At 37.2% G+C, this 68,798-nt stretch overlaps 1 protein-coding gene across 1 annotated transcript; it reads left to right on the forward strand.

The window, feature by feature from the left end:
* Positions 1-5,170: 5,170 nt before the first annotated feature.
* On the forward strand, positions 5,171-55,831 carry LOC114053887 (desmoglein-3-like). The gene is made up of 16 exons (XM_027876995.1): positions 5,171-5,475; positions 21,169-21,204; positions 21,679-21,810; positions 23,161-23,316; positions 23,514-23,658; positions 30,753-30,919; positions 32,341-32,469; positions 33,187-33,372; positions 35,784-36,055; positions 41,323-41,462; positions 42,181-42,408; positions 46,398-46,670; positions 47,798-47,937; positions 48,242-48,305; positions 50,541-50,764; positions 54,062-55,831. The coding sequence occupies exons 1-16, from the start codon at positions 5,428-5,430 to the stop codon at positions 54,785-54,787; spliced, it is 3,066 nt and encodes a 1,021-aa protein (XP_027732796.1). The 5' UTR covers positions 5,171-5,427; the 3' UTR covers positions 54,788-55,831.
* The last annotated feature ends 12,967 nt before the right edge of the window (positions 55,832-68,798 follow it).

Below are 68,798 nucleotides of genomic sequence, written 5' to 3' on the forward strand. Positions count from 1 at the left end.
AATGAGAAATGCATATGCAGTCCTTCTTGCCAATATTTTTAGGTGCCTTCAGGAAATTATGCTAATAGAAGATAGGTGTGATTTCCCATAGCCTGAATGAGACAGTAAATGTCAGTGACAGATTATGACTCTTGCAAACCAAGTTCGATTCCTCAAGGAATATGCATAACCTTTGTCATGCTCTTTAATAAGCTAAGGTACTAAAGTAGATCTACATGAGCAATCCAAAGCAGGGAAATGCCCAAAGCTGGTAAGGCCTCTCATATAAGAAATATAATCTGAATATTTCAAGTCAAAATGATAATAGCAACACAATTATTTCCATTTCAGATACTTTATTACTAGAAGACCAATATAGATAATGAACACCCAAAAATACCAAGGGAGAACCTGAAAGAGATTTACATGTTCATTTGCATAAATGAAGAGACTAAATAGTCCATAGTAGATGAAACATGTTCCGGTTTCCAGGAAGGGGTGAAACTGTGATTTTCAATGCCTAAAATTATTACCATAATTGTCGTATTGTACAGCATTTGCCTCTTGTTCAAGACCTGTCATCCCATTGGTGTATGTACTCCTTTCCCCAATATGGATTGTAATCCCTTCATTCCTTTTCTCAATATACAAGTTCTGTGCATGTCTTGAGGCAGTAGTAGAAGGAATGCAGGTTTTGGAGTCAGAGGACCTGGGTTTTAATCTTGACTCTGCCCCTTACTTCCTGTGTGACCTTGGGCAAATCACTTAACTTCTCTGGGCCCCAGTTTCCTCATCTATAAAATGAGAGAATTGGACTAGATAACTTCTAAGGTCTTTTGTAGCTCTATATGTATGCCCATATAAGCTTTGAGGTTCCTCATCCTAGCTTCCACTCTCAATATCAAGCTGGGGTCCCAGATCTAGACTCAGGTTTCTAACGGTACCTATGAGAAATCATACCAGATTTTCTCTAATGCTGTTAGCTTCAGCCCCAACTGGTGTGTTTTGTCCCAAGGTTATCAGTTGAAAATCATTTAGTAGCTCTAAGCAGCTTTTAGAGATCTTTTCTAAGGTAGTACAATAAATATAGCTGGTACAAAACAACCCCCTTAAAGAAGTCTGTGATATACACTTCCCCAGGTACGTAAAGAGTCCAGAGAAAATGGGCTCAAGCTTAGAGACTGTAACTCATGGTTCCTGGATGCTAGAAATCCTTTTTTCCCTTTTGCAGGATGCTCAAGACTTCCTCCTTGCACAGTGTAGTCTCTTTGCTGGGCTCCTTGCAGAACTACAGTCTCTCCTTGGCTCTCAATAACGCAGACACTGCCGTGAACTGATGCCAAGGCACTGTATAGGACACCAATGAGAAGATGGGCAGGCCAACATCCTCTGGGCCCTTCAAAGCTAGAGTTTGTACTCCTCTGGTCAAAATGGGTCTAGGGGAGAGAAAGAAGACCTGCCCCTGGTTTCTCTTTTCTTCAGCTCAATCTTTCTCAAGGGGCTCAGCCGGAATTCCACACCAACTCTGATTCCTAGAATTCCATGAATTCTCAACTTCTTTGATAATTTGATGGTCCCCAGTGTGGGGCCAAACTCCCCTAGCTTATCCAACAGGATTCTTGAGTTATTTTCTCCTAGCTCAAAGGCCTTTTTTGCATTTAATCCAAAGTGTTTTGATTGATTCATTGAATGAATGAACGAACAAGTATTTATTAAGTGCTTGCTATGTGCAAGCTAAGGACTGGGTATAGAAATAGGAGAATAAGACAGTCCCAGTTCTCAAGGAATTCACACTCTAATACATGTGAAAGGTTTCAGCTGGAAAAAAATCAGATGGAAAAATCCCATGGCCCTTAAAGTGCAATGGCAAAGTAGATGTCTCTTCTTTAATATCATTTCTATGGATAAAATGATATCTGTTCTGATGTGGAACCATTTGAGAGTGCCAAGAACTTTGGTGACAAGAACTTTATTTTCCAGGTCTTCAGTGGCTGTGGTACCTACAGGTGCTTATGCCAGGCTGCATCTCCACAGGGAGACGCTTCCCAAAATGATGGCTTTGGTCTTTGACTGAGATGTGTTAAAGCATTAGAGCAAAAATGAGGTGGGCTGCTCTAAATCCCAAACTTACACTATGGTCTATAGACAGTTAATTAACATACATTTATCAAGTACCTATTATAGACCAGGCATTATGCTAGGAACTCGACTTAGCATGCAAATGCCTTCTTACACTTCAAGTGTCTCATTGTAAAATGAGGGAGTTGGGCTAGATGACCTGATAAAATATAAATCTATGACCATCTTCTATTTACTTACCTTAAACTGACTATAACATGATATAGACTTGAGTGATCCTCAGAAAACAAATGTCACAGTCTGTAACTTGATCAATTTGGTCAGGTTTGTTAGAGTTTGTGTTACCCTGACAGCCTCTGAGAACCCAGAATTTCTTCTGTACAATGATGTAGTATTGGAGTATTGATTAACTGACTGATTTATTGATTAGATGGCAACTAGTACAGAAATAATGTTCATTGTAATATAGGGTAAAGTATGAAAGTACCACAAGGGAAATACAAATAAATACTCTGGAATGTCAGAAGAAGGAGAAATCACAATTAGCCCAGGAAAATCAGGAAAGTTCCATAAAAGAAATGGTATTTGAGTTGTCCCTTGAAGTATGGGTAGGATTTTGGCAGGCAGAGCTTGAAAAAAAGAGAGTACCATGATTAGGGTTGTACTTTGAGAAGTAGATCTGGGGAAAGTATGGGGCACAGAAAGTATTCTAGGTAAAATGAACAGCACAAGCAAAACTGAAGAGATAGAAAAACATAGTGTATATTTGGAGATTCACCAGCATTAGTGCTTGGCTAGAGTAGAAGATGCACATAGGAACATTTAATGGTGTTGTGGAATTGAAGACTGGAAATGTGAACGGAAACCATATCATAGAGGGCTTTTGAATGTCAAGCTAAAGTGTTTGAAATTAATTTAGTTGGCAATCTTAAAGATTTTTGGAAAAGGAATTGAAGTGATCAAAGCAATGTAATCTTAGCCCCTGAATAGACACCAGAACTTCACTCCCCCATTTGGCCAAAGCAGCTCAGAATGACACAGAGAGGACCAATCCCCACCCAGGCCTCACTTCATCCAGAAAGGGGCAAAGGAAACAGTTAATATTACTAAAAGAAACAAAAAGAAGTCCAGCTTTGCAAAGAGTACTATGACATGAAAAATATACAAAACCAGAAAGACATTTCCAATCACCACTGCCCAAGAGAATCATTTCATCAACGACCTAGAACTCGAAAGGACCTTAGAGGTCAGCTAGCCAAACCACTTCATTTTATAGATAAGTAAACTGAGGCTCAGAGAGAGGGGGAGATTATGAGCTGTTGTTGAAAGAGAGATATTATGTTGGTAATAATGGAAAACAGCAGCAAAGCACTTAGGCCGTAGCACACATTAGGGAGGTATGTAATAGGGCAGGTTGAGAGGAGAAAATGAAGGGAAGGATGAGAGGATAGTGGACAGTGGGGCAGAGAGAAAAAGAAAAGAGAGAAGATGCAAGATACTAGAACTTTCCAGAATTATCCTTTTTCTCCCACCAGATCCAAACCATTCTTTGCAAATCCTTGGGCCCCACCCATTCCCTGAGAGGGAAAATAGTCCCCATGTGCTTAGACATATAAACATGAGTCTCATAAATTTAGCCCAGAATTCAAACGGCTGGCTGCAGCAAGTCCTCTGGCAAGAGCTTTCTGTTTCTAAATTCTCCATGATACTGATCATTGAAAGATCCTGTAATATCCTTTACCTGCCCATATCATCCTACCACCTATATCTTCCTTTGTACACAACCAAAAGGCAGCTTTAAGATTTTGTTTAAAATAAAGAAACTCTGCCCTAGGCTTCCATCTTTTCATGTTAGTTTAAAAAAAGAAAAGGGGAAAAAAAGGAATGAGAAAAGAAAAAAAGAAAGATTAAAATGAAAAGCTACATAGCCAATCACTTCCTGATCCTAGATGAGAATATCAACAAAAAATGCAGTTGTACTGCTGGAAAAACCTGCAAAAAACCTCAAGCCTGTTCTTGTGAAATTTCTAGTCCGAGCTGGCAGCTTCCAAAGAAAGGGATGAGCTAATTCTCCTGTTAGAATCAACTCAGACCAGATCCTCCTCCCAAAAGCGTTGTCTCCTGTTCTGAGCACCAGAGCTGAAAAGAGAAAGATGTGGACAGCCTGAAAAGGAAAAAGAGGCAAGTAGCAAAGGAGATTCAGGTCAAACGCTGGACTAGAGAACCCCTTCCAGTCCTAAGAGTTTGTGATTAAATAGTTTCTTTGTAGCTAGAAAAACTACAGGCATTAGGGGCAGCTAAGTGGCACAGTGGTTAGAGTACTGGCCCTAGAGTCAGGAGGACCTGAGTTCAGATCCTGCCTTAGACATATAGCTGTAATCCTGGGCAAGTCACTTAACCCCAATTGCCTCATCAAAAAAAAAAAACTGCAGGCATCAGTTACTTGGTTTATTAATTTATAATTCCAAATGTTTCCAAGGTAGAACATGAGTTTCCATTTCAATTTTATGTCTGATAATTTACTAATGTAATAAAATCAATGTAAAAAATGTAAAACATGACCACTCAATTATACAATAATGATACTATTTTGTGGATATAGTGCTTTAAAGTTTGCAAAGAACTTTAAATACATTATCTCATTTGGTTTTCCCAGTAATCCCCAGAGGTATGTAACTACAGATGTTGTTTTCTCTATTTTGTAGATAAGAAAACTGAGACTCAGAGGGGTCAAGTCACTGAATTAGTAAATGCCATAATAGGATTCACCCAGATCTCCTGATTCCAAGACCTGAGCTCATTTCAACTATTTAAGCCGACATATTCTTCTGGTTCCTTGAATCTTTTTTAAACTTTTTTTCCAGAAACTTTTATCTTATATAACTTTTTGCCCCTATGTGTTCTTATACTGTACGTATGTCCAAATTTTATATAGAAACAGTCTTTTTTTTTTTAGTTTTAAAAGTCTAACCAAAAGGAGAAACTTGGCATCTTCTTTCTCATTGTCATCAAGGGTGGTTTTTTCATTTCCATGTGATGAATTTATTATTCACCTGGCATCTTCCTATTACACTTTGTCTACAGCCTGTGAAATTTCCTTTCAGCTTCCATCAAAGGATTCAATTCACAAGAAATGAGGTGTGTCTAAGGTTTTACCTGGAAGCAAAAATGATGCAAGTCTTTCAGGTGAGACCAACCCAAAGTTTTAGGGTGGAGAATCACATAACAGTTGCATGTGTACGTTTGAGGAGAAGAGAGCAGACACACTGCTGAGATCCAGCTTCTCCAAGTTTCCATTTCAAAAAGTTCCATAGACTAGGACCAAAACAGCCGCTCACTGGGATTTGTTTGCAGGAGAAATCAGAAGCCATGGGCTGGCTTGCTTTAAGTACTGCGGGAACTCTGGTCATTTTAATGGTAAGTTTTCCTTTTTACCCAGTAATTGCAACCTGCTCCTTACATACTAATTACTTCTTTTTTTTAAAGGATGATTATATGGAAATGGTGGGTTCTTATAGATATTAAGGAGAATCTATAAAAATATAAATGTGCTGATAAAAAAGTTTAAATTGCACTTTTAAAACTTGAGTTTAACAATATTATTTTTTTTGCCTTTCATTTGGATGTTATAATTCACATTTTAAAAAAAGTAAACCAGAAAGAAATGTCTATTCTATAAATCACCATCAAGCATTTCTTCAATTCAGTGAACATTATTTCAGTGTTTTCTATAGAGGAAATTTTTTTTAAAAAATCCTAATGCCAGATTACCAAAAAAAAATTTAAAAACCAACAAGCTGACTTCTTCATGGTTATGCCTTCACCATCTAAACACAGCAACTCATAGAAGAATTGTTGGAATTAAAGGGAATTTAGATATCACCTCATCCAATCTCCAGCCTACAGCATGGGTTCTTTCTAGGATATCCCTTACAACTGAGCAAACAAAATAGAGCCAATTCTAATTCCCACAGTTGCCTAGGACCAGATATTGTATATGTCTGACCTATGAGTAGTTTTTTAATATATTCAAAGTTGCAGTTGGAATTATCTTTAAATCAATATTTTGTTTTATTGAAATTTGAAATACGCTAGTGGCTCAATAGAGAAAGCAGTAGATCTAAAGTCAGGAAGATCTGAGTTCAAATTCAGCCTCAGACATTAGATGTATGACCATGGGCAAGTAATTTAACTTCTGTCTGCCTCTGTTTCCTCAACTGTAAAAAGGGAAAAATAATAGGACCTACTTTTCTGGTTTGTTTTTGAAGACAAAATGAGATAATATTTGTAAAAAGTGCTTAGCACAGTACCTGGCACATAGTAGGTGCTATCTAAATGCTCACTCCTTTCCCTTCCCTTGCAATTGGATAAGTTGGTAAAGAAGCCATTTTAGCAATAGTGTTTTTATAAAGCATAATAAGTCTTTACTAAGAAGACATATTGTACCAACACCAACCATTTTCCTACAGAAAAGGACTTAGGTCACAGGAGCCAAGGAGTTTTGACCCATTTTTCTGAAGGTAGCTTGTATTTTGTATTTTAGTTGTTACATACAAATGTATTTCTTTATCTGCAGAGACCCAGATGTAGATATATGTGGTTTAGATAGAGATATGCAGCATATCCCAAAAGTCTTAGACTTCACTAAGCTATTAAAGCTTAAAACTGCACTAAGACTTTTGGAACACCCTTAATAAAATAATTATAAATTATATAGAGAGATAAATGGGAGTGTGCTGGAGCTAGCTCATATTGACTCTCAAAAGCCAACCGTTAAATTTTCATTGTGAGTGGTTGTACCTCAGCAATTGTCAAACACTACAAATCAGGTCTTGATTTATTGTTTTGTTGATTGTCTACACTTAAGAGAGTGATGGAGAAAATGTTAATAAAGAAGATTAAACTCAAAAGTACAGTAGGCATATATTTTATTGGAGTCCACTGTTAAATATTTGCCAGCACACCTCTGAATATAAATATAGGATGATAATAGATATACATATATATATATACATATATACACACACACATCATATGGACAGCTAGGTGTCACAGGGTCATGAAGAGTAGGTGTGACTGAAATGACTGAACAACAAATACACTATATACAAACATATGAAAAACTGGTCTCTATTCTAACTCTAGACTGAAAAAATACTAGCTTGGACCTCATATGTTGTTGTAAAGTCATTTCAGACTTGGTTTTCTTGGTAAAGATACTGGAGTGGTTTGCCATTTTCTTCTCTAACTCAGTTTATAAGTGAGGACCTGAGGCAAACAGGGTTAAGTGACTTGCCCAGGGTCACATAGCTAGCATGTGTCTGAGGCCAGATTTGAACTCATGAAGATGAATCTTCCTAATTCCAAGCCAGTGTTTTATATCCACTGCGCCACCTAGCTGCCCTGGGATATTGTTTATCTGTGTATATTATTAATTAATCATTGTCTTTCTTTAGGAAAAAAATCAGCCTCAGGATATTAATAAAGTGCTTTGTAAACCTCAATGTGTTACATAAATGTTGATCATTGTTTTATTATTATCACTATAGTAAAATAGATCATGAATGTAAATCAACAACCAGACAATCTAGCTTTTCCACTGACTAGTTTCATAGATTTCTAGTTGGAAGAGATATCAGAAGTCCTCTAATTTAACTCCCTTACTTCACAGATGTGGAAACTAAGGCCAGAGTGATCAAATAACTTACTTAAAGTCAAATGAGTAGCAGGTGGAGTGGCCTGGACTAGAACCCAAGTCTTTTGTCTCCAGACCAAGGGCTCTTCTCCCATCCCACACTATGTCACTCTGGGCACCAAAAAAGCAACTCTTTTGTATCTAGGAAACTGGAATAATTAAACCAACAGTTAGTGACAAACCAAAAGAACTTTTCAGTTACAAGAGCTTCTGGTAAATGAAAGGGATTGCCTTTTGAAATAGTGAATTCTCAATCATTACAAGTGTTCAAGCAAAGGCTATATTTGGGTCTAAGGTTGACTTTCCAACCCCAAGATTCACATTACAATTCCATTATTGTTATCTCACATTTATTTACTTATCAAGAATGTGATAGAAAGAACTAGAACAGTTTAATGGTCTTTCCCAAGAACTGACCAAGCTGCAATTTGCCACATAACCAAAGTGCCCATATCAGTAATCATCTCAGATATATAAATATTTATAGCATTTTAAGACTTATAAAACATGCTCTATTCAACAATCCTGCCAGGGAGGTATTCAAGCTTTATTATCCCCATTTTATAGATAAGGAAACTGAGGCTTAGAGTATCTTGCCCACAGTCACACAGCCAGTTAATGTCAGAATTGAGATCTGAAGCTAGGCCTCCAGCAATCTTTCCATATGCTTGCTTTTGGCTTTTTGCAAGCTCTCTCTAACTGATTCCTCTGCTCCCTGGGTAGTCTTAGACAGTAGCTGTGCAAAAGACAAGACCACTGTTAAGATTTGTTTATGAACTAAAAACAAGCTCAGAAGTCCTATGTTTCCCATTGTGGCCTACAGTTAGTCCCCAAATCTCAGAGGAACTCTCTGAGGTCTGGAATGGTTCTAGGGCCTTCTTGCCCTGATCAGAATTCTTAGACAGCCCTGAAACTGCCCTGCTCCCACAGCCCCCATGTAGCCAAGTCCCTAGATTAGGACCAGACCTCAAATATGCTCCAAAAGCAGCTACGGTCCAGGGCCTGCCATAATGCAGGCTTGAATCCTCAGAAGTTCTGAAAGCCTTGAAGAGTCTACAACACCCTAGAGAGCCTAGAGCACATCCTTGCAGCAATGCACACAACTGGCTGCAAGGAATGCCCAACACAGCCATAATTTATTGGAGTCCATACTAGACAGATCTTTAGCATCCCCAAGTTCATCCTGGAGCACACTCAAATGTCTGTTGTGCAACATCAATCAACAAGCAAGCATTTATTAAGTGTCTGCTATGTGTCAGGCACTGAGGTAGGTACTGGACATAAGGTACAAAGAGTAAAATAATCCTTATTCTCAGTAAACTTACATTCTAATGGGGGAGACAATATGAAATATGCAGCATAAATATAAAGTGAACATATACAAATACTAGCAAAGTGGTTAAATACAAAGTAGTTTGGGAGGGAGGGCACTGGCAGTTCAGGGATAAATGAAAATGATGCTTATACTGCCTCTTAACAGATGAGAGGGATTTAACAATAATAATTAGTAACAGTTATATAGTACTTTCAGTTCAGTCACTTTTTTCAGTCATGTCCAGCTCTTCATAACCCCATTTGGGGTTTTCTTTAACAAATATAGTAGTGATTTGCCATTTCCTCTTCTGGCTCATTTTACGTATGAGGAAACTGAGGCAAACAGGGTTAAATGATTTGCCATAGGTCACACAGTTAGTAAGTGGCTGAGACCAGATCTGAACTCAAGAAGATAGATCTTCCTGGCTCTAGGCCCAACACTCTATCTACTGCACCACCTAGCTGCCTACTGTGTGCCAGACACTGAGTAAAGCACTTTATAATTATTCTCTCATTTGATTCTCATAATAACCCTAGGTGATAGGTGCTATTATTATCCCTATTTTACAGAGGAAACTTAGGTTAAGTGACTTGCCCGGGGTCACACAGCTACTGTCTGAGGTTCAATTTGAGCTCAGGTCTTGGACCAGTGGCCCCAAGTAAAGGCTATATTCACGAGGCTAAAGTAAGGAGAGTATATTCCAAGCCAGTATAAAAGGAGGGAGACAGGAAATGGAGTGTCATAGATGAGGAAAAGAAAGATGGTCAGTTTAGTAATGAATGGGAAAGACTTTGAGTTTCTCAGGAGAAGTCAGCAGGGCATATTACTAAAATCCATTGGAAGAAAAAGACATTTTCAGGTGCTAAAGAAGATTATCACTATGAGGGGTGCGGAACAAAAGTTATATTCATTCAACATAAAATACCACAGAGCAACATCCATTGAGAGGTAGCACAATATAGTGAATAGAGGGCTGACAGAGCCCAGAGGTAGTGTAGTCACATCCCACCACTGATACAGACAAGCTGTGAGACGTTCCCACAAGTCACTTAATCTCTCCGTGCCACCAAATGAGTTGCTGACCTGCATCAGTGGAGGAAGAGTCCACTCGGGCAGTTTCCTGCACCAATGGCGTCACAGGTTAAAGATCAAAAACAATTCATTAAGAAATGATCAAAATACACCCAGTAAGAACTTGCATAATGCAGGTTTGTGGTTTTTAATGGAGTACATCCGAGTTGAAAGTTGATGAGATCAATAAAAACTTACTTCAAAAATAATTTTAAAATATTTTTTTTAAAAAAAGTCAACAAGAAAGGATAAATACTGAACATGAGGAAAAAAGAATTGGTCAAAAATTTTATGGACATATGACTTACACATGTACAGCTTCAGAGGACAAAACAAGAACTGAGACTGAAAGTTATAAGGATGCAAAATTCTGTCCAATTTAAGGAAGACATTTTTAACAATTAGGCTGTCCTGAAATGCCAAGGTCCAGGGGTGGGGAACTTGTGGGTGTGGACTTTTGACCAAGTCCAAGTTTTACAGAACAAATCCTTTTAATAAAAGGATTTGCTTATGAAGTTTGGATTCAGTCAAAGGGCTGCACTTGAGGACCTAGAGGGCCACATGTGACCTCAAGGCACTGGTTGCCCACCCCTGCACGGTCTATCTAAAGAGTCCCCTATCACTGAAGGTATTTAAGCAGAGGCTGGAAGACCATCTGTCAGAAACACTGTAAAGAGAATTGTTTCATTGGGCCCAAAGTCTGATTTCCTTCTAGCTCTAAGATTCTACGATTTTTCAATTGTGTAAAGGGTTTATTGACTATCTTCTGTGCAAAGTGGTTTGAGATATAAGAAATATAAGTTGCCCTTAAGAAAAATAGTCTCATTAGGGAGACAAGACCTGCACTTAAAAAAATAATTAAATAACAGTAAATAAGTACTAAATTGTGTGGTTTAAAAAAAAACCTATAAGTTCAGTGGGAGATCAAAGAGAAAGGAGATCAATACAGGTTTGAGTGATTCAGGTTGGATTTTACAGGCCTTGGCTCTGATCCTGGTTTGGTGCCCATTTTATGATCTTAAACAAGCCATTCTACTTTCTTTGGGCCCAGTTTCTTTATCTGCCAAGCAGAGATTATATCTGTGCTACCTACCTCAAAGGGCAGATAAGCAAAGAAAATGAGATTAAGCATTTACAAAAGATGTTTTCAAAAACATAAAGTGCTATGCAAAATATTATCGTGAACATTGTCTTGATTATAATGAATAGAAATAATGATGATGATGATGATGATGATGATGATGATGAAAATGGTCAGCTCCTTTAATGTTCTGATTGTTTTCAATGACCCTAAATATTGTGTTATCTTGATAACAAATTAAGCCTAGGATGATCCCAATATTCCATGAACCACAAAGACTTTTTTTAAAAAAGGCAATTGTGAAGTTAATGATAGTGAGACAGTAGAAAGAGTAAAAGATGTTAATTTAAGTCAACATGGGTGTGGAAATTTGACATGTCAAATTTTAAGTCCTATTCAACATTTCAATTTTCAACTCTACAGTGTGGCATCTCCAAAAATTTTAGATCCTACACCCTAGGATTAAAAAATGTTTAAGCATAGATCCCTAATACATGAATTACTAATTTATAAATTACATGCATGTTGCTGTTCTAATGATTGTATATATTGTGAAACTTTCATAAAGCACAGAAATTTAGAAAGGTAAAGATGAAATATTTGATCCTAGAGTAAATGAAGATCCACTGGAGTTTATTGAATTAGGGGAGTGATATAGTTAGTAGGGAATATCATTTTGTAGGTGTGTGGAATATGCATTGGAAAAGGGAAAGACTGGAGGGGAGCTAATTAGGAAGCCCTTGCAATAGTTCAAATGAGAGATGATAAGGGACTGAAATGGGCTGGTGGCTATGTGAATAGAGAGAAATATAGGATTCTGAGAGATGTTGTGTAGGTAGAAATGACAAGATTTGACAATGTTTGGTGAGGGAAAATGAAGATTTGAGGATAATGCCAGGGTTGTAAACCTGAGTGACTAGAAAAAATGGTATTATCTTCAACAGAAATGAAATTTTCTAGTTTGGAAAAGGGCTGTGAGTTTGGGCGAAAGAAAATACAATCACAACCTGTCTATACCTGTTCATCTGGTGCCACAGAAAAACAAAAAAAGTGTTTGGGGTCTTACCAGGTACTACTCCAGAGCATGGAGCCCACAAATAAGGGGTGCACAGTAGCCACAAGGAGATGGATGAGAGGGTAGGATGTGGAGATGTCGTAGGGAGGAGGATACAGCAAGAAATTTTTCCTGCCATTGCTAGTGCAAGTATCTGGGTCAACTAGGTTATAACTACCCTGTGGAATCCACCCACAGTGTACATGGTTTTGAAAAACCAGAGGTAAGAAGTATAAAATAGGGCCTTGTTTAAGGAGATGGTACAGTTGTATATGAAATAGGCCCCCAGTTAGCTACCTCCCATTGATTGACCACATATACCTTGGGGGTCAAGCCATAGAATCTCCCTCCCAGAATTACTCCATATATTCCCATTTTGGAGACACCTTACAGGTAGACTGATTGGGGTCAGGAGAGAGGGGAAATCTTCCTGATATGAGAGAAAATCATTCCATTTGTTAAGGGGGCTTGTTTTTTTGTTTGAATACATTTTCATGTACACTGGAAATGTACACATCCAAAAAACATTTAGGGACAAAATAACCTATATATTTAGAAAATGCTTATGTTATGTAGACAGCGCTCTCATCTCCAATTATATATTTTATAATGGAAAAAACATAAAACATATTTTTGCAAAATACTTCATCTAAAAATATGAATTTTTAGGGAATTTAGATTTCTTTTGTTTTACTTAGAAGATTAGATTATTCTACATTCTATGCCCATTAAATTCAGAGTTTCAAGCACAAGGGGAAGAGGACTGCGTTTGGAATTAGAAAGAGGGCCCTGTCAAAGTCCTGCTTGGCCATGTAGGACCTGTGTAACCTTGGCCAAATCACTTTACATTTCCAGAACTCAATGTCCTCATCTGTAAAGTGAAGCAGATGATTTTTAAGGTCTTTCTAACTCTAAATCTATGATCTGAAGTAGTTTGATATGCCAAAACTCTGATTTAATGTTTTCAAAATTTTGGTAAAACTTACTCTGATAAAGACATGAGAAGACATCTCCCTCCTACTCTTTTGCAAAGGTCGGGAGAAAGATAGAGAAAGGAGGGCCTACAGAGGTGGAACTTTGCATATATTTGCATCATATTTTTTGGTGAATTAATCAATTTTGCTATTTTCTTCTTCTTCCTCTTTTAAAAATAATTCATTGTTATAAGGTATGACTCTCACAGAGTGGAGAGAGAGGGAGGAATATAGGAGGAAATTTTAAAACAATGTAAAAACAAAAGATATCAAAAGTTTATTTTTTAAAAATTCTAATAGCAAATATGCCTAGGCTTAAAAATCTGGAGAAAGTCTCATAGATGTATAGAATTCTGAAGCTGAAACATATCATAGGTTTCTAAGGGATCTCAAAATCCAGGGGTCTCCAAAGTGGAAACTATGACCTCTTGGGGGCCATGGTCTGACCCCCAAGGAGTATGTGATCAACCAATTCGAGGGAAGAAGGATGGGCTGCATCCCATTCTCCCCTAGAAAGCCTGTTATAGAGCTTGTCCCCAACACAATCATACCTGAACTGATCTCCTAACACTCCCAAATTTGCCCCCATCCTTCAAAGGTTTCCAACCTTTGCCCATTCTGAGCTAAACGTAGTCCTGCAGGGTGGTTATAACCTAATCACAACCCAGATACCCACAGTAGCGGCTACCCAGGGCCCCCTGGGAAAATTCTGTAGTGAGTCCCTCCCCCCACCACACCCACAGCCTATTCATTCCTTGACTGTGTCAGGCATCACTTGGGAGAGGGCTTTGGGCCCCAGGACAGTGACTGGTAAGATGTTCTTTCTAGCCCCCATTTTTCCTCATGTTTTGGGTGAGACCAAATGAATCATGCTGGATGAGGAGTCATGGATAAGTTAAGACAGTTCTTTTCCTCCAAACTTTTCCTTCTTCCAAACTTCCTTGATTCGGTTGAGGAAACCACTTTCCTTCAGATTCATAGTTTAGCGGTAATCTCAAACTCCTCAATCTCCCTCACCCCACAAATCTAAACAGTTTTCACATCTCTTGCATCTGTCCCTTTCTCTCTATTCAAACAGCCCCCATCACCTAGTCCAGGCTTTCATCACCTCTCAATGGAACTACCCCAATACCTCCCTAATTGGTTTCCTTGCCTGGTCTCTCCCCTTCTAATACTTCCTCCACACACCTGCCACACCTCCTAAAGCTCAAGTCACTCCCCACCCACCTCAATAATCTCCAATGGCTCCTTATTAACTCTAGGATCAAGTATTATTTCATCTTCCACTCATCCTCTTTCTATTTCTATTTCTTATGTAAGATTTATACGTAATTATCAATACAGTTATACTTGTGTGCATACATACATATAATTTATAAATAAGAATATATACACGTATTTGCTTAGCAATTTTTGCTGACAGGATGTTTGATCAAAATGTTTGCAGGCCATTTATCTAGTACAATGCCTTCATTATCAGATGAAGCCCAGATAAGTCAAATAACTTGCCCAAGATCATATGGTTAATAAATACCAAAGACAGTATTCAAATCCAGATCCAACCCACCATTACACTCTACCTTAAAGAGTTTTTATTCCAACCCCTTCATTAAGAGATAAAGAAACTGAGATACAAAGAAGCCAAGTGACTCATAGCTTGCCCACATTTAAATAGATGGTTAAGGTTAAATTTAACACTATAACCCAGGTTTGGTTTCAAATGTCCTAGGTTTATAATTATAGAATTATAGGATTAAGAGCTAGAAGAGAACTTAGAGAATATGTATGGTCCAATCTCTTAATTTTGTAGCTGGGGAAACTGAAGCCTAGAAATATTGAGTAATTTGCTAGTCACAAAGATAGTAAGTGGCAGAGCCCATTTTTTCAAAAGAGGAAGAGAAGAAGGAAAGAAGAAAGAAAAGGAAGTAAGAAGGGAGAGAGGGCTCTATTTTTCTTGCTGAGAATTTAAGGGAAATTTTTTTTTATAGTTATGCAGAACGACAAAACGCTAAAGCCATGCAGAGATTCCACACAATCCTTCCTGATTTAGGCCAAAGTATAGGCAAGATTACATTACTTCTAATAGTTTCCATTTATGTGAACATGGATAGACGATGCCTTCCTTAATCATGGGGCCCATGATACCTATCCCAGGTTCCAGGCATGATTTAGGTAAGCATCTATCTGCTCAAAACCACAGACCTTATCAATGTTCCTTTCACCAGATCACCTAAAGGACACATTATATCAAAGCAAAAGACATTTAAACAGCATGACAAAATAAATGAGAAGGAAAACATATACACATAGCATACATTTTTCCACAGATCATCCTATCATGAGAGGAGAAAGAATATATATATATATGTATATACATATATATATATATATTTACTGACACCACGGATAGAGAGTGAACACAGATGATAAAGGGACATATGTGGAGATGATGCATTCATTCATCAAGTGTTTACTGTTAATCACTGTTCTAGATGCTGTGTATACAAAGACAAAAAGGAAACATGCCTGCCCTCAAAGAACTTATATTCTATTGGGAAAAAATAACGGAAGCAAACAGAAAAGTATTACTGTTGTTGTTGTTGTTGTTCAGTTGTGTTACACTCCTCATAACCTCATTTGGGATATTCTTGGCAAAGATACTGGTTTGCCATTTTCTTCTCCAGCTCATTTTACAAATTAGGAACTGAGACATACAGGGTTAAGTGACTTGCCCAGGATCACATAGCTAGTAAGTGTGTGAAGCCATATTTGAATTCAGAAAAACGAGTCTTCCTGACTTCAGGCCCAGCACTCTTTCCATTGTACCACCTAGCTGCACAGAATATATACAAGGTAAATATGAACAGTATTGGAAAGTGGAGGTATTGATGGCTGAAGGAATCAGGATAGAACTAATGTAGGATGTCGGAATATTCTTCATTCTTCTTTGTTGCTGTTCAGTTGTGTCTGACTCTTTGTGATTCCATTTGGGATTTTCTTGGCAGAGATACTAGAGTGGTTTGTCATTTCCTTCTCCAGCTCATTTTACAGATGAGGAAACTAGGACAAACAGGGTTAAGGGATTTGTCCAGGGTCACACAGCTAGTAAGTGTCTAAGGTTGGATTTGAACTCAGATCCTCTTGACTCCAGTGCCAGCACTCTATCCACTGTGCCACTTAGCTCCCCCCAACATGTATTAGCTCTAGAATTACCAGTTATCCAAGTAGGAGGGAGAAGTACTAATCTTTAGATGTGGAATGTTATATAGGCTCACAGTGTCAAATGGTTTTGCTTAGCCTTTTGCTGTTAAAAGGGAAGATCTTATGAAAGGGGATCTCAGTTTCCATCCACTCATCCTCCACATCTAGGCAGCTCTCTGCAGGTCCCTATTTCTCCCACCTTTTCTGCCACCTCCTATAGATGCTAACCTGTTGTTGCTATATAGATTTTTCTAATCATATCAGAGGACTTTCAGCTCTTTTTAGCACATAGACAGGACCATCTTACCATATTGTAATTTAAAGAGCATAACCACAGCCAAGGAGAAGCACTCAAACTTAGGTTAAATTCATATTTTAAAAACCCTTTGCTTCAGAGGTGATGCTCTGTGAGATCAGTGCTTTATCTGAATTAGAATGAAAAACAAAATCCTTCCAACTACTTTCTACTCCCATGATGCCAATAACGGTCCTTTCAAATCATCACCCCTCCAAGAGCTTCAGTGAGCTAGAAGGGCAGGGATGTTGGAGCTAAGGACCAAGTGACTTTAGGTCTTATATTCCTGGCAGCAACAAAATCATTGTTCTCTCTATACATGAAATGGAGTTGTGGTTATGGTGGTGGTGGTGGTGGTGGTAGTGGTGGTTATCATCAATGTTGTTATCCTTCAGACTGTGAAATGCTTTTATGTGTGAGTGTTGCCATGATCATTTTAGCTCTTGGTCCTTTCTTTCTAGTCATAGTAGCATTCAGAATTCACTAGGGATGCTACTAGACACTGAGACTAGAATGATCACATTTGTTATCATTCTTGGTGATTTGAACAACTTTCTTTTAAATGTGAGTTTCTATTTAATATCCTTGTAACGGGTAAGGTCCTTAGGATCCTGGAGCTGCTATTCTTTTAATCTTAATTCTGATCTGAGGCATGCTAGCTGATTAGTCTCTTAAGAGTCAGACCTACCTTCTTCAAGTTGAGAGGAAATACAGGAGTCTGATCCAAGAGGCTTTGCTTATTAAATCAAGGGGGTTGAAGGTGAATCAAATAACCCTCCCCCCTCCTCATGATTTCAAGGCCTCCCAAACATTACAGACACATTATGTGAAACTGTTATTCTATTTTCCATGTTTTGTCTTTCCTTTGAACACTTCAAATAGGAATTTGGGTGTAAGGGAATTTTTATGATTTTTTTTTAAGAATTAATAGACCACCTACTGCCACAAAGGATTTGAAGAGGCTTCAATAGGAATTGTATTTTGTGTATCTATTGGAAAAAATCTGATCCTCTGTGTGGCATTAGTATAAGCATGTCTCATGGTTTGTGAATCATGACTCTTCCACTTCTTCCAGTAAAAAGAACTGTACTACCCTGGGCTTTTTTCCCCAAGGACTTAATAGGAGGAGATTACAAGGTGGTTGCTTAATAAAGGAGAACAGAGGTGACACATAGACATGACCAGACCTGTTATAACCACATTTTCTAGTTTTTATTCAGAGTGACTTGAACAAGTGTCCTTTAAATATGAGCTTCAGCTTAATGTCTTTGTCATGACTAGGGACCTTAGAATCCCTTGGAATGGTGTTCTTTGTTTCTTGGTTCTATCTTGGGCTATATCTGGCTAACAAACTTTTAAGAGTTAATTAATTGTGGGGGCAGCTAGGTGGCACAGTGGATAAAGCACCGGCCCTGAAGACAGGAGTACCTGAGTTCAAATCTGGCCTCAGACTAAACACTTGACACTTACTAGCTGTGTGACCCTGGGCAAGTCACTTAACCCCAACTGCCTAAAAAAAAAGAGTTAATTAATTGTGTAGCAATCAATCTATATTGTTCCAGAGCAACCAAACTTTGAGCCAGATTTAAAAACTGTAAAATTTTTCTCATCTTGGCCTTCTTTTCCCCACTGTTGCTACATATTTCTATGCATAAATTTTCCCCAACATTTTAAAGTTTCTCTTTAGCTCAGGTGATCATTTAACCAATGAGTATTGACTGAGTACCTACTGAAATGCTTAGAAACCTTCTAAGTTCTGGAGTGAGTATGGAATAGTAAAAGGCCTAGTGCTTGGCCTTGAAGATATCAGGATCAGAGGCCAGATTCACATACCTGAATTAATGGCAAACAATATAAAATATCTGTGTCAGTGTTAAAGGGTATGGGGCAGACTAGAAATGTTCAGTGAATGGAATGATCAGTGAGGACTATAATATCAAGCCAAGATTCCTGGAAGAGGTGACACTTGAAGTATGGGTAGACTTTCAATGGGAGGAAGAGAGAAGCGAGAGGAATGAGATGAAAGACAACATGGGGAGAGATATGAGAAAGGTGCATTCAAGGGAAAAGGAACCAGCAGTTCTGTGATTCATTATTCTCTAGGGTTTTTTTTCTTGGTTTTTTTTTTTAAAAAGGCTATAAACTTCAGGTTCTTAAGTCTTTTAAATGCATCTTATTCATTTCAATAAAAACTATTTATGGTATACTGTGAGTAGGCATGGCCCCATCTATACTACAGGTATAACCCTAAGCACATCATTTAACCTCTCTGCGCCTCGGTTTCCTTATCTGTAAAATGATAGGGTGTGACTTGGTAATTCTAGGGTCCTTTTGAGCTTTAAATCTATGATTCTGTGATGTGGGTCCTTGCTACACTGGTAATGTTCCAATCCCAAGTAATTTGTTTTGTTCATGCCCCACCTACCACAAATCCCCTGAGAAAATATACTCAACACACTGGAGGCCTTTTTCTGGGTCTTTTTTTTTAATATTTAATGCAGCAATTGGGGTATCTACTAGTCATCCCTCACTCTTGATGTACACCTAATCCATCTTCTTTTTTTAATCTAACATTTCTTTGATGTTATGAGTGTGGTGTAGTAGAAAGAGGATCTGAATTTAAATCAGCTTCTGCTATTTCCTGCCTCCGTGACTTTGGGCAAGTCAATTAGTCTCTCTGGGCCTCAGTTTCCCCATTAGAAAAATGAGAGGGTTTGACTGAATAATCTTCTAACTCCCCTCCAGCTCTAAAGCAATCCTATCTTTTGTTCTGTTTCTTGAGTAGGTCATTTCCAGTAATATGTTGCAGCCTGTTAATGCCTGTCATGTGTCTCTCCATTGCTTTTGGGTCACCCACAATTATTCTTCTTCAGATATTGTGTTGCTTCATTATTTAAAGCCATACAGTATCATCAGGAGAAGTTTATGGAAGGGGAAGGGATAAGCATTTATATAACACCTACTATGTGCCAAATATTATCTCATCTTATCATATTAGTATCTTTAAAGGGTGAGTTATGTTAAGGAAGGCTGAAAGCACTTCACATTTTCCCAAGTACAACCTAGTTAACTGTCTTCCTCCAACGCAATTCTTGGTCCAGCTTACTATCCACTTTTGCCTACCTAAGATTTGTACATGTGTAGGCAGACTAATTCGGTAAATTGCTCATCCAACTGCATGTCATAATAATCATAGCTAGCAGTTATATTGTACTTTAAGGTTTACAAAGCACTTTACAAATATCTCATTTTACCCTTACACCCCTGGGAGGTAAGTGCTATAATTATCCCCATTTTACAGATGAGGAAACTGAGACAAAATGAGACAAATGGAGGCTGTGACTTGCACAGGGTCACAGAGCTCAGTGTTTGAGGCAGGATTCAGTCTAAGGTCTTCCTCACTCCATGTCTAGTGTTCTATCCACTGGGCCACTTAGCTGCCTACTTGCTTCATAATCTAGGCAAGGGGCATTCATCAACCACTTGTTATAATATTTTGGCTCAAATGGTATGGATGGGTAGTATGGATAACAGATTAGCAAATACATGAAAAACTACATTTTGTGAATTTGAAAGGATATAATCATCTTTTATCTTGCCCTGAACTTAACTAACTACATTCTCCTCACCCACTAATCTCCAGTAAAATGTATCTCTTCACCCTGAATACCATTAATTTTCAATGAGAAATGGTCAACATAATCTTCAAGCCAATCTTTTACTATGAAGTGAAGGGGGCTTCGAATTTTAACAATTCCTTTTGGCATTTACTTTAACAAAACTCATCATAAGCACACTCTCCTTTGGCTTCAACAGCTTCAGGTGTCCATTTTTATTTAGAAGGAGATAAGAAATTTGGAAAGCTCCAGAAACAGACTGCTAGGCATGCTTTTGCAAAGTCAATTGGGTTATTTCTTTATTAGTAAAATTATCCTTGTCAGATTAAAGAACAGGGAGAACTTGTTCCTGAGGACATGTCTCATTTCCTGGCAGTGACTTCTCTTCAAGTCTTGCTCATCAAAACCCATGCCCTGTGAAATAGACATCTGTACTTCTAGATCTGGAAAGGCATCATAGTGCAAAGGATAATGACCTTGGATTCAAGTTCCACCTATTGACACATACTGTATGTGTGGCCATGAACAAGTCAGTTAACCTCTCAATGTCCCCTAGATACTACCCTAAATCTGTAAGTTACAAGTTGCTGACCTGTGATAGTGGAAGGAATTTCCCCATCAGAAGTCCCTTATATTGATGAAATCAGAGGTCTAAACCCAAAACACCCCTTAACTCTGTGTGTGTAAGGTATAGGTATAAAAACATATATATAGTTATAAAAACATATATAATCATAATAGTGATTATATTTTTCTTCTTAATTCCAAGAACCCAACTTTGTTCTAACTTTCTCTTAATACTTACAGGTGGTGGTGGAGGTCAATAGTGAATTATGGGTAGAGGTAATGTATGAATAAATTATTTTGACTGAAATACAGATTAAAACAAATGAAAGACAAAAAATACAGAAAAAAACATGTAACATTAAAGTTGAAAAGTTTATGCAAGTAAATGTTTTTATAAGATTTCTGCTAAATTTCTAAAAAAAAATTTACAAACCAGATTTCTACACGTCATATAGTAATTCGTCAAATGTATTCTTCCTTTTGATCATTATTATCTTCCTAAACAAATATATTAAACAACTGTGTAGTCTGAACTCTTAGATATTCTGAGGTGTACAAAAAAATATGAGAGCCTCTAATCTCAAGGACCTTACAACCTTGTCAAAAATATTTAAGTACTTCTTTTGCTGACAAGGTAAACAAAGATTTGGCCTTTGGTCTCTAGGAATTTTCTGATTTCCCTAGCTTAGTGTAAGGACGTGTCTGTTAGCATGAAACCTTTTTAAGTTCCTTTTGGGTTTTTTGAATAAGGTAAAAGAACAAAATGAAGACAATGGCACAATATTGCAGAAGCCCTTCAGAAGGTATAAACGTGAATGGGTCAAATTTGCAAGACCTTGTCGAGAAAGAGAAGACAATTCAAAGAGGAATCCAATTGCTACTGTAAGTTGTACATGAAATAGAAGTATGAGTACCAAAAAGATTAGATTTAATGGGAAATAACAGGAAATAGTACATTTATTGATCATTTAAAATAACAAAAAAATTGTGTTTATTGATTACCTCCTAAATGTTCAGTCCTGGCTTGGTATAGGAGGGGACCCCAACAGAAGAAGACAGGGCCTCTTATCTCTGTCATCATAACTCAGTTGGGGAATGAAGACATATTCATGAAACTGCCAGGGAAGGTTGCAAGGCTGGATATGGCTAAATGCCAAAATTAGCGGTATGAATAATAATTGCTATGGAGTTTCAGGGAAGGGAAGAATCAATATGAGCTGGTATGGTCAGTAAAAGTTTAGGGAGATGAGTACTTAAACTGAACCTTGAAGAACGTAGAATTTTGGTAAGTGGAGGTAAAGTTCTAAGGGAGTCACATGAGCAAAGATTAGTTGGAGTTGAAAATTAGCGTGGCACATGAGGGAGATAGGAAGGGGACTGGTCTGGTTAAAATAGAAGGTTTGTGTTGGGAAGTAGTAAAAGAGAGAGTTGGGCAAGTAGGGTAAGCCCAGGGACAGACCTAGACTATAGAGGGTATCAAATGCCAGAATAAGAGGAGTTTTATAGTCTGGCCTAATCCTACCATCACTTTCTTCTACTTGGCTATTATCACTTAGGAATTAATAAGTTTTTGGTAGGACTACATTACTATATTTAACTGGACTGTATTTGACCTCAGAGGCCATTTAATAAAATCCCTCCATTTCACAAATGAAGAAATTGAGGAGGTCCAAAGAGTACCACAAAGAGTAAGCATCAGAGGCAGGATCTGAACCCAGGTCTTCTGATTCTAAAATCAATACTCTTTGTATGGCTTCCTGTCCCTTCTTCACACCTAATCCCTTGGACATACAACCAGAGGCATTATAAAATGCTTTTAAATAACTGAAAGATCTAGATTCATCTTTGCACATGTTTTAAAATCTCCCTGCCCTGTCTTTAACTTGTGGACAAAAGCATAGTACCCAGACCCCTCACTATAACTCTAGCTCCAATACACAAAGGCCTCCTTAGAAAGCCAAGGTATTATGTATGAAGAACAAATGATCCCTTCTTATCATCACTGGCAGTTTACATGTGAAGTTCCTAAAGTTCTTCAGCATTTTACAGATGAGATAGGAAGTAGGTGGAGATAATAAGCAAGGGCAGAGACACTGTCCCCAAATGGAGAAGGAAATGAGAAATCAGGGTCCACAATGAGAGGTGTTTGGAGTGGGGGAGAGGAGAGGAGAAGAGATTTGTAAATTGTTTTTAAATGTGATCCCCATAATTTTTCCATATATTTTGATGCAGATTAGTTCAGATTTTCAAAAAACCCAGAGAATTACCTATCATATCTCTGGAGTGGGAATTGATCAGCCCCCTTACGGTATCTTCGTTGTTAACCCCAGAACTGGAGAAATTAATATAACATCAATCGTTGATCGTGAGGAAACCCCAATGTTCCATGTAAGTAATGCCCTAATACAGTTCTGAATTTCCCCTTCTGTGCTATGATTGATGATGCCACTCTTCTTTTAACGATTTAGAAAAAGATACTGGTGCTTGCATTATAATGTACAATTAGTCAACTAATCTATAAACTTGCCAATTTAGAGTCATGGACATTTCCTCTGATTTGAATGCCATTTTCATTTTTCTTCTAGATCAACTGCCAGGCTCTGGATGAAATGGGAAGGAATGTAGAGACACCTCTTGTGCTTACAGTTAAAATTTTAGATATCAATGACAACGCTCCAGTGTTCTCACAAAGTGTATTCTATGGTGAAATTGAAGAAAACAGCGCTGCAAGTAAGTCTTCCACAGGACCCACCATTCTAGATTTCTTTCCCCAACTAGGCAACACTGTGGTGAGCTAGATGGATACAATAAACCGCAAATCATATTTCTCAGAATAACCCAGTGAAAGTAGTAAGGAAGCATTTTTCTAATTTTACAAAGAAGGAGGTTCGGATGAAGTGTAATTTATCCAGGATCACGTAGCAAAGTGGCAGGTGAACTGGGGTAAGAGCTTACCATTCCTGAATTTCAAAGTTATACCTCTGATGTATGAGTAACATTCTCTTTGAACTGTATTAATAACATCATTGCATATCATCAGCAGGATATATATATACACATATATATGTATGTGTGTGTATATATGTATGTGTATGTATACATGTGTATATAGTCCCAGTGCTCTATCTATTGTACCACCTAGCTGCCCATGTATACCATGCATATATATGTTATATATGCACATTATAGATAACATATATTATACATGTATGTATATGCACATATAACATCTTACATATTTACATATATAATATAGTTAATATATTTGAACTCAGGTCTTCCTGACTTCAGGGCCAGTGCGCTATCCACTGTGTCACCTAGCTGCCCATATGTATGTGTATGTGTGTGCACGTGTGTATATGCACACACAATATATACTTGTGATACCTATATGTATATATACTATATTATATGTATGTACATACATATAATATATAGTTAATATATTTAAACTTAAGTCTTCCTGACTTCAGGGCCAGTGCTCTATCCACTGTACCACCTAGTTGCCCATATGTATATGTTTGTGTGCACATGTACACACAATATCATATCTGTGTGTACATGTGTGTATATACGTGTGATATATTATATCTATATATACTGTGTATATGCATATGTGATGTGTTGTATATGTGTGATATAATATATTATAAATGCACGTATATATACATATATGTTATATACACATATACATATATACATAGGCAGCTAGGTAGAGCAGTGGATAGAGCACTGGGCCTGTAGTCAGGTAGACCTGACTGTAACAATTGAATACACACACACACACACACACACACACAGAGTCAGACACATAAATACCATATATATATATCTGTCTGAGAGGTAGAAGGCCTTCTCTTCAAGTCCTGCTCATCTAAAATCTATGCCCTTTGAAATAGATATTTGTATTTCTAGACACGAAGAGACAATGTAATGTAGTAGCTAAAGGACCTGGCTTGGAACCCAGAAGATCCAGGTTCAAGTATTGTTTCTAACACACAATAGCTATGGGACCATGAACCTCTCAGTGTCCTAGGCAGCTCTCTAATATTCTAAGTTGCAGAGAAATTGTCAGTCTGCACTACTGAAGGCAATTTCTACATCAAGAGTTCCTTATACTAAAGATTTCTGTCCTGATCCCTCTAATTTTTGGAGCTCTCTCCTTCCTCAAATGATCTTATATTTATTTATCTGCGTACCTATTGAATCAAGTCAAATCAACAAGCATTTATTAAGTTACTCATATGTAGCAAGGCAATAGTCCCTGCCCTCAAGAAGCTCATCATCTAATAGGATGGGGGCAAACAACATTCAAACATTATATAGAAACAAAATATATAAAGATAAAGTAGAAATAATCCCTGAAGGAAGACATTAGTGTTATCAAAGGACTGAGAAAGGCTTCTTGAAGAAGGCAGATTTTTATCTGGGATTTGAAGGAAGCCAGCAGGCAGAAATAAGGAAGGAGAGAATTCTAGGCATGGAAGACAACCAGTGAAAACACACAGAGTGAAGAGGTGGAGTATCTTGGACAAGGAGGCCAGAATTACTGGACTGTACATGGAAGGAGTTAAGTAGAAAGATTATGAAGGGATTTAAAAGCCAAACAGAGGCTTTTATATTTGATCTTGGCAGATGAAATTCAGACCAAGGAGAGTAGGGAGAAAAAAGGAAATAAGGAAGTCTAGGTGGTCTTTGTAATTTGCTTTGAATTAATTCTGATCTATGAAGGTAATGATAAGCTACTGTATTGCCTTAATAAGTGATAAAATTAGTACAGTGTCTAGCAGGGCATATCCCCTGAGATGGGTATGTTTTTAAAAGTCATAAGGAAAAAAGAATTTGATGGCCAGGAGCCAAAAATTCTGCCCTGATACAAGATCAGAAGTGATAGTGAATCAGGCTACTTGGTAGTACTGCCAAAGAAAGTAAACAAGCTAGTCTATCAGGGAACTATATTAAATGTTTGATTAGTCAAAGTGGTTTGCCTGAAGAGGACATGCCAGAATCCTTGAGAAAAACCTAATTAACCAGGCAACTCTGGTGACCTGAAATATGCTGGCAGCCTGCTGAAAGTATAACCTAAATTTTGGTGTCTGGTCTCTACTGAAAAACAGAGAAGGAAGAAAATAAAACCTGACTATTTTACAGTTAACCCACCAATAAAGAGAATCAGGGGCTACTACCTGACAGAAAATGGGACTGGGACATAATAATGCACATATTAATGCACATGGGGCATAATACACAATAATGCACAGTGCCTGGTACATAATAGGTCCTTAATAAATCTTAGTTGACAGACTGACACTAACCAAGGCAGGGTGAAAAGGGCTTTGCCACAGGGGTATCAAAACAGGGTGGTGACAGCTCTTGTAGTATTCAAGAGCATAGAAACAACACATTAGCACCTACTTATTAAGAGTAATTAAAGTCAGAAATTTCAGATGGTGGTTTTGACTCATTTGGGAGTACACTTCAAACCTTGCCCACAGTATGATTTGTGGTACTTGCCTGAGTGCTCTGTTTAAGGGGAGTTAAGATAATTAGATCCCAAGGGCATAACATAGAAGGCTGATGGATACAATGAGAGATTCTCTTTTTGAGAGGACTTTATAAAATAAAATAAAAGCACATATTTTAATGGCAGGAATGCTCATAGTGGCACACATGCAAATATTTTTGATAAGGGAGTACTGCAGATATACTTGCTGTTCAATAAGGAGTGCTGCAGAACTTGACACAGCTCTGGAGAGCCAATTATTAAATCTTCAGCATGACCATTTATACCTTGGAAATCAGAAAATGCTATAAGTCATGGCTTGATTTATTCTTTTATTGATTGTCTAGACTAAAGAAAGTGATAGAGAAAAATTTAATGATATAAATTAAACTTTAAAGTGTGTCATGCATACTTTTTTAAGAGAGCTGGTTGTCAAACATTTACTATCACACCTTTGGGTGTAGAGTTTAGGGAAGGCTCAGTTATCAAAAGATAATAAATCAAGTAGAGTCTCAGACAAGTAAGTATTGGATTAGATGACTTGTAGATGACCTAGAGATTCAGCGATCTGTAACCTGACAGCAGACAGATGATAATCATCCACTTCTCAGGATAATACTAAAATTGGCTTCCCCAGAAACTCTAAACCTAATGAAAATGCAACAGAGTCAATGACAGCCATAAATAGAGGTCATTTGTCCAAAGAGGTAACAAGGAAAGTTATATATATTTAAAGCTAGATGATATTTTAGCAATTATGTAGTCCAACCCCCTCATTTTGCAGAAGAGGAAACTGAGGCCTGCCAAGGATAAATGACATGCCCAAGGTCACACAGGTAGTAACTGGTTTGGATAATTTGTTATTGAGGATGTTAATAGTTATCATTATTAAAATAATAAATGCTAATTTTAGTAATAGCTAGTTCTGCTTGGTTATGTCCAAGTAAGGCAGAAGGTTGCACATTAATCTAAAGAATGAGAGTAGGAAAGCAGAGAACATATCTGACAATAATCCCCTTTGGCCTATGCATACTGAAGTTTCCAGGCAGAATTTAAAAGCATAATCTTCCTCTTTACTAAATTGTGCAAGACCTAATTGGCATGAGTGTAGTAGCAAGATTTACATATCTGGGATACATGTTTTCCAAGGCAAGAAAGAGAGTCAAGGCTGTTGGTTAAATGGAGTAATTAAAGGCTTTTGCTTTTAACAAAGCCTACAGCTAAATTCAAGACAATTTAAAGGTTGTGTCACATGGAATGAAAAACTATAATCGCAGAAGAATTTGAAGATGATTATTAGCTTGGCTTGTGTTGTATGAAGAGAACAAGAAATAATGGTAGTAAATAAAAATGGAGTACATTATAGGATAAGGAAGAGTAAAACACACTCCCTCTAGGAAGCAAAGACATCACCTAGAAATCCCATTTTTTCTAATTCAATTTGGTGTTAATATCTATTTGAAGAAGTTGCAAATGAAAAACATGGGTATTAGACAAATAAACACTAAGTTACCCCTGACAGCTGCGTATCTCCCTCTAGATAGGCTAGGCTGCTTGTTGAATGAATTAGATCAAAAGATAAATAGACAGACAGACAAGAGTATTTATTCAACACTTAGACCTATGTGTTAGGCATTATGCTAAGAAGACATACAGATAGAAGAAAACAAGATAACCCCTGACATCAGGGAGCTTACATTCTAATGGAGGAAAATAACATATAAGAGTTAGCTGTGAGGCAGGGGTGCATACAAAAGGATGGTGTGGAGATGGTTGGGAAGTGACAAGGAGGTAGAGGTCTGGACCCTGGCAAAATAAGACAAAACCTTACCTTTCAAGGCTTGGGGGTAGTGGAAGAAGTGAGCAGGGAGGAGGCAAAGGGTGGTATCCAAGGTTCCGGTGGGAGATGAGGATAATGACCATGGGGCTGAAGGCATGTGTGGAGACAACTGGAAAGCAGAGAGGATGCCTGGACAAAAGAAAAGAGAATTGCTTGACTATTCCAAGCACCAGCCCTACTATTCAAACCCACAGCCTTCTCCCCTTTCTTTGAGCTCCTACAGCACTTCTTACACCTGCCACTCATTGGACGCTAAGTCACAAGCTGTCATATAGTGCTATTTTAATCTTGATGTTGAATGTCTTCCTGCTTTCCACCCCCCAGGCTTTAAGTTCCTGCAGGGCAAGAAGGTATATTTCTTTTGTATCTGCCACCTCCACTATATTCCTGTTATCCACCTAGCACAGCAAATATTGTCCTCCCCCTGCCAAAAAAAAAAAAAATACAGTTATAGCATCAAATTGAATTCATTGGATATGGAATATAATATGAATCTGGACTAAAATTGCTCCAATTCTTAAGTCCAATAAAAGTGAAATCAAGACATTCGTATCCCCTGAAGTAGAAATTTGACAAAAGATTAGGACAGGTTCACTTGACAGCTTCACTTTTCATTATTGTATAATGAAAGATACATGCAGCAATGAAGCACAATGTGCTATATGAAGTATGAAAGGGAAAGGTCATTGTTCACTGGTGAAATCAAAGGCTTCATGGAAGGAAGAAAGGCATATGAAGCAAAAATTTTTAAAAAAGGGAGCAGCATGAAGTAGAGCTGCCCTTGGAGTTAATTAGACCTGAATTCAAGTTCCAAATAGAGTGGGCAACTCTCTGAGACTACAAGTAGCAAGGTGTAATAATCATTCTGGCAATGTAACAATCCTTCTGGTGAAATCACGAAAGACCCTGAAAGTTGTATTTCTTCCTAATTCCAGAAGAAAGGAGCCTACTGGAGGATCAGAATTAGAGGGTGGAATTTTTTCAATACATTGAGAGTTTTAGAAATCTGTCTAGAAAAGAACAGAGGCCACATGTGGCCCTCTCCTCATGTGCAGCCCTTTGACTGAATCCAAACTTCACAGGAAAAATTTGTTCTTTGAAATGTCATTTCATTTCTTCCAATGATTTTTTCATTCCTTCCAAATTAATTTATGTAATTTTCTGCCAAGTTTAATGCCTTCAATTTGATTTGAAAGATGTTGTCACCTTATAAAGGTATCAGAATCTTGTTAGTTACTTTAAGTGAGATGGGAAGTTACAGATTGATTCAATCAGCCCCTGCTCTTACACAGAGAAGGTACCAATGTACATTGGTAAAGGAAGTTTCATCACATGGGAGCTCCCCATAACAATGAAATAACACGCCCAATTCCTATATCTTTGTAGGTAGAATGTGTTGATATGAAATTACAAAATTTTGCTTTTTATAGGAAAAAAAGATTAAATCAAGTCTTTCTCATGAGTTATTTCAATTAAGTCTGCCTGACAGTAGGCCTAATGAAATTCTTCTTTGTCCTTCTTTAAAGTTATTTTTATTGCTTGAATCTCAAATTTAGAAACATTTCCACCCCAAATGTTCACATGTACTATTTCTACCTGACGTGTGGTAGAACCTTCTGAGCTCTTATTGGTCTGATCAGGCACAGTCGGACACACTGTAACTTGACTCCAACATAATGATGTCATTCTGGTCCTCTCTGAGAATGAAGGACAGCAACTATTGCTTGAATCATCCAAGAAATTCCTCAATTCTCCTTCTCATTTTTCTTTTTTAAAATTATTTTTACTATTAACTAGAAAATCTTGCTTTCATTATCCAAATAATACTTCAACTTGTATAGACAAAACCTTGTATATTCAAAGTCACAATAGAATTAAGATATATTGGACATAAAATTGTGCTTCTAACAAAACAAAATAGTCCTCAGTATTTTTGCTAGTGTGCAAAAGTCAGCCCTGGAGACTAGCAAGTGAACATGGCGGGTGTTATCTTAATGAGAGGTTAAATGACTTGCCCAGGGTCATCCATCAGGTATGTATCAGAGGCAGGACTCACATTCAGGTCTGACTTCCAGATCAATATCCTATCACTACATCATTGTTATGGACATCCTTATTTATAAATGTTCATACAAGTCAACTCATCTGACTCTCAGAATCTCAGAGCTGGAAGGGACCTCAGAAACCATCCCTGAACAAGGATCTCCCTTATGCCATTCTCAACAAGAGCTCATCTAGTCTTTGCTTGAAGATTTCTAAATCTTCTACATGTTGCTTTTTCAGCTATCCAGATCCCATGCCTTTAATAGCTTTTAAAATCTGACTCAGTTGACTCCTGAATATATTGCTATATCCGCAAAACATAAAAAATAAGTATTTTAAATAGTAAATTAGGAACAGAATGAAGTTTTGTTGATTCTTTTGTGTGAACATAACATAGCTCTGTAAGTATTCATTTTATTCATTTTTATTCTTCCCTAGATACACTGGTGATGGTGTTAAATGCGACAGATGCTGATGAACCGAATCATCTAAATTCTAAAATTGCCTTCAAAATAGTCTCTCAAGAGCCTGCAGGGCAACCCATGTTCCTCCTAAATAGACACAATGGAGAAGTGCGTTCTATGACCAGTACTCTTGATAGAGAGGTAAAGTAAAAGCATTTTTGGAGACTTCCTTGAAAAGATTTCACTTGAATAAAGGCAGAACAGGGAATTCCCCAGGCTTACATTTCACCAAAAGACAAAAAAGAGAAAGAAAGAAGTTAGAACAAGCCCCGAATTAGTTAGCTTGGGTGTGATTTTGTTGCACAAAATACAACTCTCATAAGGAAAGAGACACAAGTCACCTACATGCTGTGTAAATTTAAATATCTGAGTGGAGACAGAGCAAAATATGAGCCTGAGAGGAAGTATTGGACTGAGAACAAATCCTCAGGTTACCAGAGGAGAGCAGAGATCTTTAAACAAAAAGGAAAGATTTTCTTGGAATTCATTTCAAACCTTCCCTGGAATTTCAAACTGCAATCCTCCAGTCTTCCCCATAAGCTGTTCACCACTACTTTCTTTTTCTTTGCCTAACTTCTTTCAACTTCTCTCCTGCCTCTTTTCTACAATAATGAACCTTCTTTATCACTCTCCTTTTCCCTCTTGAATTCCCTAGTTCTTTTCTCTGCATTGGGTTCTGGAAATGGAGAAAAACAGGGAATCGTTATACGTGAAGTAGAAAATCAATTTCTTCCCTTCCTTCTCAGGGGTGCAGCCCCCATTACCTTCTGCCCATTTCTACTCAAAGAACATCAACTTGTCATGGACTGCCTGTCACACTGTGGTCTACAAAGCCCACAGGATAACAAAGCCGCCTAGAGTCTTTCAATGGGGCATCCCATAAATTCATAACCGTCATGCCCCAGGCCACAAGAAGCAGCAATTAGAAAGTTACCTGCCAAAGATATGTAGTGAAAGCAACTTCTGCTGTGTTTTTTATGATGGCTGACTGACAATTTCCATAGTCCAACTACTAGCTATAGCCTAATACTAATTTCTTTCTGGAGCTGAATATTGAAACCTCTTAGTCAGTAAGAAACATAAAGTAATTTTGTAACATTGTTACTGGACATGTGATTTCACTGATATAAACTCCCACTGAGAGCTTCCCTCTAAGAGTCTAGGTTGGTGCTCTCTCTGCAATTTATAGTCTCAGAGATTTGTCGGGGACCCTGAGAGGTTAAGTCATTTGTTCATGGTTTTACAGACAATATGTATCAGAAGCTGATCTTGAACATAGTTCTTCCAGACTCCAGGGTCAGCTTGCCATCTACTACCTACCATTGCTTTTCCAAAGCACTTCAGTGTGAATACAATCCACACATTTTGCCCCAAATGTGGTTCATATAAATCCCTAGTGCACCCTCTTATCAGTGGTATTTTTCAGTGTTTGACAGTACAATTCTTCCCTTTCAAAGAGTTATTGATTTATACAAAAATATTCTTATTCGGGGTGTTCAAAATAAAATATTTTAAAAGTTCGAATAAATTATTTTCTTTCTTTTTTCTTTTATTAAACTTAGAAATACAGCAAGTATAGCCTGCGTGTAAGTGGTGCAGATCTTGATGGAGCTGGACAGGCAACTGAATGTGGGTGTCAAATTACAATTAAAGATGTCAATGATAATTTCCCAATTTTTACAGAATCACAGGTATGTTTTTACTTTTTGACAAACCTAGGTAGATAGATAGATAGATAGATAGATAGATAGATAGATAGATAGATAGATAGATAGATAGATAAGTAGATAGATAGATAGATAGCTTTGTATTCCTCTCTGCACATTTAGATTGCTAACCTTGCCTGGAACGTCCTGTTTTCAATAGTGCCTAAGACCATTTTGCAGCTCACTGGCACTGTGCATTGCAGTGCCAAGCTTAAAGTCAGGAAGATTCATCTTCCTGAGTTCAAATCTGGTCTAAAATACTTACTAGCTATGTGACCCTGGGTAAGTCACTTTACCCTGTTTGCTTCAGTTTCCTCATCTGTAAAATGAGCTGAAGAAGAAAATGGCAAACCATTCCAGTATCTTTGCCCAAAAAAACCCAAATGCGGTCACAAAGAATCTGACATGACTGAAAAGAACAAACCACAAAAATAACATAGCATTTTATGTTCAATGCATATTTTTATTGAAATTAATTAATTGACACCATTGTGATCATAGGTATGCATTGAGTGGGCTGGGAATGCCAACATACTCTAAGAGAGTATTCCCATTGATCCTTATACTTTTCTCATGGTGGGCAGCACAAAGTCCCCCTCGTAAGTAGAACATCTCCACTTCAAAGAAGAGAAAATAGTGTAAATTCCTTTTAGAAAAAGATTAATAATTTAGCCTTAATAAGTTCTGCAACTCTCTTTTCAGTATTCAGTAAAGATTGAAGAAAATATTCTTAGTTCTGAAGTCTCTCGGTTTCACGTAACAGATCTTGATGAAGAGTTCACAGATAATTGGTTTGCAGACTATTCCTTTACCTCTGGAAATGAAGGAAATTGGTTTGTAATAGAAACAGATGCAAAAACCAATGAAGGAATCCTGAAAGTGGTTAAGGTATGTTGCTTGGGGGGATGGTTTGGGATGACCTCTGATTTGACTGGTGTAGGGGGTTCCCAGTGAGGGAAATTCCAATATAGAACAACTGCAGTTTATACTTAAGAGAATTGTGAGGACACTGAGAAGTTAAATGATTTGTCCAGGGTCACACAGCCATTATTTGTTAGCCACCTTCCATTTTATGAAAAAAATACTAAAATTAGATTCTTACCAATCATAAGCGCTATGACCTTCACAACTAGTATTAAAATTATATTCTTAATGGAAACTACTACATTTACCCAACAAATTCAAGTGAATATACTTGTTCAGTTATTTGTATACTATATTTATCTGAATACATGTGCATTATCACAAGAATTTAAAATAAAATAAATATATTAATGTCACCCACTGTAATTGTATTCAAGTCCAACACTAGGGAAATATGGGTTAAATTTTTAATTATGGGATGGGATAATGAGGCAGTTCTTCCTTAAATGTCCCTCTAAATGGGTTCTAGCTATATGAAATAGCTAGAGCTAAAAGCACAAAAATAAAGACTATCCTTGGAAAGTGGAAATGTCTTAACTAAATCTCCTGGGGGGAAAATAGAGAGAGGGGACTACCAGTGGAAAGGTACAAAGACAGGAGGTAGAATATCAAATACTCTAAGGATCAACAAATAAGTTGGTATGGACAGATGTTAGAGTGGTGGAAGGGAGTAATGTGTAAGAAGACTGGAAAGGTAAGCAAGAGCCAGGTTGTGCAAAGTTTAAATGCTAAATAGGAGTTTTTAACTATTCTAGAAGCAATAGGGAGCTTTTGAAGTTTGGACAGCAGTGTGGTGACATGATCAAACCTGTACTTTAGGAAAATTACTTTCGCAGCTGTGTAGAGGATGGATTAGAGAGAGGGCAAACTTAAGGCAAGGAGAACAATTCAAAGTCTACTGTACTAGTTCAAGCAAGAGATGTTCAGTTGAACACTACTGTAGTGCTTTTGTGAGTAAAGAGGAAAGGGAGACGGTAGTGACAAGATTTGACAACTGATTATATTAATGGGGTAAGTGTGTATGAAGAATTGGCAAGAAAGGTGGTACCCTCAACAGATAAGGAAGCTCAGCAGAGGAGAAGGTTTGGGAGGAAAGATAATAAACTCTGTTTTGTACATGTTGGGTTCAAGATGGTTACCAGACATTCAGTTTAACTCACCCACCCACTAATTCATAAGATCTTCTTGGCATATCAATTCTAGTTTGCCCCACTTTTATCCAATATTTCCCTTTTGATTATGGTATCACTTTCCATTTTGGTAATATAATCATAGGTCATCTCCAACCACTTACCAGCTCTGTGACTAGGGATAAATCACTTCATTTCTATCAGCTTCAGTTTCCTCATCTATAAAATGGAGATAAAAAAACTTGCATTGTCAGATTCGCAGTATTCACAAAACCATAGAACATTAGAGCTAGAAGGGACCTAAGAGAGATAATCTAGCCTAGACACAGCATTTTGTAGGTGAGAGAAGGGCTGACTTGACCAAGATTGCCTAACTAGGAAGTCACAAAAGTAGATGTCAATCCAGGTTTTCTCCCTTCAAGTTTAGTTTTCTTTGGGGAAGGCACTTTGTTAACCTGATGGTGCTATGTAAAGATGAATTATTATCCTTACTTTTTTTGCATTTGTACATAAACCTGAGCAAAAATAAGAAGGTACGATGAGAATTTTCAGGCTAATCAGGCTGCACAGCTTCTCCAAAGTCAATCAGACAAATTCCTATATTGCTAGGTTACCTGATAGTGTTTTCCAGAATGGTAAATGGTCTTTCCTTAGGCTATCAAATAAATGCCCACTTGTCCTATAAGATCATCTCATGCTCATCAAATCTAAGAAATTCTGAAAGTCAAGACAGAGGAATTGCATATATATATATATATATATATAGAGAGAGAGAGAGAGAGAGAGAGAGAGAGAGAGGAATTGCATATATATATTGCATATATATCTGTGAATACTGGAAGGATACTTGGATAGCCTAAGTAGATACCTATTCTCTAAGTATCATATATTAGACTTGGGTTTGAGGAATTTAGGAACCAATAAATGCCTCTCTCTGAACTGTGAAATGGTCTCTTCATTTGGGTTAATATGCAAAGGACATGGATCCATAGCATTGACTACAGAGTATTCTGATTCCCTTTCTATGGCTGTATTGCCAAGAGGAAATAGCACAGGACATGGAATCCCAAGACTTGGTTTCAAGACATGCCTCCTAACCCTTAGTGTGTGACCACAGGCCTATTTTTTTTCATATCTCTGAGTTCCTGCATCTGAAAGATAAGAATAAAAATAAACAAAAATTTAAAGTTGTCTATCTTAAAGGATTAGATATCATTAACACTTCTCTTTTTTTAAACATTTCAGGCTCTGGACTATGAACAATTTCAAACCATGAAACTTGTTATAACTGTTAAAAACAAAGCTCCATTTCACCACTCAGTTATCTCTCAGTATAAAACTCAGTCGATTCCCGTCACAGTTGAGGTTATAAATGTAAAAGAAGGGATTGCATTCCATCCTACTTCAAAGACTTTTACAGTACAGAAAGGCATAAGTTACAAAAAATTAATCAATTATGCTCTTGGAGTATACGCAGCCATTGATGAAGATACTGGCAAACCTGCATCATTTGTCAGGTAAGACTAACTTTCACGTTAATGTTTGTTATTCCTTTAAACTATTTCAGTTTCATGCAATATCTCAGATGAACACAGGCCAAGATTTTAAAAATAATCTATTTTGCATTTAAGATCTTTCACAAATGTGGGGCATGGAAATATGTATTCATAAAACCCAGCATACTCTCCCATCTTACAGCTTAATAATAAGTAGGAAATGATGTTCTTTTATTTCAACAAGTATAAAAGTTGTCTGAAGTTCTTATTTCCCTATAGTTTTAAAGTATTTCATAAAATAAGAGATATAATAAATAAAAACATAGCATAGCATTTACCCAATTATCTTATTGGATAAAAATTCTAAGTAGTAGAGGTTCAACTGTGATTTTTTTTTTAATGCTGACAAATGAAAAAAAATTTTAAATAATCATTGGCAACTTGGAAAACACATTTAAATAGTTCAGTCTTAATGAATAACTTTTTTCAATACAAATTTAATTCATATCCAAAACATACATTTAAAATTTTTAAATGAGCTACAAATTCTAAATTGAATATTTGTAATTAGACAACTTTCATAAAAGACATATAAGACCATAACATCACAGATCTAGAACTTGAAAGGACCTTGAAGGTAGTGTGGGCCAACAGATAAGGAAGTCATATCCACTTTTAAGTTTTTGAATGAGTAAACATTAACAAGACCTACATTTTATGCAAAAATAATTAAATAAATACACTTTTAAAATGTTTGTACCATTTTAACAATTAACAATGTTTTCTATAAACTTTATCAAACCAAAAAAAAAAGTCATTGACTGAGTTCTTAAGGAATATGGAATGACCAGAGTGGAGAAGGATTAATCAAGGGAAGCTTTCTGGAAGAGATGAGCTTTACTCAAGGTTTTGATGGGGAGATACAGATTGGTGAAAGGAGTGGAGAAGACATTCCCAGATCAGGAAAGGGCATATGAGATAAAGTGAAAGCAAGTCATATAGGGAACAGACTAGATTAGTTCTTCTGGAGTAGTGTCTAGACAGATATTCCTCTGGGATTAGGAAGCAGAAAAAAAAGGGGGAAAGAGGGATAGTAAGTAATGAACATTGAGAGTCAGGAGAAGTTATTAGGTTTTACTATGAAGGTTACTGGGAATCACTCTACCTTGTTGAGTTTGTGTCATGATGGAAATGGTGTTGTATAGCATGAATTAAAATTTTAAAGCCCTCTGAACTTAGAATCAGAAGACCTAAGCTCAAGTTCCTTAGCTTTGACACTTACTAGTAGTATGACTGAGGCGAGTTATTTAGTTATTTGAACCTCAGCATTTTTATGTTTAGGGCAGATAAAAGATATTTATTTGGCTTATCTCTCAAGGTTGCTACACTGAAAGCAATGTGATACAATGAAAAGCTCACTGAATTTAGGGTCAGAGAGTCTGGCTTCAACCTAGGTATCTGGATGATAGAGCAAGGAAGTCTAGAGTCAGGAAAACCAGAGTTAAAATTCATTCTCAGACACTTACTAGCTATGTGACCCTGAGCAAGCCACTTAACTTCTGTCTGCCTCAGTTTCCTTAACTATAAAATGGGGATAATACTAGCATCTACCTTCCAGGGTTGTTGTGAGGATCAAATGAGATGACATTTGTAAAGCACTTAGCACAGAGTCTGTAACATAGTTGTTTCCTTCCCTCATATCAGTCCCAGATCAGCCACTTACAACCTCTGTGACCTTTGGCAAGACATTGAGCAAGCCACTTATCTCTGAATCTCATTTAACTCCAGTTGGAGGAATAAACTAAAATGACCTGTAAGGTCCCTTCCAGCTCTAAATCTCTGACTCTCTGTGAAAGTAAATAATTAAATAAATCAGCACTATGTAAGCTGATGGTAACATTAATAAAGAGAGGAGTAGATAGAGAGATAGAATAGGTATTCCTTATGATCCCCCTTATGAATCAAATAAACTCTGGATTCATCCTCTACAATGAACTAAATATTCAACCCACATCTCTACCCCTTCCTGACAATTATCTAATATTAGGCCTCCTCTCAACCACCTAGAAAAACCCTTTAATTGTTTACAATACAGATATCTAAAGATATTAACATAAATTTTACTTCTTTCTGGTACAGGATTTATTGCTTTGAGCAATATGTTCTCCCTTTGTTTATTACAAAATAGACCATAAAGGGAGATTTTTTTCAATTAATCAACAATATTGATTAAATTTTTAATTAACATTACTATACCTACTATGTGCCAGGCAGTATGCTAATACAAAAAGGGAAACAATTCTTATTCTCAAAGAGATTATATTCCACTGAGACAGACGTGTGTTAGTGCATATATACGTATATATATATACACACACACACACACACATACACATATACAGAATAAATACAAAATCAATACAAGGTAGTTTATGTATGTGCATACATATAAATATACATATACATAATATATGCAAAATTAATACAAAGTAGTGAAATATCAGACAGTTCAGTAGGTTGGGGCACTAATAGTTGGGGAATAAGAACAGGCTTCATTTAGAAGGTGGTGTTCGAGCTGCATCCCGAAAGAAGGGAAAGATTCTGAGGCAAAATTGGAAGGGAGTGTGTTTTACGATCTTTCACAAATGCAGTGCATGGAAATATGTATTCATAAAACCTAATATACTATCACATCTTACAGCTTAATAATACATAGGAAATGATATTATTTTCTTTCAACAAGTATAAAAAAAAAGTTTAGTCACTGCTAGGGAGTGCAGTGGATAGAGCACTGGGCCTGGAGTCAGGAAGATCTAAGTTCAAATCCAGTCTCAGACACTTACTATCTGCATGACCCTGGACAAGTCACTTGACCCCTATTTGTCTCAGTTCCTCATCTGTAAAATTGGGGACACACTGGAGAAGGAAATGGAGTATCTCTGCTAAGAAACCCCATGGGCAAGTCCAAGGGGTTACAAATGAATAATTGAACAAGAACAAAGGCTTAGAAAAAGCAGATGGAGTGCCATATGTAAAGAACAGAGCTATCTTGGCTGGATTGTAAAGTGCAGGAAATGAAGTAATGTCTAATGAGATCAGTTGGGCCTGGCTGTGAAAGGTTTTAAAAGCTAAACAGAGGGGTTTAGGTTTTCTCCTACTGTCAACGGTTAGCTCCTTGAGCTAATTGAGGAGGGAAATGACATGGTCAGGAAAATCACTTTGGTAGCTTTGGAGATGGTGAGTTAGAATAAGCCAAGACTCAAATCAGGAAGACCAATTAGGAGAACATTACAATAGTCCAGACAAAAGATGATGAGGGCCTGAATGTGCTGGATATGAGAAGAGAAGAGTCTGGTGCTAAAGATGTCGTGGAGGTAGAGACAACAATATTTGGCAACTACTCAGATATGTGGGATGAGGGAGGGTGAGAAGTCAAGGCTCACACTGAGGTTATGAATATAGGAGACTGGAAGAAGGAGATGCCCTTGACAGAAATAGGGAAGTTTGGAAAGAGTGGGTTTGGGAGAAAAGATAGCAAGTTCTGTTTTGGATGTGTTAAGGGTGAAATTCCTCCTGGTCATCCAGTTTGAAACGATCAATAGGCAATTTGTGATTCAGGACTGAAGATCAGGAGAAAAAAAAAACTGGAGCTAGACAGATGTATGAATCATCTGCATAGATACAACTAAACCCATAGGTACTGATGATGTAAGAGAGACAGAAAGAGAGAAGGAGAAGAAGAGAGACAGAGAAAAGGAGGGGTAGAGAGAGAAAGAGAAACACACAGAGGAAACAGAGAGAGGAGAGGTGGAGAGGATGGAGAGAGAAGAGAAACAGAGAAGGAATAGAGAGAGACAGACAGAGAGAAAGAGAAAGAAAACAGAGAGAGAAGAGACAGAGATAAAGAAGGAGAGGGAGGGAGAGAAAGAGAGAGAAAAGGAGGAGGAAAAGATAAACAGAGAGACAGAGAAACCAAGAGACTATGAGAGTCAAGAGAAAGAAGAGATGAAAGAAAGAGAAAAAAGAGACAGAGGGGGAGAGAGAAAGAGAGAGATGGAAAGGTGGGAAGAAGGGAGAAAGGCAGAAGAGCAGAGTATAGAGAGAAGAAAAGAGGGCCCTAGACAGAGTCTTGGGGTGATACAGATGACTACCCAACAAAGGAGGGGTCAAATAAGTAGGAAGAGAAGCAGGAGAGATTAGTGTCGAAAGAACTTAAAGAAAAGAGTGTACTGAGAAGGAAAAGGATTGTCAAGATTGTCAAATGTAGCAGATAGGTGGAGAAGGAGTAGGATTGGAAGAAGGACCTCAGATTTGACAATTAAGAGATCATGGACAACTTTGGAGAGGGCAGTTTCAATTGAGTGATGAGGTCAGAAGCCAGATTGTAAAGAGTTGAGGAGTGAGTAAAAGGAGAGGAAGTAGAGACAAGTGGAGGAATATTTTTCTAGATATTTGTCTAAAAAGGGAAGAGAAAGATAGTAAAATAGCTTGAAGAGATGAAAGGATCTAGTGAAGATTTTTTCCCCCAGGATGAGGGACTGAAGGCTGTAAAGAGGGAACCTATAGATTATGAGAGGTTCAAGATGGGAGAAAAGAGGGGCGACTGAGGCAGTAATCAATCTTCACAAAAATAACAGTATCCTTTGATAAAAGATCTTGCATAGAACTAATTAATGATTCAAATTATTTCATTTTGGAAATGTTTCACCAAAACAAACTTTTCTTTTTAGAAGCCAATGTTTTATGTATAATTACACCATGAAACAAAATGATGGCTTTCTAAAATCATTTTACTTTTTCCAATGTGGATATGGTCAAGGTCATCACATCCCTCAAAAACCCCACCTTTAAGTTATGCGGCTGCTTACTATTCCAATTATAACTCATTGACATAAAGAAGAAAACCAGGAAGCCAGGCCATGATAGATGTTTAAAGATTATGAAATTATATTTCTCAAATAATTGATAAAATTATTTTGTTTCAGTTCAATTTTCTTTTCTCTAGGGTTCAGATTGTTGTTTATGATTATTATGACAAATAAGGTCTTTTTTGTTCTTTCCACTTATATCACTGTAGTCATTACACATTCTTATTTTCCTGGCTTTGCTAACTTTACTCTGTTTCCATTCAAATCTTTCCTTGCTTCTCTGAATTCTTCATATTTCTGCTACTTTTCTCAAATGTTAATGTTACATAGTCAATGTAAAACTATAGTTTTCAACTGAGAGTATGTAGCATTTTATAATTGCAAGAATCCTCAGGGATTGTTTTTTTCTGTCAAAAACAGATACGCAATGGGACGTAATGATGGTGGTTACTTAGTCATTGATTCAAAAACTGCTCAGATTAAATTTGTTAAAAACCTTGATCGAGATTCACCATTCATAGTCAATAAGACATTAACAGCTGAGATTCTGGCAATAGATGGTAAGCAAAAAGATTTCAATTACTTTTCAAAATATCAATATAATTTACTTAAAATTAAAGATTCAGAAAACCAGACCAGCAAAGGCTTTGGCTCCCAAAGTGTGTTAAATAAAGAAATGATATTTCCTTTTCACATTTATTTCAAATACTATGATACAAGGTTTTGGAGCAAAAAAAACTGTCATAAAAATAAAATGTTGAGTCCATTTTCCTAGGCTACACTATTGTGAACATGGGACCATTTTTAAGAGTATTCTATTTACAGTGAACACATCAGAGACATCCTTCATGAAAGCAGCATGATATTGTGAAAAGAATAGTGGCTTTAGAATCAGGGAACCTGGTTTAAAACCAAGCGTAGGAAGATGTATACCACCTATGTGAATTTGAACAAGTGACTTAACCTCTCTGGGCCTCAGTTTTCTCATCTGTAAAATGAAGTGGTTGAACTAGATGCCTCTGAGGTCTCTTTCAGCTCTAAATCAATAATCTTATGATCCTTGCTTCAAAAAATGATAAAATAATATACAACATGATTTAGTCATATGAGCTGCCCAGCTGGGAGAATACATAAAATCAGTCTGATTTAGAAGGTAGAAGTATGTTACAATTTTAGTATTTGCTAATAAAACTTCTCATGGTCAGTAGACTCTATGAGGGCATGCCTTTGCATGCACCAGCAGCTGCCTTTTATAACTCCACAATATTATTGTTACAGATAACACAGGGAAGACATCAACAGGCACCGTAACTGTTAGAGTGCCAGATTTCAATGAAAATTGTCCTACGGTTTTTGCTGACAAGCAAACAGTTTGTCGTACATCTGCATCAGTTATTGTCACAGCTAAGCCTCTGCCAAACCAGCCAGACACTAGACCCTTCACATTTTCCCTGGTTGAACAGCCTCAGGGAACCCCAGCCACATGGAGCATTACAACAATAAATGGTGAGGAAAATGAATTTTCTTTTTTCAATTTATTTTATTTCTTTTCATTAACAAGCATTTCATTTCTCTTCTTCCCACCTCTCCACCCCAAATGAAATGAAAAGAAAAATCCAACCCTTATAACAAATAAGCATAGTCAAGCAAAACAAATACCCATGTTGGGCCTGTCCAAAAATGTGGATCTCATTCTAAATCTTGAATCTGTCACCACTCTGTCAAGAGGCAGGTAGTGTGGATCATTAGTGGTGTTATCAAACAGTGGTTGGTCATTGCACTGACGAGAGTTCTTAAATTGTTCAAGGTTGCCTTTACAATGTTGTCATTATCATATCAATTATTCTCCTGCTTCTGTTCACTTCACTCTACCAATTCATATGCCTTCTCAGGTTTCCCTGAAATTGTCCCCTTTGTTATTTCTTATGGCAGAATAATATTCTATTACATTCATATACCATAATTTGTTCAGCCATTCCCAATTGATAAGTGTTCCTCGCCATCTAGTTTCCAGATCTTTACTGCCCCAAAAAGAATTACTATAAACAGAAAATGAATTGTCCATTCACAAATAAAAAAATGCTTCTTATTCATTTCCAGATCATTGGCAAGAGCTCATTTAGTAGGCCCTGTCCAATGACAACCAGAAAACCCCTTCAAGATCAAATATGACCATTCCACTGCCTGAGTGGAAGGTAGCTTGTCTTGTTAATGAGATATTCTCATCACGTCACTTCTCTAGTTTAAAAAAAAAAATTAAAGACAAAAACCTTCACTGGCTCCCCATTGCCTACCAAATAAAATCCGGTGAACTGATTTAAGTGAACCTAGCCACATGTCTTTTTCACACTGTATAACAGAAGCAACCAGAATGTAATACCATTTCTACATGTACCAATGGCTTTCACTCTTTGTTGATGCTGAGGTCCTGCTCTATGACTGTCTCTCTCTACCCTTTCCCTGATGATCTCATCCACTCATGTGGCTACTCTTGTGCCATCTATCCACCCCAACCTCTCCTTACATCTCAAGATATGTGCTGGATATATCTACCTACCTGTAATGTTGGCATATCGAATCCAACAGGTCCAAAACTAACCTCATTATCTTCTTCCCTAAATCAAATCTTCCTCCTAACTTTTCTGTTTCTCTTGATCATGCCACCCTCCTCCCAGTTAACTAGGCTCATAGCCATGAAGTCATCTTCTACTCTATCCCTTCTACCACCCCTTATATCTAATCAGTTGCCAAGTCTTATCAATTAGTCCTCCCTTCACAATATCCCTCCCACCCATTCCCTGATTTTGGCTCCTACCAGAATGCTTAATTAAGTACCTTGTGTTTTTTCACCTGGATTACTATGTAATCCTCCTAACTGCTTTTCCCAGCTCTAGTCTCTCCTGCTTCTAATCCTTTCTCCAAGTAATATTCCTGCCTTACACCCATACATACAAAAATATTTATAGCAGCTCTTTTTGTGGTGGCAAAGAATTGGAAATTGAGGGGATGGCCATCCATTGGAGAATGGCTGAACAAGTTGTGATATATGAATGTTATGGGATACTATTGTTCCATAAGAAATGATGAGCAAAAAAAAAAAAAAAAGAAGAAGAAATGATTAGCAGGCAGATTTCAGGAAAACCTGGAAACACTTGCATGAACTGATACTCAGTGAAGTGAGCAAAACCAGGAGAACATTGTACACCATAACAGCAACATTGTGCTATGACCAACTTTGATAGACTTAGCTCTTCTCAGCAATGCAGTAACCTAAGACAATTCCAAAAGACTCATGATGGAAAAACCTATCCACATCCAGAGAGAGAACTAGGGAGTCTGAATGCAGATCATACTATTTCTCTCTTTTATTGTGTGTGTTTTTTCTTTCTTATGGGTTTTTTTTTCCTTTTGTTCTAATTCTTCTTTCAAAACATGACTAATGTGGAAATATGTTTAATATGATTGTACATATACAGGGGTGGGGAACCTGCAGCCTCGAGGCCACATGTGGCACTCTAGGTCCTCAAGTGAGGCCCTTTGACTGAATCCAAACTTCACAGAACAAATCCCCTTAATAAAAGTATTTGTTCTATTAAACTTGGACTCAGTCAAAAGGCTGCACCCAAGAATCTAGAAGGCCACAAGTGACCTCAAGGCCACAGGTTCTCTACCCCAGTATAGCCTACATCAGATTGCATGCTATCTTGGGGATTGGGGTGGGAAGGTAGGGGGAAAAATTAGAACTTATAAATCTTATAATCTTATAAATCTTATAAAAGTGAATGTTGAAAATTAAAAATAAATAAACATACAAATAAATTTATGAAAAGAAAAAAAATTAAACATTTGTAATGACAGGGGAAAATATCCCTGCCTTACTCTGAAGATGTCATTACTCTCTTCAAAAACCTGCAACAACTTCCTATTGCCTACTGAATAAAATATAAATACATGGTGCTGGCATTCCAGGCCTCCTACAATTTGGCTCCAATCTACCTTTTCAGGCTTATCTCATACTGTTCCCACTTATTCTATATTCCAGCCAGAATGGACTACTCTATCACTTTTTCTCATCCTATACTTTACCATGCCTTTGCCATTGCTAATATGATCCTGTAAGTCTAAAATATATTCCACCCACTCCCCCTTATACCTCCATCTGTTGAGGTCTCTCCCTTCTTTCAGAGTACAATTCAAGTGGTAACTCCTTCATGAAGCATTCCCAGGTAAAAATGACTCCAAATTTCTTATACTTTACTATTATGTGTATCTCTCCTGTGCACATATTCTGCTCTCCTTTATATCGGTTATTTTTGTATATTTATTTCTCTCTTATTCCTCTTTCCTTGAGAGTAGGTTTGGTGCCACACCTTTCTTTGTATCCCCACTATGTCCACCATGGTATGAACATGATAGATACTCAATAAATATTTGTTAAGTAAAATGACTTTCTCTCACCAAGTCAGGTTTGCACATAATCAGAATACATGAATTTCAGCTCCAAAAAGAGATTATTTTAGCATGACCACACAAGATTTAGTGCCAACCTGAGCTGAAAGTTCTGTGACCAATACCCAGGCCACCAAATAAACAATAAAAAATATATGGTAAACTTGCTAAGATATTGGATAAACTTGGAGAAAAAATAAAAATAAAGTTCTACTTCAATCTCACGATGTCATATAAATTACAGTCCTGTAAGCAATCTCTGAAAGGCCCAAATAATTATTTAAGAGTGAACAGATCAAGAGCAGCTAGGTGGCGCAATAGATAGAGCACAGGCCCTGACGTCAAGAGGACCTGAGTTCAAATCTGAACTCAGACCAAACACTTGATACTAGCTGTGTGACCCTAGGCAACTTACTTAACCCCAATTGTCTAAAAATAAAAAAAAAAAGAACGAATAGATCATTTCAACTTCTTCTTAGATTTCCCAATCACCATGCTGTTCCTCTGTTCTTTTGAAAGCTTAGTCAGAGTAGTTGTGGGGAGAAAGGTAAGTGGGTATAGAACTGGGCTGTACTGTTTCATCTTACTCTGGCATCTTTGCTAGTCTCCAGACCATTTTAATCCAAACAATATCAAAAGGATTTTAAGACTTTCCAGGATTTTATTAATATGGGTAGTCCCTCCCCAACTTGGTACTGTCTCATGAGTTGTTAGGAACAACAACAAAAAAAATCACAACCTAAGGGCCTCTGGTGATGAGCCTTCTGAATTAAGATTAGATGGCCTTTAGTCTAGTCTGTCACAGGGCAAGAATTCTAAGCCTTTCTAACTCTGTAGGACCCACAAAACTTGGCATGCCACTGGTACAGCCTTGTAGGTCAAGGGTCAGCTCCATGCCCCAGTGAGGTATGAGAGGAGGACTTTAGTAGGAGGAATTCTTTAGTAGCGGAACAGCTACTTTGGCCTCCTTGAATATTATCATAAGAAGTCAATTTTAAATTTGTAACAACAATCATTATCCCTTGTGGCTTTTTTTTTCTCTGTAGATACCTCTGCAAATCTGAGAGCCCAGAGAGCACTATCTTCTGGAACACATCCACTTTCTCTCATAGTTACAGACAGGGAAGGTATAAGTTGTGAAATACCAGAGACTCTGGAATTACAAGCCTGTGACTGTGATGAGAAGCAAGTGTGTTTTAATAGAGTTCCTTCTCCAAGTATCAGACCTGACGACAGTAACAAGCAAACAGGGACACCATCGGTAGGCCTTGGTCCTGCTGGCATCGGTCTGCTCCTTCTTGGCCTGTTGATGTTGCTGTGTAAGTATTACATTCCGTTATTCTATTCTACTTCTAACATGGAAATTTAATTGAGTATTTCCAAGCTTGCAAAATGGAGAAACTTATTTTGGAAACTTCTTTTGAATGCAATATTTTTGTGTAGAATGCCTTTCCGCATAGTGTTACCTACATGCAGGAGCTGACTGCTGTAACTAGCTTGCACGTAAAACATATCTATCAATAACAAAAAAAAAATCGAATGCTGATTTCAGTATGAAGAACCATGACCATTTTCCAACATAAGTACTCACGGGGGGAAATGGTCTCTGGAGAATTTGAAGGTGTGGCTTGTCATTTGACAACAATGTTTATCTTTTCACCTCCAAGCAAATGATGTAGTTTACCCATGTAGGCAACAACACAAATTATTTAGCTCATGGTATAGCAAACACAACAATGGATTTGGAGTCCAGAAAACCTGGATTCAAATCCTGCTTCAGATACTCACTAGTTGTGCCACACTGGGAAGAAAAAAAATCACATAAGCACTCAGCCTCAGTTTCTTTTTTTGTAAAATGAGATTTATAATACTTACTATGACACTGCTAGGCAGCTAGATCATGTAATACACAGAGACCTGGGCCTCGAGGCAGGAAGACGAGTTCAAATCATGCCTCAGACATTTGAAGCTGGGTAAGTCACTTAACCTCAATTTGCCTTAGTTCCTCACCAGTAAAATAATAATAATAAACTATTTGCCTCGTAGGGTTCTTATGAGGATCAAACAAAATATTTGTAAAGTGTTTTGCAAAATTTAAGGTACTATTTATTATTATTTTTTTAAGGCAGTTGGGGTTAAGTGACTTGCCCAGGGTCACACAGCTAGTGTCAAGTGTTTGGTCTGAGGCTAAATTTGAACTCAGGTCCTCCTGACTTCAGGGCCGGTGCTCTACGCACTGTGCCACCTAGCTACCCTAGGTACTACATATTATTAGCTAACTATTTGTTTAGTGAATTAGTTGTTATTATTAGCTAGAAACAAATGAAATTACACCTGTAAAGTGCTACACAATGTCATTATTATAGCTCTCACTGGCTTCTTTTGGATGTTCAGCTATAATTTTCAATTATTTCAAATGACTGAATTTTTTTTTCATTTCTTGTAGTGGCCCCCCTTCTGCTACTATTTTGTGACTGTGGAGCAGGAGGTCTGGGTGGGGTTGGATCTGGATTTGTTCCTGTGCCAGATGGATCAGAAGGAACAATTCACCAATGGGGAATAGAAGGTGCCCAGCCACAAGATAAGGTGTGTACTTAGTTTGTAAAATATTCATTTAGATGTCATAGAGAAAACCAGATTTGGTTTTGAGGAGGGCAAGAGAAGAAGGAAGAATGAGGAGCAAAATGTACATGGTTTGGGGATCTCACCATTAGACTTGGAGCCATCACTAGGTCTCATAGGGTTTTCTGTTCTTGAGTGAAAAAAATGACAGAAATTATTACTCCCATAAAAACATATTCCATGTATTCCCATCATTTGTAGAATGTTATTATATACATATCATTATAAAATCATAGCAATTCATTTTAAAATAATAATTTTTTTGTAGGAAATCACAAATATTTGTGTGCCTCCAATAACAGCCAATGGAACTGAATTCATGGAAAATTCTGGTGAGTGAATATTTATATTATTTTTTTCCTAGACAGTAAATTTGCATTATGCAGGTTGGTTTCCACAATTGTGTGTTCTATTGCCCTTTCCCATTATATTTCTCACTGTTATCTAAAAATGAGAGGCAGCATGTTGTAGTGGATAGAAAGCCAATCTGGGAGACTGGATCTAGCCAGTTGTGACACATACTAGCTGTATAACTACAGTCAAGTCACTTAACTTATCAGCACCCCACTAGGCCATTTCCTAAGACCATAAACTACCAAATAAGTCCGCCTGGATTCCATAAGTATCTCAAACTCAACATGTCTAAAATATAACTCATCATCTTCACCAACTCCCCAAGTAAAACCTGCCTCTCTTCTTAACTTTCCTATTTCTGTCAAAGATACCACTATCCATCAAGTCACCCAGTTGGCAAATTTGGAGCAAATCTTTACTTTTTACTCTCCTTCTGTCCCCATATCTAAATGAGTTGCCAAATATTGTCTCTACCCAGAAGTGTGCTGGTAAATTTTTAATACATACTTTAAGTTTAAGTTGTATTACTAACATTTCCCCCTTCACTTTCTTAAGTCTAGATAACCAACAAAACAATAAAGCAAGCTCTGATTTTGATGCATTTGCTGATTTCTGACTTGTAAATGTTCATAATGAAAATTTAACAATCAGCTCCCATGAGCTGGATCAAGCCTGCTCTATCACACTGCTGCTTTTACCTCTGTCTCACATCTCTCTGTCTCTCTGTCTCTGTCTCTGTCTCTGTCTCTGACTCTGTCTCTGTCTCTGTCTCTCTCTCTCTCCCTCTTTCCCTCTCTCTCTTTTTCTCTCTCCCCACCCCCACATATAGGAATATCACTCTATTTCAGATTATCATTACCTCTTCTATAGACTTCCATGGACTATTGCAATAACCTCCACCTATCTCTGCTCTCTCTTTTCACCAATCTATCCTCCAAAAAGTTGCCAGATGACTATTCCTATAGTACCTGTCTGATTATTCAACTCAGAAACCCTGATACTTCAGTAGTTTCCTATTGCTTCTTTGATAAAATATAAACTCCTCTATTTGAAATTTAAAATCCTTTCAGACTGACTCCAGCTAATCTTTCAAGACAGGTTCCACATTACTGCCTTTCATTCATTCTACATTCCAACCAATTGATCTACTTGCTATTCCCTGGACACAGCATTCCTTTTCCTACCTCCATGTATTTGCACAGGCTGTGCCCCCTATGCCTAGAACGTTTTCTATCGTTATCTTCACTCTTTGGAATTCCTACCCCCCAGTTCAAGTGTCAACTGAAGTGCTACATGAGGCCTGTCCTGATCTTCCTAGTTGTTAGTACAACTAGGAACCCCTCCCAAAAAAAAGTACATTTATTTTGTAGTTATTTTGCATTTGCTTATCCTATGTATGTGGTTACCCTACCCTATTTCAGGTAAAATATAAGCTTGTTGAGGATAAGGACTGTATCATTTTTTGTCTTTGTATCCCCAGCTCTTAGCACTGTCCTGCCTATATAGATGAGGCAGCATGGTACAGTGGAAAGAATATTGGTTCTGGAATGAGAGGACTTGGGTTCAAATCCTGCCTCTGACATTACCTGTACAACCCTGGGCAAATTTCTCTATGATCCTAAATCTCAACTTCCTCATCTGTAAAATAAGGAGGTTGAACTAGATGGCTGCTAATGTCCTTTCTACCTCCAGATCTATGATCTGGAGTTAATCAAGTAAGCAGTTAATCAATGCCACTTTTCCACCATATCCATGCCATGCTGGAACTCAAGTACCACTACCCTTCCTCCCTGCCTGCCTTTCCAATATTTCTTTATGTGTTTTCTTCCCTCCATTAAAATGTAAGGTCTTTGAATATACTGAATTGAGGAATTGATCTGAATCAGTGGTAGAAATGTCTATACCAGGAGTTCCCCAGATTAATAAATTCACAGATCCAGACCAAAATTATCTTTTAAAACAATTTTTAATATTCATCTATAGTTTCCAATTAATTTTAATTTCTTCTAGAGTTCTTTTTTCCCTAGTGCCCCACTTCTGCTTCTGACAAATAGCAGCGACAGAATATGCTTATGCTCTTTTAGATACAGAATTGCATTTTCTCTCCCATTGTGGATTTACTTCCTGAATAATAACCCCAGAAATCAAAAGTCAAACAGCAAAGGGTGATGATCCATCACAGCACTGAATATAATTTTTCCCCCTATTTTTAGAAGTTTGCACAAATGCCTACGCAGCAGAGACCATCGTAGAAGGAACTCGCGGCATAGAATTAACAACCAGACTTAGAGCAGCTTCGGGGTCAGGAGGAACCACAGGCCTGGGAGGGGCTGGGTACTCAGGAACAATGAAGACAAGACATTCCACTGGAGGAACCGTTAGGGAATATCCTGAAGGAGGCGTCAATGTGACTTTCCTAGACACCTATTTCTCTCAGGTAATTGGGTCAAATTTTTTGTGGCTACGGGATAAGATATCACATTGAAAGCCTTTTCTTTGGGTCCTAATCTGCTTTTGTAAGGAGCTTTATAGAAAGCTCAAATCTCAAAACATGTTTTTAAAATGTGTTTCTATCTAAATTAGCTAAGATAAAAAGTGTTAAGAATGCTGGGACATGGTTCGAATAAGGTCAGTGTTTCAGGATCAGTCCCCGTGTGGACCAAGAGAGTTTCATAGAGAAACTCAGCTCTGATTGGTGAGCTTTCACCTAATCCTGCCCAAAACCAGACCTCCATGCCACTTTCTTGCCATTTCCACACTGTGCTGAAACACAAGTACCTACTCCCCACCCTTTCTCATGTTCCTTTATGTGTTTTATCCCCCGCTTAAAAGGTAAGGTCCTTGAGAACAGATACTATCTCGCTGGCTTGTATTTGTATCCCCGGCACTTATAAAGTACCTGTCACATAGGAAATGCTTAATCAATGCTGTATCATTAGAAAAATCATTGTACTCTGTTAATGATGTTTTCATTAATACGCTAGAGAGATAAACGAAAGCCAATGCCCTATTACTAAGGATTACTGCCCTAAATAGACTCCTATAATGAAGAGCCTGATTTCCTTATATTTGGAGGGGTGTGTGAGTCAGGTATATATGATTGTATAGACTATAAATAAACTCAAATCTTCTTGTTGGCTTTGGAGTCAAATGACCTAGGTTCAAATCTTATCTCTGATACTTTGTGGGTCACTTTGGGCAAATCATATCACCTCCACTAGCCTCAGTTTCCTTATCTGTACTAAGAGAGGGTTGGACTAGTAGTAATCTCTAAGGTCCCTTCTAGCTAGATGTAGGATCCTATGATCTTTGCTCTGAACCACCTAGTGAATATAAACAATGCCTTCATGAGATAGGAATTTTTGGTCTGTATCAATATCAACACCAGAACTCACAATTAGAGCCATAGAAATATATATTAGAAGGAGTCTTAGAGATCAGCTAGGTCAAGAAAGAATGCTCTCCAGTATCCTTGACAACGGTGTAATGAAAAAGGACTGTATTGAAAGCTAAGAGACCTAGGTTCTAGTCCTGATGTTACCATTAACTTACTGTGTGACTCTGAATAACTCATTTAGCCTCTTTTGGTCTAATTTCTTGTCCTAATGTCTCTAAATGATCTAAAACTGTACAGGTGTGATTCTAGTACTTGGTCATGCAATAATTTCTCCTAGAATACTTCTAGTGATAAGAAAAGACCTAACTATCTAACAAAATAGAATGCTGCATTTAGGAATAAACATAATTGTTAGAAAGTTTATTCTTTTATCCCTATAACTTCTACCCATTGGTTCTTCTTCTGCCCTCTAGTATTACACAAGATGTCTATCTTCTCTTTCATAAGATGACCTTACAAATACTTGAATACAGCTGGCCTATCCTTTCTAAGTGTTTTCTTTTCCAAAGTGAATATTCTCAGTAGACTGAATCATACCTCATAATGATATAGTCTTGAGGCTTCTCACTATTCTAGTCATCATTCTCAAGATGTCTGCTAGTTTGTGAGTGCCTTTTCTAAAATATGGCAGCCAGGACTGAACACAGCACTCCAAAGGTGGGCCAACTAGCCCAGAGTGCAAAACAACCCTAGCCTCCCTAGGGCTGGACTCTGGGTTTCTGTTGAGGCAGCTAAGATGGCATTAGATCTTTGAGCTGCCATATCACACTGTTAATTCAGATGGATAAGAAAAACAAACAAAAAAAAAACCTACTTGCCTCTAATATACTATCTCTTTCAAAACCTGACTTTTTAAAAAAAAGAGATTTTTAAAAAACACAAACTATGTGAAATCTAGTGACTTCAACGTTCCCACATAACAGCAGTGGGTAGCTGGTATTAGGCTTAATAAGTCCTGGCAACGTCTCAGTCACATGTCAACTGCATAATCCATGAAGACAATATATTGGTTAATTATCCATGCCAGATCTACATATAGCTGTTTTTTAATCCTTCAATAGGGAGTCACCAACTAGCACAATGTTTTTCTTCCTCTTGGTTTCTGTAACATGTTTCATAGCACCTGTTATCTGTGAATCTTTATTAGCACATGCTTTTATTAGCGATGGTCTACATTTGCATTTCACTGGGAGGGTTTCATACCTATTATGTAACTTCAGCAATTCAGACTTTCTTCTCTTTTCCTTTCTTTGCTATACTGTTTTCTTCAAATTACAAGATACTTGATGTTAGTATCAATAGCATCCATCTCATCAATTTCCCCCCCGCCCGGCTTCCTTAATAGAGCCATTTTCCCTGTCCTATACATGAAAATTGTATCTTCTCTAATATATTAGAACAAAAAGAGATGTTTCTCAGGCTACTCATCTTTCACTCAAACTGGAAGTACAACTTGCATTTCATCAACACATCATTGGTGAGTGCTTCTGGAAAGAAGACAAAGGTAGCACACCTTTTGATCACTGGAACAATGCCCTTGGTTTCTGTACTTCTTGAAGTACAGCAATTTATGGCTCCCCTTGGAAATCCTCTTTTAAAAGTGCAAGAAGTCCACAGTCATTTCTTAAGAAATGACTTTCAGACAATTAGGTTGTTGGAACACAGAGCTTCACGTGAAGTGTGCTCTATGGAAAACTATCAGGAAGGAGTTTTTTGTTATTGTTTGGGGGGGTTGTTTGTTCGTTTTTTACTAAGACCCTTTTACTGAAGAAAATTTACCTTGACATAGGTGAGCACTCAGGCTAGTCATTACATTTTTGTTAAGCTATAAAGGTCTCTGAAAAGGTTGGGCTCTAAAATTATAAGAAGGCTAGTTCTGTACCTGTATGAAAAATATAGTTCACAGGGATCAAGAAAGCTAGAAGGGATCTTAGACATCACCCCATCCAGTGCTTGTATCTTTCAGATTGGGAAGACAATGATATTTCTAATAGCTTAAAAATTAAAACTATCTCTTCTCCCATGCTGTTTCCCATCCCCAACAAACTCTGACAATTATCTATCCCCTGGTAACTTTTTTTTGGTAACCAGACAAGTAGTGTATCTGTGGTAAATACCAACCACATCTGTTTTGTAGCACCAGTGTCTGTGCAAAGAAGTCTGAAATATAATTTGAATGCCAAGGATATCATTCCAGTCCAAAGGTTGAAGGATTGTCTTATATAAGATGGATTATAGTTGTTTTGCTTGACCCTGGAGAGCATAACAAGGACCAACATGTGATCAAATTAATTTTTTTTAAATACTTCATTTTTCTCTACTTTTCTCTGTTTTTAGAAAGCATTTGCCTGCACAGAGGAAGATGACAGTCAAGGAATAAGTGACTGCCTCTTAATCTATGATGATGAAGGAGTAGAACCTCCTAGTTCTCCCATAGGCTGCTGTAGTTTTATTGCAGATGATTTTGATGAGAGCTTTTTGGATTCCTTAGGGCCAAAATTTAAGAAGCTGGCAGATATAAGCATGGGTATCGATGATGAAACCAAACTCTCTCAGGTACCTGGGAAAACAAACATTAGTACAACTGAAATACCTGGATCACTGTCAGCATCTGCTATGTCCACCAATGCTACCTGTCAGCCTATTACCAATGTTACCTGTCAGCCTACCACCGATGTTACCTGTCAGTCTACCACCAATGTTACCTGTCAGCCTACCACCAATGTTACCTGTCAACTTGCTGCAGGATCAACTTTCTATAGCAATGAAACTTCGACTCTCTCTGCTTCTGGGTCTATCTTGCAGCCTGCAATTCCAATACCTGATCCTTTGCTCCAGGGCAATTTCTTGATGACTGAATCTTATACTGCTTCTAGTTCATTCCTTCAGCCTTCCAGTGTAGTCTTTGATCCTCAGCTCACAGAAAATGTGACAGTGACAGAAAGAGTGATTTGCCCCATTTCAGGTGTTTCTGGCATTCAAGGCAATTTACATGGTTCTGCTCAGTTGGCAGGGTCATGTAATGTGACCTGCACAGAGGATCCATGTTCTCGACTGATATGACCAAGATTAACTGGAATGGAATAATGACAAAACTTGGCCATTTTGTCCTATTACATAGCCCAAAGACATTATTGGCTGTTTTTATCCAATGACTAGGATTATGACCCAAATTCTTTAACTCAGACAATAATATGTTGTTGTGGTTGATATAAAAACAGTACTTGAATTATGGGAATTCTGACATCAAAAAGAAACCTAGTAACATTTTCACCAGGCAAAACTGTGTGAAGTTTTGAATCATTCTCTTTTTGCAATGCCAATAAGGGCAGCATAGCATAGTACACAGAGGACCACCCACAGAGTCAGGAAGACCCGGGTTCCAGTTCTGTCTCTGACATGTACTGGCTCTGTGATCATGGGTAAATCACTTTATCTAGTAGTCACCCATACTACTCTCTAAGACACTAAGTTACAAACAAGTTGCTCATATGTACTGGTGGAGGGAGTTTCTAGACCAGGCTTTCCTTAACCTAATAAAATTAGAGGTCCTAACAAAAAAAAAAATTAATGAAGGTAAAATTAGTAGATACATACTTCCAAAAGCAATGCTTTTTGGAAGAGAGTTCAGCCCCAACTTTGAAGACAGGAGAAATGGGGTTTCTTCTTGACTGTCACTCTTTCTTATGCCTTACTATGTTGTAGGCATCAAAAGCTGTCTTCAGAAGCACTTTGAGCTGCTAGGAGAGAAAAATAATAGTATATGTTCAATGTCATCTGTCTCATCTCTGGTGTTGGGAGACATTTGTGTAAAACAGATATATGAAAGTACTGTTTTTATGCATTGAGCTTTTGTTAGATCTCCCATACTTATCAGAAAATAAGCAAATTGTATATTTAGGACATGCTGAAATATTTAAGAAATATTAGAAGTATGTAAACAAACTGTTGTTGATTTGTGAGCAATAGCTAATATATTCTAACACCTTGAAAGAATCCAAAGGTTCCATTCTATAGTTGACATTTATGGCTTCAAGTACTTCTCATAGTGAGAGGTAAGCATGGTAATAAGTCTTTGGAAAAGGGCTCCATTTTTAAAAAAAAAAAGTGTTAGTGGAAAGATGTCATCTGTCTAGGTGGTCAGCACATAATGGGGATGACATGAGGATTCTCATAGTAGGTGGCCCGTGATTGTGATAGACATATTCATTGGCATCCTAAACAGTCTTTCTGGAAAACTCATCACCAGATCACTTTCTGAAAAATCACATGGATGTGGCAAGGCATCAGCAAGGGCCACTTTTTAAATGCTAGTGGCACTAGCTCTACAGCTATGATAAATGCAGCAATTCTGTGCCCTGCCAGAGGAGGGTGAATTGAGCTTTGAAAGGTTAGAACATATTGCCATGAAGTTGAATATTGTTCTCTTAGTTTTTCAAGCCTTCCCACTCATTCAAGAAATTCAACCGTTAGATTATAGAGACTGGCATAGCCCACCCTTTTATGCATACTCTTACCTTATTTGAGACCCTAAAAGATTACTGTCAAACTCCATAACTTCTCATTTTTCATAAAATGTATATTTGCTTTTCTCCGCAGTTTCTAGACATAGTCCAGCAGATATTTTGTTACTTCCTTCAGATTCAATGGAAAGTAACAGAATTTGAGAATTGCTTATTATGGAATTTCAGAATTGTTCTCTGTAGGAGAGCACCAACTCTACAATTCATAGAGGTGAATGAACACCCTGCAGTTCTCTCTCCTATGGCCCTTAATAAAAGTTCGAGTGCTGAATAAGTGAAAGACATTCAGTGCAACTTGATAAGTATTTACTGAAGGTCTTCTCCAGGATAAGATCTGCCCTACTCTTTCATCAAAGAGGTAGAAGTGGCTTACCTTGAAGCACAAGAGTGCCACTGTCGATATAACAGCAGTAGTAAAGAGAAAGCTGACATAGTGCTGCCATTGGGAAGACTGTCAAAAAGAAACTGGGTCTAGGGAATACACAACTTTGGCACTATATATATGAAAGTGCACCATTTTTCATCAGTGGTCAAAGTGTCTATCTATGCACCTTCAGGGTAGTTTTACCTCCTTCCTAATCCTAGAATATCAAACTTCTTATGTAGTAAGAATGTGTTTTATTACATTAACAAGAAACAGAAAAAAAAACAATAGGAATTTGTATAGTATAATGGAAAGAGTATTAGATTAGGAACCCAAAAATGTGGATCATAGTCCTACCACTATCATTAACTGGCTGCGTGACTTCCCATACCTCCTTTTGCCTCAGTTTCTCTATCAGCAAAATTAGGTGGTTGGACTAGATGATCTATAGGTCCTTTCTGGTTCCATAGCTTTATGAATACTTAGGGGGAAAGGTTTCTGTTTGCTGTGGGGAGTGGAATTTTGTTTAAATAAGATGTTTATATAAATGAAAAATTAAGATGAATTATGTTTTAGGTTGAAAAGGTGCTGTTCTTTGAGTTTCCACGTTGAATTCAATTCAACACTAAGATGTTTCTTATTTTGGTACTTTTTTTCACCAAAGTAAAATTTGAGGTAAAGACAACAAGAAAAAAGTTGGATATTTTTATTTGTATGTATTATTAATTCTAAATAGCAAATGTGTATCCTTTAACAATGGAACTTTGTTATATTAAAATATTTTTTGCCAAATTTCTGTTTCGTGAATATTTTCTTAATTATTTAGTATAAGTCAAAGCATTATCCACAAATCATAGTTGCTGGACTCAGAGCTACAAGAAAATAAAGGTATGTCACTGGGGGTGGAGAGAACTGAAACTAAATCTGATTTTTTAAAATCAACATTTCACTCTCTCCCAATATTTCACTGTCACCCTTTCTTATGCCATAATATGTTGCAGGCATCAAAAGCTGTCTTCAGCAGCACTTTGAGCATCTTGGAGAGAAAAATGACAGTATATATTCAAAGTAGTTTGTCTTATCTCTTAGTGTTGGGAGACATTCGTGTAAAATATAGGCACATGGATAGGGATAGGTCAGCCTCTGATCATGCTCAGACCATACTGGGGATAGTCAAGACAGGAGCTTATAATTGGCTGTGGATTTTGAAAGTGGTTCCTTTTTTCTCAATCTGTCCTCTAAGCAAAACCCTGACATTCCATTGGGAATGTGTCACAGAGGTGAAAAAAATAAAGAACAGATAACTGTACTCTCCGACCTGGTACAGATGAGGGCAGAGGAAGGGAAAGAAGAAGAAGAGAAAGTACCTCTATTGTGCTAGAGAAACCTACCAAACACAGATGCTTTTGCACTGGATATGGATTGCATTCAAAGAACCCCTATGGTTTTAAAAAGAAAAATGTTGATTATTGTCAAAACTGTCTAGCTGATTCTTCAGGAAGACATCTTTTAATTCAGACTTGCAAGTAAGGTAAGTATAAAAAATGTTACCTATTTGCATAGCTCTGCCCCACTTACATCCAATTCACGAGCAAGTCAAGTCATTACCCTCCTGATGTCATTGCTGAGAATGAAGGGTAAACAAAAACAACCTATTTGCCATTTTTATTGGAAGCACAAGGAATAAGAAGAATAAAATCAATGTTTTATTACCATAACTTTTGAAAACTGGTACTTGCCCAGTTATGTGGGTAAATTACTATTTGCTTTTGGTGAGCTAGAAGATTCAACTTGAAATGACCAAGAGAGTAAGAAATGCAAGGTAAGTACATGTCTTCCTCCTTCATACTACAAAAGGTAAAGTTGAAACTCTCCAATTTATGATCTGTTCACATGTGCGGGAACACTCTCTGTGGGAGAAAAAAAATCAGAAGAAAGTAACAACAATAATTTAAATAAATTTCAGGTGTCTGAAGCTGAGCCATTTTTTATGAAAAATTCAGATCTCCTTTCTCTGCTTTTCCTGAGCCTAGGTTTGCTGACATTTCAAGTATAACGTAAGACATTTGACATGCCTTGAGTATTCTCTTTTCCTTTGGCTTATTTGATTTGATTCCATTTTCAAGGTTCATTTTTGTTTTGCAAGCATCCAGAAATCTCATTGCAAGTTGGAGAAGTGAGTTAGAATCCATGGGAATAAAATTCATATTTGACATTGGGGGAAGAAATGGGAAATCTCCATGCACCGAGGAAAACACCACATGACAATGCTTTTGTGTCAATCAATGATAGCCGAAGTGCATGAAAAATTAGTGAAGTAGACCAAATATAAGTAAATATGCTATACTGGAACCCAGAGACCACCCTCCTACTCTTTACTGTACAGGCCTTGACTAGCCTCTTGGATTTGGTAGGCATCTAGGAGCAGCTATTCCTTGCCTAAACAGAACATGGGAGTTGTGACAATCTGGTCTCCCCCATTAAAATGTGATTTCATTGAGGGGTGGGGGAGGGAACTGTTTTTGCGTTTCTTAATAAGTCTCACACTTAGTACAGTACCAGTGCCTAGTTTAATAAAATGCTTGTCAACTCATTGCCTTGGCCATGATGTGCAGATGAGTAGGGAGCATATTACCATAGCTGAGACATGCAGATCATGCCTCTGTGGTGACCAGCTTTCTTTCCCCATTAGTGTAGTGTTCTTTTACATGGGGACTGGAGGCTGAACCCTATTGCCCCCAGTAGGAGATAAGTTTCTCAAGGACAAGGGCCATATCATTTTGGGATGGGTTGTAGTTTGCTGTTGTTTTTAATTTTTATATCCCTAGTTCCTCACACAGTACCTGCTCTTTAGAATCATAGATTTAGATTCAGAAGAGATCATCTAGGGGCAGCTAAGTGGCGCAGTGGATAGAGCACTGGCCCTGAAGTCAGGAGGACCTGAGTTCAAATCTGGCCTCAGACTAAACACTTGACACTTACTAGCTGGGTGACCCTGGGCAAGTCACTTAACCCCAATTGCTTAAAAAAAAGTAATCGTCTAGTCTAAGCTCCCTCATTTTACAGATGATGAAATTGAAGCTTAGAGAGGTTTAATGACTTGACCAAGGTCTCAGGCAGTAAATGTCAAAATTAGGATTCAAACTCAGGTCCCCAGTAACTGAATGTGAATTCAGTGTTCTCTCCATCATACCACACTGGGCACTGAACAAATACTTGATGAGTTGAAGATACAATGATAATTCTAGGCGCCATAGTTTAAAAGACAATAAAGGCAACTATGAAAAGTCCACAGAACAATATAAACTAATGAAGAATTGGAAAAACCAGAACTAATCTGGAAGATTAAATTGGTTTACACAATCTGGTCAAAACAATAGGGAAAGTAATGGGCACTTAGGTGTTCTGATTTCAAATGGAGTTAACTTGTGGATGATAAGGACCGGCTCTTCTCCCATCTCAGCACACTATGCACAGTATAGGACTCTCTAAGGAACAAGTCCAGCATATGTGGGTAAACAAACACTGACCTCACAGAAATGTAATAGAAACAAAATATCTCAGCTTTCATAATGATGGGGCAGAAAGACTCCAAGTCCTAAGGGGTTAGGGGTAAAACCTCTAAGTCCCCACAAGGGAGCCAAAAGAAAATCAAGCCCCCTTGTCACATCTAAGAGCACCTCTGGTTGACTAATTACTGCCATAAGTACATGGCATCTGAAGAACATGGCTTGTCTAGGCAAGCCTGAGCCTGGGTTTGGGCTGCTCTTTTTGTGTTTGTCCTTTCTTGATCTTGGGCAAACAAGTAATAGTGCCATGATTTACACATCCACATTAAGAGGCTGCCTTGTGAATTCAACAAGTCCAGAGGTCCCTGGGTCCCATTGGGTCAGAGTCCCCAGCAAGTACTCCAGTACTCTTGGAGAAGACAGCTCCTGATAGCATTAGTCCAGGGAGGAGAGTTTTCCCAGTAGGCATATACCAGGAGTTGTTTGGACAGCGCAGAACCAAGGTAAAACGTAAAACGCTTAGTCTTGCAAATTACTTTATGTTCTGATGAAGTTCAATTATCAGTCTCCCAGCAGATTCTAATAGCAGTTGCTGAAATCTATTTGTCATTCTGTTAATGTGTGCTGTGAATCTTTTGTGTTTAGTATTTCTTTTGTGTGTAGGACTAAATTTGCTGTCCCACACCTGATTCATGCTGCACAATGAGTGCCTTTTTACTTCCCCATTGTAGGGAATCCCCAGATGTGAGCTATATCCTAAGCTACTGGTCAAACCACATGACTGGTGCAAAACTGAGAGTAGGTATAAAATTCTAACAATAGACTTGTAAAAATCTTAACTTAAAAACAAAATATTTCGTGGGACCATTGTGTTTTCATATTCCCATTCCTGTGAACCATTAAGGCAGCAAGATGGTACAGTTGATAGAGCTCTGGACATAGAATCCAGAAGACCTGAATTAAACTCCAACCTCTGACTCTAGACTCTGTCTAGTCTATGTGACTCAGGGTAAGTCACTTAACTCTTGTTTGCCTCATTTTCCTCATCTGTAAATTGGGAATGATAATAGTGCTTACTTAACAGGGTTGTTAGGAAAATCAAATAAGATAATAATTATATGCACTTAGCACAATGCTTAACACAGAATAAGCATTACACAAATGTTAGCTATCATTATTATTAATAGTACTTCCCTCCCGGGATTATTAGATAAAATAAGATAAAATGAGATAATATTTGTAAAGTGCTTTGTAAAACTTAAAGTATTATAGAAATGTTAGCTATCATCATCATTATTACTATCATTAGTATTATTATGTTACTATGAAATCTGTGCTGTTTGTGTTCTTGTCACTAGTTTGGCATGACATAATGAAAAGCAGGTATTTGTTGCATTTGAGAACACAAGTATCCATTAATGATAATAATAATAAGCAAAAATATGGCATTTAAAGAATTTAAAGATCCGTTTTTCTCAGTTTGTCCTAGTCTTTCATAATAAAATAAGAACACAACAGTGTTTTTAATTAAAATGTAATGGGCAACACATAACATTTTATTTATTTAATAGTATTTATTTAATGGCTATGATATTTAGGATTATAAGTGGACATTGATACTTGGATGCATAGATAGATCTTCTTGAGTACTCAACAGTTTAAACACCCAAATTCTTAATCTAATTTTTTAAATGGAGGCAATAATAGATGTAGCAGTTGCCTCTCAGGGCTCTTGTAAGAATCAAATGAGAAAAAGGCACATAAAGTTACCTTGCAAACTTTAAAGTTGTCTTTCCCTCTCTGCACTGTCTTCTCTTATTAGAATGTAAGTTCCTTAAAGTCTAGCTTTTTGTATTTGAAATCCTAACATTTAGCATAATTCCTGCCAAAGTAGATCTCTTTTCTTTAGGGATATCAGGGAAATCAATCCTCCCAGTCATGATCAAGAGTGTCTTCCTAAGACCCCTAATCCTTCACTTAAATGCTTTTTTAATGTGTTCACTCACTTAAATGTCAGTGAACTAGAAATTTCATTCTAGTTGCTATTATTATTACTCTACCCACTTTCACGAAACATAATCTCTCACCCTGTGTTATTTTCATCTTTGTCTATATACATATGTATATATATATAGAGAGAGAGACACACACACACATATATACACGTATATACTTAAGGAACTTTCCAATATATTGGAATCTTTGTTCTTTAAAAAATAATAATAATTATAACCATCACAAAAAGGACAAACAACTACAACAATTATAATTTAAAGCTACCAGTGAAGCACTCATCCTCTCCATCTGTTCTATTTCACTCTTACTATATGACCAACCCATATCCTTTCCTAATCATATATGCCCTTGATGGTATCTTTTCTTCCATTTTTCAACTGAAATAATGATGGAAAATGTCCCTACCAATAACATGCACTTGCTATGAATCTTTCCATTACTATTTGAGTCACCTGCAATTTTAACTCTTCCCTGAAGAGTTAAACATCAGTAGCACAAGGTTAGAATTAAAGAGATAGGCCCCTCCATCCATAAATAGGCTGGTCCTCAGAAATTAGACTCGGTTTGTTCTCTAGATTGTACCCAAAGCCTTCCCAGCATCATGGAACCTCCCAGAGTTTGTTTCTTCTGGCAAAGCCTCTGAAAGTTCAGCATAAATTTTATGTCACAGTAATGTATCTGAATAGCATTTCATAGAGAATGGATATGAAAACACTCTATATCAATCATTTGTACCTTGAAACTATTTTTTCCTCCCAGAAACCAGCTATTCTTTGAAGGCAGATAATAATAATAAAAATAATTTATATTTACTTAGTGCTTCACAATTTTCAAAGTACATTCCTATAGTGACACTGTGAAAAGTGAAAGAATTATTATTCATATCTTACAGATAAGGATACTAAAGTCCAGAAAATAGTTATCCAAGGTCACATAGAAATTGTCAGAGCAGGAACTTAAACCCAGCAGATAATCTAACTCCAATTCTAATGTTATTCTCATCATACCATAGCATAAATAAATCCATCAAACGCAGCCAGGTATATACATGGAGCCAGGAACGTGGAGTACTTTGGAACTGACATAAATGTACCTGGACTGAGAAACAGGTCAAAACATGTTGCTCCTGTTCCACCAACTCTTCTCCAAGGGTGTGAAAACATCATGTGCCTGTCAGGATGGAGTCATGGCTGCCCTTGAGTATTATGCTAGGAAATAATGAACCAAAAAAACCCTGTTAACAAATACAGTAAGCACTAGATCTTTGCTGAAAGAACTGTCAGTTATGCAGTATGCCTGGATCTCTCAGTAATCATTTTCTATAACCTCCTATTTTACTTCCAGCACCAGCATAAGCTAAACTTGCATCTCTATTCACACAATAATAAATCCATCCAAGGCCTTGGGAATTTTTTTTAAATTAAATTGACTCAAAATATATTCATTTCTGAAATAAACACACAAAATAATACAAGTGGTTTAACTACTGAAAGTGGCCGTGGAGGGTTTCCCCTCTCTCCTTGTTCTTTCACTGTGATGATGAAAATGCTTCTTTGCAGGGACTTTTGAAATTAAAATAGTTGGTCTGTATCTACATATGCAAATAAAGATTGATGGATGGAGATCATTTAGCTAAAATCGCAGTTGATGGAAAAGTAGTGTCTTTTTTTCTGAATCAGTTGATATGATATTTCCACAGATCTATCACTAGATGAAAACCAATTCTGGATTTCATTTTCCCTGGCAAAGTGGATATAAAGCTTCCAAATAGAATGGGAGGGTGCTTAAATTTTCTGGCCTACCTAGCTGCATTGTTCAAATACACTAGATAGCTATTAATTTCCCCCTTCATTTTATAATGTGTTGAGAGAATTTTAGGGTTTTTTTAAGTTTTGTTGTTTCTTCCAAGCAGACTTAAAATAGCCAGGACATAAAGATTGAGCAAAGTGTTTTGAAAAATATGTCCTGTACTTTATACAAAAAAATAATGCTATTGGTCCACCTTCAGCAGGACATTAACTAGTGATAATGATGGCTTGTGCTGAAGCATTATTGCTTTCTTGTATTTCCCTTGTGATCAATGGTCAACCATTACAAAATGGTTGATCAAAGGTAGAGGTGAAGTTTGTGGCCACAGAACAGAGTACTTCTTGGTACAAAGCTAATTAACCCACTGAGGCAAGCCTGACCCTATTATAAATATCTATCTATCTATCTATCTATCTATCTATCTACCTATATATATGTACATATATATAATGACTTTGTATTTATCTATCTATCTACCTATATATATGTACATATATATACATATATATATATGACTTTGTATTTACTCTTCTAGTTTCTCCTTCTAATGCCCTTTTCTTATTCAAGTTCCTCCCACATTCCCAATGGTCTTTCTCTTTGTCCTGTCACTGATCAAAACCTGCCCTTAGCTAAGTATTAATCGGAAAAACTAAATTAGTACTAAGATATAAATGGGTCTGAACACCTTAGTAATTTCTTCAAGGGATAAACATTTCAACAGTAGACAATCCCTTATAATCCCCCCCCAAAAAATGAAGCTAAATAGTAAAATTTCAGGGACAAGCAAAAGTATGACGTGAACTATTCTGTGGAGGAAGTTTTCCCAGAGCCCTACTAATCATAACACTAGGCAGATACCTAGGCATATGGCCAACTTTGCATAGAATTGAATTAGTGACATTGAATTTCTTCTCTTCTCCATTTAGACAAACAGAAGTTCAGTTCATGGTCCAGTATCCTGATGAATTTTAAGTATCTAAAAACCTATTAACAAAAGACCTTCATCCAAACAGTGTTACTGCTGGCAAACTTTCTTGTACCCTCACTAAATTAAGAGGAATTATGAAATATAATCTATGGATTGATGCTTCCAATTATTTTTTCATTTTATTTATTTTATTCTGAATTTAAGAAATAAAACAAGCATTTCCATAACATAGTAGAATAGGAAAAAAGATGATTATACATGTTTTTATAGACAGATTTTCATATAAAGGTCTCATATCCCAAATATATAAAGAATTCTGTCAAATCTACAAGAATACAAGTCATTCTCCAACTGATAAATGGTCAAAGGATATGAACAGACAGTTTGCCAATGAAGTAATCAAAACAACTTATAGTCATATGAAAAAATGCTCTAAATTATTATTGATTAGAGAAATATAAATTAAAACAGCCTTGAGATATCACTTTACACCTGTCAGATTGGCTAAAATGATTGAAGGGGAAAGTGACAAATGTTAGCAGGGATGTGGAAAAATTGGGACACTAATTCACTGCTGATACTTCCAATTATTGGAGGTTCAAGGCAGGTAATCATTTAATCTAACTATGATTATATGCTGTATCAAAACAATGCCAACTCATCAACCCATTTTGGTAACATCATACCCATCAAAGCAAATTTTTGCAGAAATCATTGTTTTTACTCTTTCTACACCATTTAACACATGAGCTGGTCAGCAAATTTACCCATGACTTCAAATAAATGCTACTAAAAATCTAGAAAAAAAAAGATAATTAACTGGATACACTTTCTTCCTCTTTCTCACCCATTGAAAAATTAGTCACCGGCAGGTTTGTTGATTTGCCTTTATTGCAGTTGACTCAGCATGAAAGGGGTGTGACTCTATCAAAAGTCATGATAAAGTTCAAAAACCATTTAGCCAGACATCTTCTTAGGAAAATTCTAACGATTGGGTGTTATGAGAAACCAACAAACAACTGCCTAGCAACAAAGACTGAGTTTCTGAACTAGGTAAACAACAAATGTTAATCATGATAGAAAAGGAATATTCTAAGCACAAAAAATCCTAGCACAAGCCAGTTGACTAGCTTGAGATTATAGTCAATTCTCAATTATCCAGAGTAATTTCACTCTATTGCCTAGTTTGTACCCAGTCCCAAGGCCTGCCTTTTGTTAGAGAACAGAAAGTGAGAAAAGAGTTGAAACTCTAAGAATCATTCCAGTTGAATATACAGAATAGATAATAGAGGCAAAAGCTGTCCTTAGCCTAAATCATTTGCATAGTTGACGTAATTCTCCAGTTCATTTTGCATGGGTATCTGTGACAGACACTTAACAGAATAATTAATATCACTTTTCATGTTTATATATTTATTCACTTTCATTATAAGAAGAAAATATCTATGCAAAATAATAATTCATTGCTACCTCACCCCAGAAAAACCCTTCAATAACATTAAGTAAATATGAAATATCAAATCTAGTCTCCCCCCAATAATCGAATTTTCAAAGTGAATTTGAGGAGGCTGGGGTTAGAAATTTGCATACTTGGGTTCTTTTGTCTTATGATATTGGATTTACTTCCTCCTAAGGAGTTTGCCATCATCACTTTCATGCAAGATGGGGCAACATAACTATGTCATCCTTGCATCCTCCAAAGCTACCAGCTTATTCTACTCTTGTCATTGTAAATAATAACTCCACTCTTTCTCATGTCAAATGAGTGAAATAACTACCAGGAAACTAATCTCAGCTCTGTCTTTTGAGCCTTTTTCAACAAAGTAACTCCATCTCCATTAATCACATCCAGTCAGCAGTGAGTCTTTTAGTCATGACACTCTCAGTGAATGTTTATGCTTCCCATACAACGGGGCCAAGCCTGTGTGCTTGTGTGGCTTGGGGTGGATTCCTTTCTAGCACCACTGCTAATAAATAATCACTTCTGTCTATGATCACCTAGGCATTCCCCTTATCGGCTCAAGAATTTCCAGAAACAATTTCTGTTATGCATAGCTTTACTCTGAATTTAAATTAAAAAACAAAACAGGATCTTTCGTGTCCAACAATTCACACAACACTTTCCAGCTGCCAAAGCAGTTTTGTTTTTTGTGAACACTGTACAAATATAATTATTCCCACTTTAGAGATGGGAAAACTGAAGTTTTGAGAGATTATGACTTACATATGATCATAGAGCTGACAAGTATTTGAGGTGAGACTTTAACCCATGTGTCCTGATTCTGCTCTGTCCCATATATAATGCTATCTTTCAAACATACCTTCTTCTTAATCTACACCTTTGGGGGAAGGAGCTGATTGTCTGCTATATTCTCTTACTATCTCCCCACTTCAAGACAAGGTGTAAAGGATAGCACATATTTGAGGAAGGAAGTATTAATCAAATGTTAGCTGAGGGGAAATTATACTAAAGGATAAACTTGTCTTCAGTGACACCTCCTATACACTCATACCATATAGTTTTGTCCCCTTTACCCTCTTCAAAATCACTCTTTCCCCACCTCCTGCAGGTACCCAGTGCACTCTTGATTTCTCTCCCTCCAAATATTGTCTCCTCCAACCCCCAAAAAACTGAACTAAGGAAATTATCTGATAAATTTATTAATATTGCAATATAGATGACTTACAACAGATTTAAATATGTTCCTACTAGAAGTATTTACATTTTAATAATGTACTTAAGTTAAAGCAATTAAGCTCTAACTTTGAAGTTTTAGGATCAATGGTGGAGAGGAGGAATATTTCTGAGAATAACAGTGTTCTTGGTTGCCTACTCTAAGGGTAAGATTGACTTTTAGTATTCCTCCAGTACTATATTGTATTTATATGTATAATAAACAGATAACAGAAACTTCATTAAGGCTGCAAAACCTCAATGTTATAACATGTTTAGGCTATCATGCTCACTTATATAAAACCTATAAAAATAAGAAAATCTATACATTACTTGGTTCCAAAGATGTATTGAATTATCTGCTGTAGCAGATTCTATTTCATAATTTGTAATACTCCCTTAATCCCTTTCCTTACAAACAAACAAAAAACCCTGAGGTTTTCAGGGACAAGAGGCAAAATAGTTACTATCAGCTTAACTTGTAGGGAGTGTGTTCAATGTTGGAGAGTTGGGTGGCGCAATCAGGCCCTGTGACTCACCTACTTTGTGGGTAATCCTCACACTTTCGGGTGGGAGTGGTTTTGTGGTGTACTTTCATGGCTGAGACTACACTTTTTCCATCTGATGTACTGTGAGGCGTGATTTTTTGCTATGAATTAATTATATCCTGAAGGTCTATTTCAAAGAGTAACCAACATTTGTTAGGTCTTTTGTTTCTTATTTATTCTATATATAGTTTGTTTGTACATAATTGTTCACTTGTTATATCTGTCCATTAGATTGTGAGCTCCTTGAGGGCATGCCTCTTTTTTATGTCCCTACTTCTTAGCACAATATTTGACACATAATAGGTGCTTGATAAATGTTTAAGGAATGACTATTTGCAGCATTTGGAACTTTTTTTTTTTTTTTGGTGAGGCAATTGGGGTTAAGTGACTTGCACAGAGTCACACAGTTAGTGAGTGTTATGTGTCTGAGGCCTGATTTGAACTCAGGTCCTCCTGACTCCAGAGCCTGTGCTCTATCCACTGTGCCAACTAGCTACCCCAGCATTTGGAACTTTTGACTAACCTCTTCTGAATATTCTCTCCTTATCCTTAGCCATTCTGGCTTTTCTCCTAACTCTCATAGATCCTTCTCTTCCTTTTGCTACCTACTAAATTCAGACATTTCCTAGATTCTGCCACTAGTTCTCTAGTCTTTCTCACTCAGAGACCTTATTTGTTCATTCTGCAGCTAGGTGATAGAGTG

This window comes from Vombatus ursinus, unplaced genomic scaffold, assembly GCF_900497805.2.
Source record: "Vombatus ursinus unplaced genomic scaffold, bare-nosed wombat genome assembly UNPS02014812.1, whole genome shotgun sequence".
NCBI lineage: Eukaryota > Metazoa > Chordata > Mammalia > Diprotodontia > Vombatidae > Vombatus > Vombatus ursinus.

Bases quoted from the DNA above. Each gene is read 5' to 3' on its own strand.
- LOC114053887 (XM_027876995.1), top strand. From the start codon at position 5,428: ATGGGCTGGCTTGCTTTAAGTACTGCGGGAACTCTGGTCATTTTAATG. The intron at 32,470-33,186 runs GTATGTTTTTAC...CTCTCTTTTCAG, and splicing joins CAATTTTTACAGAATCACAG to TATTCAGTAAAGATTGAAGA. The intron at 41,463-42,180 runs GTAAGCAAAAAG...TTATTGTTACAG, and splicing joins TGAGATTCTGGCAATAGATG to ATAACACAGGGAAGACATCA.